We start from the raw sequence: 60948 nt of genomic DNA, 5'->3' as shown, positions 1-60948 counted from the left end.
CAGCTCTTGCATAGTTATATACAAATATAGTATAATAAAGATTCTCAAGAACACAGTGAACCATTTTTTCCTCAATAAAATTCAGAATTGTAATAATCCTTTCACAATTTTTTTAACAAGAAATGTGTATCCTATATGGAAGTGAGGTAGGTGCATTTTGACATGGGGCTTCACAAGGTCTTAGGAAGGTCCTGAGGTGGTGTGAGGAACCTGGAGAAGGACAAGGGACAAATACTTATGGCAGAGACCTCCTGTTCTCACCTTCTGGCTGCTCCGAGATTAAGACCACAACAGCCAAGGTCTGCAGCAGCCAGCCTCACCCACAGCAATGGGGCCTGTCTGGATTTCTATATCCCCAGTTTAAACAAAGGCCTGAGGGATGCCTGCCCAGCAGGCTGAGCCACCAAAGCTCTGGGGATCAGGAGGAACAAAGGCAGAGGGAAAGCAGAGTGCTGACAGGGCCAGAGGCCATCAGCTTCAGGACTATAAAGAGGGGGGCCGCAGAGCAAGTGGCACCAGATGGAGACCCAGACTGTGCAGCGGGAGCTGGGTGAGTAAGGCCCCAAGGGGACCCTGCCCTTCTCCTTCCCCTGCAGAGACATGCCCAGAAGAGAGCCCAGTTTTCCTGTCTAATGGCCAGAGCCTTCTAGGGTGGCTGGAGAGGAGCGGGGTACTCTGAGGAAGGCAACCTTCTCTTATCAACCCAAAAGGAGTCACTCATATGGCAACAACTGCTATTCTAGCAACCGTGGCTGGGGCCCCCAAGAAATGATCAAGATCCTGGGGCATAGGAAGAAGGTGTAGGGGGCAGGAGCTGGGAAATATTGCTTATTCAGAGGTTCAGAATGGAAAGACATATCACAGAGTTTACACACAGCGTTCCTGGGTGTGATCCCAGCCAGAGGGAGGGTCACAAATATTTGTGTTGAGTCAAACCTGATGTACACCTGCCTGTCTTCTTTCTTCCCTCCCATCCTCCCTCCCCTATCTTTTATCCCTCTCCCATCCTCCTATCCTTCCTACCTTTGCACATACTACCCTTTTTACTGTCTTCCTAACCTCTATTAGCCTTGGTATCCTCATCTGTAAAATGGGGATAATGATAGTACTTAGCTCACAGGCTTGCTGTAAAGATTAAATGGAAGGCATTTAGAAGAGGTACTGGCATAGAGAGAGCCACTGTTAAATATTATTATTACCTTCTTTTCATCTTCACCTTCCTTCAGCGAGTCTTTTTAGACACCCCCCCACTGCCACCTCCTGTCTCGACATGTGCCCAGCATGGTGCTACAGCAATCACCCAGGAGACTCAGGCCTTGCTATCAAGATGCTCTGCCAGTGCATATTCAATAGAACATATATCAGTACTGTGATGAGTTCTAGAAATCAAGTGAGACAGTAAATGGCTGCAGTAAGGTCAAGGCTGGGTAGGTCTTGGAGACAAAAAGCAGAAAGAGGATGGTAACCCGGTCATGCACTGCAGCCTGTCACTTTGGATGCTGTGAAGAGCCAGGTAAAATTGAGACTATGAAGGGTCAGAGCCCAGGTTGCCCTTGAATTCAGGTCAGTTAAAGGCTGGGATCCTGCACTGCTGGCTGTGTGGCCAATTACAGCAAGAGTGTGGACTACATGGCTGCCAAGTTTACATTCAGCTGTATAAAACCGAGGCAATGCTGTCACCTTGTCAATTATCAAGAGGTCATCATGCTTTTACAGCTCCTGTCCTCTAGGTTTCCTCAAGGTGACAGCATTGCCTCCGTTTCATACCCTCCAATGTAAACTTGGCAGCCATCCAGTCTTGATAATTGTAGTGTGTACGAAGCTTTACCAGTGGAAAACTGAGGCTCAGCTGGCAAGTGATAGAGCCAGGTCACTGTCTCATGGACAAGCAAAATCTGTCTTTTGGACTTCAAGCTTCCTTTACTTTTCCCTGTGCTCCTTCCCCCACAACCCCTTCCAGAGACCATGTCACTACTGTGTGTTCTGTCTTCCAGAAAGCCTTCCAACCACCAAGATGGCTCAGACCAACCCTATGCCGGGGTCCCTGGGGCCATGGAAGGTAAGCCCACCCCTTCACATGGAAAACAAAGGATCCAACAAGAGCAGGTGTGAGATGCTGCCACCGAGTAGGCCCCAGGGCTGTGCTTGTCCATGAGACAGTGACCAACCAGTGAAATACCAGTCTGTGCGGGAAGGGTCCACCCAAGGTCCAGATGCAGCTAAAGAAAGGATATCTTGGATGCCCCCTCTGAAAGCCAATAATTGGAGAGAAACTGGTAGTTTCCTAAGTCAACTACACTCCATGCTGCTAATATCATCTTAAATAGAGCAGCCCAGAGGGGATTGTGCCCATGGAGAAAATGAGAGCTCTTACATGAAGAGAGATTTGCCACCAGATCCCAAGTAAGTCCTAGGACCCAGGTCTCCTGACTCGCAGCCTGAGGTTGGTTTTAAACATTGGTTAAAGTGGCTGATCCTCAGGCTTTTCACTGTTCCTCATTGGGTCAACTCTAAGGCCAGTTTACAGCTTTAGGAATTGTCCTCTGGCCATGTCCAAGAGCCAAGTTTTAGTTCCAGGTATGAAAAGGGTTTAATCAACTCTCCCTTTATACTTTAGGTTTCTACAGAGAATATGACTGGACAACCTAAGGGAGTTCCCGGGACTCCCAGAATCCTAGCCTCTGGGCTATGCTTATGCAGGAAACATGGTGAAATTAGAGTCCACAAGTCCTTGACCTATCCATTGGCCAACCTATGGCCCCTGACAGACCATTCGTATCATAAACCAATCCCTCCTCACTTCAATCCTAGCTTGGGAATATGAACACCACCGACCAGTGATGTTAATTCAAACCCCTTCCTACCCTGCCTACACTGGAAGAGATCTCATCAGGCATCCTGGGATATAGCTGCTGATAGAAAACGCAGGATCAGATGCAAGTTAAGCTGTTGATCTGGGGCTCTGCTTCCTGACAGACCAAGTTCTAGCTCTCTTGCTCCATACAATTCCATTTCAGATAACCATCTATGACCAAGAGAACTTCCAGGGCAAGAGGATGGAGTTCACTAGCTCTTGTCCAAATGTCTCTGAGCGCAGTTTTGATAATGTCCGGTCCCTCAAGGTGGAAAGTGGCGCGTGAGTATGGACCTCAGTAGAACCAAAGGCCCTTTATTTCAGGTCCCTTTAGATATGGGACAATAATGGTAGGGATGGAGGAAGATAGATGTTCCCTTAGATGCTAATCATTTCTTGGAGAGAGATCTCCATACTGAAGTAAGCTGTAAAGAAATTACTGCATGCACAATTTAGTAATCCAAAGCTAGAAGGAAATGAGTTTTAGTGGTTGGCACTAGATTGGGGTGGGGGGATTAAAGAAAACTATACAACAGGGAGGACCAGTGCTTCTGGAGCCCACAGGCTATTATCTGGGATTCCCTCAGATCAGCCACAGGACACTGGAGTTTTTCTTGCCTATTTGGAAAAGAGGTAGAAAGGAAAACTGTCAAGCTTCAGCCTCTTTATGACTAACTTTCCTTCCACATGTCCCAGAGCAGACATTGTTAGCTAATTTCTCTATGGAAAAAGGAATTCAACCCCTGGACTCCAGAGACATATTCTTCCCTAGTTTTCCAGGTGTTTCTTGGGTTTTTGTTTTGTTTTTTTGAGATACAGTCTTATTCTGTTGCCCTGGGTAGAGTGCCGTGGTGTCATAGCTCACATAAACCTCAAACTCTGGGGCTCGAACAGTCCTCTTGCTATCAGCTCCCAGGATGTTAAACCTTTAGTCAGTTAAATTTCAATCCTCTTGCCTCAGCCTCCCACAACACCAGGCTAGTTTTTCTAGTAGAGAAGATGTCTCGCTCTTGCTCAGGGCGATCTTAAATTCCTGAGGTTAGGCTATGCACCTTGGCCTCCTTGAGTGGTAGGACTACAGGCATGAGACACCGTGCCTGGCCAGGTGTTTCAGGAGACCTTCTTGTTTTGTCTTCTGACTCTCGGCAGGGTAGTTGAGGCCTTTATCATCAGCCTGAAAATGCATAAGGAAAGGACTCTCCTTTGGCTTAGGCAGAACTGGCCTTGTATGTGGATAGGCTTCCACAAATTGCTTGCCATCAAAATTAATCTCTTAAGGCAGCACCCAGAACTCAGTGGGTAGGGTGCCAGCCACATACACCGATGCTGGCAGGTTCAAACCTGGCCCAGACCAGCTAAAACAACTGCAACAACAACAACAAAATAGCCGGGCATTGTGGCGAGCGCCTGTGGTCCCAGCTACTTGGGTGGCTGAGGTAAGAGAATCTCTTAAGCCCAAGAGTTTGAGGTTGCTGTGAGCTGTGCCGCCAGGGCACGCTACCCAGGGTGACAGCTTGAGACTGTCTCAAAAAAAGAAATTAGCTCTTTAGCCCTTTAAATGGATAACACTAAGATGTCATCAGTAACTAAAACACAACTGTGAAAAATTGAGCTGAGGTGTTTCAACAAACAATAGGTATGAGGCAGCAGGAAAAAGGACTCGCAGGATGACAAATAAAGAGACTAGTACTATCAGCTGCCTATTCATCCCTTTGCTTTCTTAGGAAGACACCAAGTCTGGCTAGAGCCAAAGCAAAAGTCAGTCACTAGATCCTGAACCTGAAGCTTCAGCCAGGTAGAGAATGGGTGACTTGGAGAGAAAAGAAATCTAACTTTAGATCGGCTTTGCTAATAGACATTTATTTGGGCCAATGAAATATAGACCCTTTCAGTGGATAATCCGAAACCAAATTATCACATTTACAAGCCTTCTTGGTGTAGCTGCCAGCTCATCCCCCATCTCTTGTGATAAATTTATTACTTTGTATGGCTTTACTGGGATTGGCTTGGTATTTTACCCACAACTAACTTAACTAAAACATAAGATGCCATCTCCTTGAGGCTATATAGGCTTTGAACACCATGAACAAACAGCCCTATGTGTCTTTGGCAGCTGGATTGGTTATGAGCATACCAGCTTCTGCGGCCAACAGTTTGTCCTGGAGAGAGGAGAATACCCTCGCTGGGATGCCTGGAGTGGGAGTAATGCCTACCACATTGAGCGTCTCATGTCCTTTCGCCCCATCTGTTCAGCTGTGAGTCTCTAAATAAAAATTCTACTTCTGTGCATGTAAGGTATGAGGCAAGAGGGTGCAGACAGATTGACATTTATTTCTCATCAATTGTACTGAATGTCAAAGACAGAAAAAAAAATAGTGCTTTCCCTTTCTCTGCCATTTAATTTTCCTCTACCAGGTGGTATTTTCCGTATTAAGCTAAAAGAAAGGGTCTTTTACAAGTGGCAAGAAGCAATACTCCGGAGCCCAATCAACTGGTCAAACACTAGTGAACCAGTGAAAGCAGTTACTCTGTAGTAAACCTTTGGCCAGTTAAATTTAAATCTGTGTGACATTTTACTGCAGAAGCAGGGAAATGCTGAAGTAACCCTTCAGTAAGTGGGGATGATAAGTAGTCCAGTCTTCCAATATCTACCTTTGATTCATTGTAACTTTGCAACACTGAACATTATTCAATAATGCATCAGACTGGGGCACTTCTAAAGTCTTTATAAGTTCAAGCAGAAGCAGATGACCTTCCGAGATGTTACAAATGACCCCTATATTGCAAGTAAGGCTAGGCTAGAACCTTTCCAAATATAGTCTATATATTCTCATGATTTTGACTAATGATTTCACCTTAGTTCAAAGTCTTACCAAAATTAAACTGGCAAAGTTAACCTAGTTCTAAACCTAAAAAATATTCCCCTATCTGCAAGTGATTTCATCTTTTTCTTCATTCTCCTCCACCAAAGGTGTAATAGACATACAGTAAAATAGACAAATCTTCAGTACACATGCTCTTGAGTTTTGAAAAACATATACACCCATGTAACCAACACTTCAGTCATATACTGTATAGAACAAGCCCTTCACCCCAGTTTCTGGTGTCCCTTTCCAGACACCAATTTGTTCCCCCAGCACTTTGCTATCACCAGGGTTAGTTTCGCCTGTTCTTGAACTTTATACAAGTTAGTATCTTCCCCCTTAAATGCTTGTGTAGTATCCATGTCCCCTACTGGACATACAAGTTATTTCATTCACACACACACAGAGACACAATTTGGGCTTTTTGTATTCATCTGTGAAATTCTTTTTTTTGTGGTTTTTGGCCAGGGCTGGGTTTGAACCCACCACCTCTGGCATATGGGACCGTGCCCTACTCCTTGAGCCACAGGCGCCACCCTTTTTCTTATTAGTGAATATTAACCCCTTGATTGTCTACATGTTGCAAATATTTTTTTTTCCACTGTCGCAGTATCTTCATTGGCCTTTCATTGTTGCAAATTATTATACTGGTTATTTGCACATTTCAAATATTAAGTATTTAACTTGGTTAAAGAAAATTTTGAACTTTTCTCTTGCCTCTTTTTACAACCAATGATCATGTATATCCTTTTGTAAACTAGAAAATGTTTCAACTTAGAAAAATATGGTTAGGATAGCCACAACAATAGTAATAGACGTTTTCAAACAACTTCTGGATTACAGAATCATAAGGAGTCTAAGATTACCATCTTTGAGAAAGAAAACTTTATTGGACGCCAGTGGGAGATCTCTGATGACTACCCCTCCTTGCAAGCCATGGGTTGGTTCAACAATGAAGTTGGCTCTATGAAGATACAAAGTGGAGCGTAAGTGCAAAAGTATACAGTTGTAGTTCATTACAAATTAATTGTAGATACAAGCCTTGAATACCGTCAATGGTTGTGTTTTATCAGATTTCATACACTGACATCACATTAGTATAAATGTCACATTCCAGTCACTAATACTTTTGAATCCCAAGTTCTTTGTACCAACTATCACTTAAGGGTGCAGATTTTTCTCCCCTTAGACATGCCGCTATGGAAGCATTTATGCAGACTACTCTTGTACCTTTTTCCATGATCAAGGTTTATCACCTAGTTGTAGTTATAGTCATATTATGCTTATAAACAGTGCCTGATACATTTAGGATGGTTATTGTTTTCTAAAGCTTAAAAGCATACTGTACCATTCTATTAAGAGCTCAGGTTTTGGAGTATTCACCAGTTTCCTAAATAGTTTTAATAATACAATGTGCTTTGGATTTCCTAGCTGGGTTTGCTACCAGTATCCTGGATATCGTGGGTATCAGTATATCTTGGAATGTGACCATCATGGAGGAGACTATAAACATTGGAGAGAGTGGGGTTCTCATGCCCAGACTTCCCAGATCCAATCGATTCGCCGAATCCAACAGTAGTGGATTAAAAGCTCCAAGTAAGAGAATTCCTAACGCATGAGACCCTTGCTAAGCACTATAGAATGAGTTTTATGTTCTGCTCACAGACACTGCTTTCAAATGTTAGCTGCTGAAATCCACAATAAATGTCATTTAAAAAAAAACAAAACTTTGTAGACTGAATTAACTACCATGCTTTACACTAATCACATTTACAAGGCTGAGAATATTTAAACATAACCTTCAAAAGAATCCCAAATTCCCGTTTGTGTCCTTGGAAGTCACTTACCCTGGGCCATGTTAATCTCTATCTTAAAAAACAATGAAGTATATAACCCAAACATTATCAGTCTCAACACTAAAGGATACACTTTTGGTAAATGTTTTTGTGTCCTTTCTCCCTATCCCCTACTCTAATAATGTTGAAGTTAATTAGCATTGATTTTTTTTCACCTGTGACCAATCAGTGCTAAAGAAACATAAAGAAGTTGGGTGTGGTGGCTCATGTCTAGCATTCTGGGAGGCCAAGGCCGGTGGATTGCCTTGAGCTCACAGGTTGGAGACCAGCTGGAGCAAGAGGGAGACCCCCATCTCTAAAAATAGCCAGGCACTGTGACGGGCACCTGTAGTCCCAGCTACTTGGGCGGCTGATGCAAAAGAATTGCTCAAGCTTAAGAGTTGGAGGTTGCTATAAGCTATGACGCCACGAAACTCTACCCAGGATGACAATGAGACTGTCTCAAACAAACAAAAAACCAAAACAAAACATGTGGTTTCTCCAGTGTGTATATTTCTACATAGTTATGAATAAATTGAGTCTTGGCAGCTCTACATTCTAGTTGCTTAATTGCTTAGCTCAGTTTTGGTTTCTTATTTCCGAAGACAGACTGGAAAAGCATTAAGGCTCAATGTTTTGCAAAAAAGCAGGATAGCTACTCTCATAGCTTATTTTTCAATAAACACACTAATTCTAAGCACTGTAACAAAAACAAACGAAACAGAAAAAGACGCAAGACTATAGTACATTTAAGACTTAAATTCTCTGCACACGTTACCCTTTGGAAAAAAATCATAAATTACCAATGTCACAATTTTAACTTAGCTTTTAGTAAAGACTTTTTAAAAAAATTAAAGCACACAAAAGACCTCAGAAACTTGAAAATTTTTTATTCAACAATGTACACTTATTTTGTCTCTTAATTTGATTCTACAAATGTCTCAAGTTTTTCTTCTGATAAAATAGGTAAATCTGGGTTGTAGAGTATTTGTAATTTTTATTTTTAAAACACTGAACATGAAGTAAGACATCAATAAAGGAAGTTCATTATGTAACTGACTTCCTCAGAATCCATGACATCAGAAACAGCTAAGCATTTAGCAAAAGGGTAAATTTTCTGGTCACTGTTCTCCTATCTAGAAAAGACCTATATCTTTTTGGGCAAAACAAGCATTCAAACTTTTTTGAGAGGGGAGAAGGGAAAATCCTCTAACATAACTGTACTACACTAGTTATTCTTTCCTTCAGATTAAGAGGTAACTCAACTCCTAAGTGCCTATGTACACAAGACACAGAAATTACTCCTCCAATATGCTCTAGGACTGAAGACCGCAAACTACTGACAGATGTGAGAGAGTAGCCAGTAGCCAAGATAATGCTTGCTACACTTGTACATGTCTGGGTTTTAAGGCCATGCATCATTATTGGCCACCTTTCCAGTGTCCACTAGACAACTTAGTTTTTAACAGCCACTATCAATTAAGGTACTGAAGGGTTTTGCTGTGTTTTCGAAATCAGTAACATACATCAAGACTACATTTGATGACAGAGGAGTAACCCTCTTCTATACATTGTAAAAGCTATAAAATTGAATTTTTTTACATCTAGGAGCATAGGGTAAACCATTAGTAATATATTCTACTTAAACTTATTAGCCTCTCCTAATAAGGTTTTAAAAAAATTAAAAAAAAAAAATCTTTTAAAAGATGATTTCACAAGACCTGGTCAGTACTCTACACAATCTTTTAAGTACACACATGTGTGAAGTAAAGCTAGTCAGTACAACAATGCAGACTGCAGTGACTGAGCCAATTTGTCCAATTTCTAAACTTGGGTCTAATCAGCTTGGGGCAAAACTTACATACAACCTGTGCTTTGATCTATCCACAACTGGGTGATTCTAATCTCAAACCAATCATTTCGTAAACCAAATTTACACTAAAGGGAAGGTAAAAAGGCTATCTACCTTTCTGCCAGATTTAAGACATAAAATTGTCACCGAGACCCATGTGACAAAGATCAGTTTGAATTACTTCCCATTTCTAGTTGCTGAATAACACAGTATTTCAATATTTCACTGAGAAGAGCACCCAGTGATTTGTAAAGCTGATAAAACTGCCCTGTTTCAAGGAAAGCCCTTTAATAGATATAAGCTCTAAAATAAACTGAACTTCATTAAAATAGATGACAGTTTTCCTCTCTTCTAGTTCCAATGATGAGCCAGTCTAGACTTACAACTTTAAGCTGTTTTCAAAGATGGTAAAGCAATGTAATAAGGACAGATAGGTCACTTTTGGTAATGACACACAGATTGAACTTTCAAAACATGTGCATAGCTTTATTCATCTACTTAGATCTAACCTTTTCATGGAGCTTCAGCAAAATTCGAGTGTGCAAAATGCATTTCTAAAACGTAATGCAAGCAAAGCTTTTCACATTTACACTGGCAGGAAATACAGAGAAACTAACAAGTCACATTAGGGAGAGTTCAGTTCTTTTTTTCTTTTAATGACAAGAATTGCACAGTTTATTATTTTGAGACAATTGTTGCAGACATAAATATTTAAAAATTTCTAAGCAAGGTGCTTTAACAATAAAAAATTTTTAAGTTGGAAAGAGCCAGTAACTTAGATCATAGCTCACACAGAATTTCAAATTAAAGTGGACTCCATTATCTCCCTAGGTTTTGCAAACAATGCTTTTTATAACACTTTTTAAAATAACACTAAAGGAGACAGCAAGCTGAAACTTTTTCAAAGCACACAGGAAATGGTGTCATCACATTACTTGAAGGTGCTGAGGGGGGAAGAAAAGGGAGTGAAGAATCCTTTTACTATTTCCCACTACTTAACAGCCACTAACAGACTAAGAACAATAACAACAACAACAAAAAAAAAGAGCAAATCACTTCCCAAGTTTATAAAATAGTTCCAGTTTGACAAGATCTGTAACTTTAAACAGAGCACCAATTGGGCGATAGAATGAGCATTTCATACTGCATAAAAATTAGTGAGGTGGTAAGAACCATCAACTATCTCAGGCATTACTACATGGCCTTTCCAATTTTTTTTAAAATATACATGCAAGGCACATTGATATAAAAATAGATCTCTGGCCAACAAATATATTAAATAAGCAAATTAAAATTTTGGCTTTGCAATATTGGCAACATCAAAATATAACCAGATAGCTTTGGACCGTACATCTTTCTCATATTCCTCCACCTCATTTGTTGTTTTATCCCCCATTATTTCGGGTTTAATCTCCTTCAAGTTTGGGTATGTGCTTGAAAATTGACTTTTCCTATTGTCAAGTAGCATTCCTACTATACTTAAAAGTTTACCTTTGCTAAGTAAAACCATACTACAGAAACAGAATAGTTGCAGTTTTGATTGATTTGATTGAGTTAAATCTGATTGGTTCAGGGCAGCATTATTTCTCCTCTGTATACAAACAAAAAAAAAAAGTCTCTGGGGGTCGCACCTGTGGCTCAACAGAGTAGGGCGCTGGCCCCATATGCCGGAGGTGGCGGGTTCAAACCCAGCCCCGGCCAAAAAAAAAAAAAGTCTCCAGCTTATATAAACAAATGTTTTCTTTCCAAAAGATCAGCAACAAACCAATGATATTACTTCCTTTAAACCATTCTTTCCGATTCCTCTTCTTGAGGCAGACAGAGGGAGTAATAGAAATAAAGCTAAGATTTAAAATATTTTCAGTAGTAGAAGACATTTTAAGGCCAAAAAGTGTATTAATAGAATTTTTATTTTCCTAAGTTATTGTCCTTCATAGGCCAATACCAACTATAGATGAGTTACTTGTACTGATTCCCTCCCAAAGAGAATTTTAAAATTCACTCACTTTTGTTAGTGGCTGTGCTACAGGAAAGGTATCAAAGCAACCTATGGTACATGTATGGTATATAGTAATGTAAAAAGTGCATTACATTCTTGATTTTCAGTTTCTCATAGCAGCAGCAGAATTAATCTAAGACAGGAAACAGTTGTATTTTCATTCTAAAATGCAATAATACCTAGCGAAATGTATTCAAGATCATGAAAGGATCCTCCCTTAAAAAGTACTAATAATAGACAAATGGGTAAACTAAAGGCATTCATTCATATTTACACATTAAAACCACTTTTGTTAACACGAAATCTTTACATCTAACAAAATTAAGCATTTTAAGAATAAAGCAGATGCTACTAAAACAGTATCCATTTTTGGAGCCTTTGATTAGCACCTGAGGGAGGGGGGGAAAGTATATGGATAGCTATATAATTTACCTCAAGTTGGTTTGTTGGTCTCCAGAGTACAACTCTGATACACAGTTTAAGTAAAACCGAACTGGAAAATAAATGTTTGTAGTTATTTTAATAAGGCTGTAGAAAAGGGATACTGCAGTTATCATAAAATGGCTTAGAACTCTAGACGTAACGAAATTTTATAGATGAACAAGGTAGTTGGAATTAGCAATCCTAACACATATGAAGATGGTTGTTCGGTAGTTTGTAGCCTCTAACTGCTATTTGACATTCCCACTGAAACAATATACCATTTATGCTTCATTGGGTGTTTTTATTACAGACAACTTAAAACTGTCTTCTTAGTATTGCTGGTATCCTTTACTTTCTTGAACAGCAAAACATTGGGAAATTTAATTTAAAACCCAGTGAAACACAGTGCTTTTGGAAGGAGTGAGCTATTTATCATTTTTTAAATCAACCAAGGGTGGGCTTGGTTCTTACGTATCTGAACAGAATCAAAGCAGAAGCCCATCTTTTTACCATAAAAGAATCTGTTGATTAATTACATTAACAAAAAATGGCATCAATATTAAGAACTAATGCTAACCTATGTGCCTTGGGCAAACCTGAAGTAGCTGTTTATGCTTCTAGTCTTGTCCTCTGCCCCTCCCCTTTAAACACATATCAATACTTTGGGGGAGGGCATTTGAGCGGCAGATACTACCTTTCCTTTAAAATCCAACAGTTAAATCATGGGTAGGACTATTAAAGACACTATCAGAAACTACCTTGACTGGTACAGCATCAACAAACCTGAACATAAGAACTATCGTCTATTCTTTGTGTCTCACTATAGCATACCTGTACTGCAGTTAGCATAAATATGTAAGAAGGATGTGTTATTGGAGTACCTGGCCCAGTGGCATAACTATACACATAATCCTTACAGAGCCTTGCCAGAATGACTCACTCCTTATTTAGTGGAATTTAAAGTTGAACAAAGTCCTCTTTCAATTTCCTTGCTAGTGACTGTTTGGGAGATGACATACAATTTCACACTAAATGGCTTTTCTGTGTTTAAAAAGTTTATAGGAATTACAAATGATAAACCATTAGATGCCTCTGATGTGGATAAGCAACTAGTCTAACAACCAAGTATGAAACTACTGCTGCTATGTATGCTTTGTTAAGAAACATATCATACCGTACAACTCCCACAGTTGAGGTTTGTCATATTTTCCCTAAAAACTGTCCTAATGCAGCACTTTTCCTTTATAAAGATTTTGCAGACTGAGTGATGACTAGATACGCAGATGTTAAGGAAGACAGCAAAATTCTAAAATGGAGAGAAACTCTCTGGCTATTTCAGGGGAAAAAAAAAACTGTCATTAATAAATTCCTAATTATTGGCTATCACCATCTAGAAAGCAGAGGAAGAAAGGCTACTATAGATGCTGTAAATATACTTTATGTGAAGGTTCCTCACTAAGAGGTTAAAGGACTGGCTAGGCAATTAAATTCAGTTTAGCAAAGTGGAAGCAAATAAAGATAAACACACCCTGTCTTTTGTGGGAATGGGGGATTATTCAAGACATCTACAGGAGTGGTATGTGACACAGAAGCCTACAACAATCAGGACAGATTTAAAAAGAAATTTTCACCCATAATTAGTATCTTCATAGCTATTAAAAAAATAGGTCATGATTTCATTCTTAGTGCCATTTTTCAAATACTACCCTTTTAAGGATTTAAACCACCTGACTTTATTCTGTGTAATGAAAACAAATGGCACAAAATAAATACAAGTTCATTCTCTGAATACTAATGTATTACACACATTCATTTACTAACTTTTAATACCTGCATCTTTTGCTCACACACAAGCACTCAACATACATACATATGTACACACATACCCCTTTTTCAGTCTTACAATGGAGGGACGGTAAAAATCCCCTCTAGACTGTATTTGGTTTATGCTACAGTACTAATACTCCGAGTTGAAGGAAAAGTCTTGATACCAAACAGTAACACATCAATGTTATATAAATGTGCTAAATTAATCACAGCTGAAGTTTGTTTAGAAGCTTACACAAAAATAATCAGAAAACAGATCAACTCTTAAAGTTTTTTTTTTTTTTTAATAAGTGCTCTGTAAGGAATTGTGTGAGGACCTAAGGAGAAAAAGACTGCAACAAGTAGAGAGTTAAGTGTTACCAAACAGCACAAAGGAAAGTGTCCCAAAGTCCTGCTTGTGACTAGGCAATTAAGTCCATTAAACCCAATGCCCCCAAAATACTGACAGTTAATATAACAGGGGACTAAGGTTCCCGGAAAGTTAAGTGACATTCCTAACTATATACCTCTAACCATATAATCAAGGAAATTTCAGTGAAGAAATCAAAGTGAAATGTTACATTGTTTTATTTAGAAGTGAGACTCTCAAAAACCTTTGGACAAACAGAGAAGGGATACATTCTCTTTTTGGCTTCTCTGAACGTGGAGGCCTGAGGGATATGGAAGGAAATTAAGATAGCGGTAACTTTCTAAGATATTTATTTAAGTGTTGCTTCTAAGTTAAAAAGCCCAATTCAGATGGGGGCTTTTTTTTTTTCTTTTAAAATATATATGCATTCAACCTCTGTATGTCACAAACCCAGAAAGTTTCTTGTGAGTTGTGAGACAGAAGAAAATTCCAGGCAAGCACAATGGACATTAAAAAAAAAAGGAGGGGGAGAGGATATGGCCCTAAGGTGACAAGTGGTTACACAAGGCAATTGAACACACAGCAGAACTTTAAAACCTGTAAAACAAACTGGAGTCTTTTTTTTCCCTTTAATCAACCTTGTATCTTTTTTTAAAACTTTTTGAAAATTTTTATTTAAAAAACACAAAAACACAGACTTTTTTTTCATTTCAGTATGTGGTATGTTATATTTTCCAGTTTGTTCAATGCTTTAAAGCTCAAGGATGCCTCTCCTTTCAATTGTACACGGGCCTGAAGCATCCTAGCTTTTGGCAAGCAGGCAGGAGACTCAACAAAAATCAAAATAGGAACAAGGCAGACTAAATGCAGGGCACATCTGTAAACATATTATACATTTGAAAATTACAATATCAGTAAAAGTGATACAGTTTACAGGTGAAATGAAACTATCTGGAACTGGCCTACCACAAGTTTCTGAACCTGGACTGATAACAATAAGTTATTTATATATATATATATTATGTATAAAAAAGTTTTGTTTACATCAAGTGGAATTGGCAATCCATGCTTATACTTTTAAAATCTAAGCAGGGCAGAAATCCAGACTAAAAGATATTTTCTCTACTCTATGTTGAGTCCAACAGCTTCGTTCATAAACTACTTGTTAAAAGTATCAAATAATCAACAAAACAAGAAAACCCATCCATACTACCAGTCGCTCAAAACTGGACATTTCTTAAGCAAAGGGGTAGAGCAAAAGTAGTTACTTTCTCCCCACATACCCCAGGGGATTCAGTCTACTTTTATTAGAAGACTACAACTCTTTATATAAATGCCCTGCTATTTTAACCTGTATTTGACATACATGGATATACTAATTTCTCTGTGTGTGTATGTATGTATGTGTGTAATGTGATGCTATGTCAGGCCAGACAACTTGTTATTATGCCACTAACATACCAATCTTAATTGGACCCTTAATTTCTGCACACACACAAATAAATTTATTTTAGCATGCTATACACAAGCTGCAGTGCAACAGGGATGGTAATGTGATGATGAGACAGGGCTAATGTTCTTCTCTACCCAAAAGAAAATTTCCAGAATTTCACATTATTTTCCTTAAAAACCCATTTTGCTCTAGTACTAAAATATATTTATTAAGATATAACTAGAAGCTAATAAGCTCAGAAGTATAGGTTGCATGAAAACACACCTTCTACAGGCAGGGTTTATTACCTCCTCACTGGCTAAAAACATGACGTTTTAGTTTTAATGAATATTTTTCTTCCCCTCTTAGATTTTGCTGAGAAATTAAAAGAGAGAATTTACAGAAAAGTACAGAAATTTCTCCTAGATGTCTGATGAAAAACAAGGGAAACAGCACATTTAGTGTTAGTGACAGAGAGCAAGTCCGGAGCACCTACAGTTGGAAAGTAGATTATATTTTTTGCTCCCAGTTATACAATTACATTAAAATATGGGCACAGGAAAATTGTACTATATTGAATATCCAAGCCAATTGCTTGTTCTGCAACTTTTTAAAAATGACACTCATGGATTCTTCAGTTGTTAAAAGTCCAATAGGTAACCGAAGCCAAGTTTAACTATGTACCACCAACTATTCCAGAATTATAACTTCAAGGCCCTCCCATATCCCCACCCCACAAAAAATAAAAGGAAAGAAAATATTCCCCTAACAACCCACGGAGGCTGCTTAACTCCTGGCGAGACATGCAAATCATATTCGCTAAAAAAATACACCCCTGCAAACTTCAAGGCATTTATCCAACATTCTCGCAGGGCCTAAAGTAAAACCAAAAGATCAGAGGAGGAGTGGGGGGAAAATGTTGAATCATTCTGGGTTCCCCGTGATTAGTGTATCACTTTAGTCACAGAACAAAATACAGAGATCTTTTACGTGGATTTGCCTTTCCAGTGGGTCATTTGTTGCCCAAGTTGATGACAGCAGGAACTTTAGAACCACACTTGTAAGTCTGTATTCATTAATCACTTGCATTCACACTTAAAAACAAAAAAAGAAGAAAAAAAAAACTATTCGGTACCGGAGATTAAATAACCATGTGTAGTCTCTTGAAATAAATTTGATTCCTTAAGAAGTCTAATTACTTTCAGTTGCCTTTTTTTTAAATAACTATATATATATACGTATATATATATATTTGTATATATTATCCTGTGATTCTACTTATGGTTCCTCTGCTGCGTTGAAGATCTAAGAGCATAAAAGCCTGTGTCCCCCATGAACGGTGGCTCTAATGCTGCAGAAAGGTTGCAAATAGGCAGTCTGGTCCTTCATTGATCTGGACTATCCATGGCTTCATTGTAAGTGATTATCCTTTTGGGATCTGCAAAGGTTAAAAAAAAGTAAGTAAAAATAAAGTCTGGAATCTCAAACCCCAAATAACCACCATTTAAATCGTCCCCCTTTTTATGAAAACACAACTTAAAGGCCATTTCTCTCAACCCAAATGTAGCAGTTTTGATCTCTCAACCCAAAATGTAGCAGTTTTGCATTCCAATAAATTCCTAGTTATAGGGCCTTCAAAAGCCAATGAGAACCCTCAAGTTCTAAGATCAGAGAAGATTGAGTTTAGTTACTAAGTTTTTGTGTTTCCTCCTGATTACAAAAGCAGAATATTTGAAAAAAAGCAGGCAATGAAAAAAGCTTAAGTCACCAATGATCCAAAAAGCAACAAACACTTGGATTTATTTTCTTTTGCTGGTCTTAGCGAATGAAGTCAAAATTCATTTATTTACTTACTTTTTTTTTGAGACAGAATCTCAAGCTGTCACCCTCAGGTAGAGTGCCATGGTGTCAAAGCTCACAGCAACCTCCAACTCTTTCGGGCTCAAGTGTTTCTTCCTAAGGTTTTTTTTTTTTTTTTGTTTTGTTTGTTTGTTTGTTTTTTTGAGACAGAGTCTTACCATGTCTTCCTTGGTAGAGTGCTGTAGCTTCACAGCTCACAGCAACCTCAGACTCTTTGGCTTAAGTGATTCTCTTGCCTCAGCCTCCCAAGTAGCTGGGACTAAAGGCAACTACCCCAGTGCCAGCTATTTTTTTGTTGCAGTTTTTACTGTTGTTTAGCAGTCCTGGGCCAGGCTCAAACCCGCCAGCCTCACTGCATGTGGCTAGCACTGTAACCACTGTGCTATGGGTGCCGAGCCTGGTCTTGAACTTTTGAGCTCAAGCAATCCATCCAGCAGTCTCCCAGAGTGCTAGGATTACAGGCATGAGCCTGTGAGCCACTGCACCCGGCCATCGAAATTTATTTTAACCAGTGTGGACTGTCTAGTAAGAAACTGTTCAAAACTCAGCAACAAAAACTGTAGTAGTTTGGCAGAACTTCCAATTCAGTCCTAATCATGATTTCTTTCTTCTTCCTAATTTCTCATAGTACCACTCTCAACAACAGCAAATACCCAGGGATCACCCATGTTCAAGACATAAAACTGTCAGAATGTGTCTGGACAAAGACTCCAAGGTTATTTTGAAGTACTATCTGAAATTCCTATTCATAGGCCCCTCTTCCTTGGCAGGGCTTTAATTTTATACTATTTCTACCCAACACAGAAAGTTCTGAAAGTACAGATGCTTAAAAAAATAGGCAAACCAATAAAACCTGTCACCTAATAGAAAAAAAAATTTTTTTGAAACAAAGGGTTGCCAAGCCTAGAGTGCAATGGCATCAGCCTAGCTCACAGCAACCTCAAGCTCCTGGGCTCAAGTGATCCCCCCGTCTCAACCTCCTGAGTAGCTGAGACTACAGACATCTCCTCTAGAGCTCAGCCTATTTTTTCCTATTTTTAGTAGAGGCTGGAGTCTGGCTCTTGCTTAGGCTAATCTAGAGGATCCTTTCACATTGGCTTCCTAGAGGGCTAGGATCACAGGCATGAGCCATTGCACCCGATCCCCAATGGAAAAATTTTAAAAGCCTGAACATATTGGAAGAACTCAAGCTCACCTCCACCCATGAATCAATCTAGTTTGTCTAGAGATAATATCCTTTCTGGGACTCCAAAGGCCACCCACTGACAACCTGCCATGAATATAATAATGCTCACTCCTAATACTTAATAGCTATTTCACAATAAAAATAGGTAGTTCTACTTTTTGAGAGTGTATTTTCTAGTCTAGCTTCTTTCATTTGTGTTTGATTAGGAAGGTTAGAAAGAAAGCAACTCAGAATATTTAAAGCTTGAATAGCTGCCATTACAAAAAACCCTGACCTATAACAACGGGGAGGGCAAAAGAGCATGTTGGGAAATCAGGGGAACCTACATTGTAACCTTAGTCTCACCACTTTCTAGCTTATATAATTACTTCTCTCTGGGCCTCAGTTTCATAATAGATAAGATAGAAGAGCATTTCGAATGTCCTTCAAGACCTGAAAGCCTAGGAATTTCACAAACATTAACTAGCATAGTAAAATAAGGAGTAGGATACAATTGAGGTAAATGCTCTGAAAATCCAAATCTATTAGTCAGTGACTGGTTCTCCAATCAAAACTCACTTTATTTCATATATTCCACAATGAAAATATTTTAATATATTTGGTAAGAAGGCATACAATTAATATAACCAATTCATTTCTAATTATTTTTTTAGAGAAAATATACAGCCCAGATAAGGTTTCTATAACAGCCAATATTTTTCTAAACTAAGAAAAATATTAGTTATCCCTTGCCTACCACAAATATAAAGACTGACTAAAAGTGGAAACAATCGTTTTGGTTTCCTAGATTAAAAACATAAAACTTATGATGGCTGGGTGTGGTGGCTCACACTTGTAATCTTAGCACTCTGGGAGGTCAAGGCAGGTAGACTGACCTGAGACCAGCTCTGAGCTCTTTAGTGAGACTCGTCTCTACTAAAAATAGAAAAACCAAGGCAAGAGGATTGCTTGAGCCAAAGAGTTAGAGGGTGCTGTGAGCTTTGATGACGAACTCTACCAAGGGTGATAGCCTGTGACTCTGTCTCCAACAACAACAACAAAACACCCAAAAACCAATTTACTGTTTTATCTTACTTTCATAGTCAGGCAAGGAAAAACCATACAAACTCTTCATCCAGCAGAAGAGGACTTTCATATATTCTTTTCACTTAACACTGTCATCCCCCTCCTCAACAGTCCTAATATGGTAGCTAGTGACTTTTGACTACAATTATTGAATAATTCAAAATATAAAGTCTAACCATTTGATAGGTCACTAATCTATTACTCTCACCCAAAAATAACATACAGCGATTACTGACTACTATTAACATTTCAAATAACTTAACCATTCTTACCTTGCTTCTGCAAATTCCAAACAGATTCCATTTCTGCAAAGGAAAAAACAAAAAAAGAATTATTTTATACACAAAGTTTTGGTGAGCTTGAAGCTGTTTTTTGTTTTAAATCTTAAAAACCTAGACTGATTACTGCTGGGCTGGAGAAAGAATTAAAAAAACAGCACAGTTCTATGAAGCTCTGACAAAGCATTCAATGTTTTCCTGTAAATCTTAAACATCACCTAGGCTGCCCAGAAGTGTTGATTACAAAAACTCAATTATCTGAAATCAAACTACCAGAATAATTTTGTCTTTACAAGTAGAAAACACATGCTATGCAAGCATACCACACTACACAGATAAAATGACATGTCTCATTACAGCTCATGGTAATTAAAAAAGCACCAAGTACTTCTTGGCAACCACTAACCCTCAATGAAGTGCCCAACTCTTTTGGATGAAGCATTCATCAAATCTGATCAATTAAATTTGATGCTTAAATAGTTTAACTACCCAGGCAAATGGTTCTGACCTCTAAGTCACATCTATTCTCAGTTCAAATCTATAAGGTCAAAATGTCAATCCATACCCATTTATTTGCTCCAACTTTAGTAAGGGAAATACGTGCACAAACTACAGTGACACACAGAGAGAAGGCAGTAAGTAAGGACTCTCAACTGGCATACAAGAAAACTTCAGAGGGTATCCTGAAGTCTTAAAAAAGACAGCCCTTATACTACCAGAACCAAAGAAGTAGCTCTTGAAAGGAAATAACTTACTATGAGATTATTGAGTAATGGGAATGAAATACATGAGAATAAGTATTTTTTCTGTAGTTATACAACTATCATTTTAAAAAGATAAAAATTTTTATCCCATATAACTACACTCTGTTTATCAGATAGCAATCATAATTAAAGAAAACTAAAACTAGAGCTTGTTAAGATGGCATATATCTAGACATGAGTTATAGTTAAGGTTGTCCCTCCCCTCGAGTAAAATAAGTATACAGATCTAAAATTATGACTTTCTTGATTTATATGTGTGGATGGGCAAGTGATCAGTAGAATCACACTTCCATACCTATCGCAAAAATCAAAACCATGTCTTAAAGCTAAGGAGACTTTTTATTGAGACAGTCTCAAGCTGTCGCCCTGGGTAGAGTGCTGTGACATCACAGCTCACAGCAACCTCCAACTCCTGGGCTTAAGTGATTCTCTTGCCTCAGCCTCCCAAGTAGCTGGGACTATAGGCGCCCGCCACAATGTCTGGCTATTTTTTGTTTATAGTTGTCATTGTTGTTTGGCAGGCCCCAGCTGGATTTGAACCCACCAGCTCTGGTGTATGTGGCTGGTGTCCTACCCACTTGAGCTACGGGCGCCGAGCCTGAGAAGACATTTTGAAAATTTGTCACGGGATTTTTGGATCAGTAGGTCTATTAGCAAAATTAGCAAATTATCCAGATAAAATCCCAATCTATGGGCTCAGCACCTGTAGCTCAGCAGCTAGGGCGCTGGCCACATACACCAGGGTTAGCAGGTTCGAACCCAACCTGGGTCTGCCAAACGACAACTACAAGAAAAAACTAGCCAGGCGTTGTGGTGGGCACCTATAGTCCCAGCTACTTGGGAGGCTGAGGCAAGAGAATTGCTTAAGCCTAAGAGTTTGAAGTTGCTGTGAGCTGTGATGCTACAGCACTCTACCAAGGGTGAAATAGGGAGACGCTGTCTCAAAGAAAAAAAAATTCCCAATCTACATATCATAGCAATTTCCTGATCCCCACATTAAACCAAATCTGATGGCTCAGTGCCTGTAGCTCAGCAGCGAGGGCGCCAGTCATACACCAGAGCTGGCAGGTTTGAACCCAGCGCAGGCCTGCCAAATGACGACAACTACAACCAAAAAATAGCTGGGTGTTTTGGTGGGCACCTATAGTCCTAGCTACTTGGAAGGCTGAGGCAAGAGAATTGCTTAAGCCTAAGAGTTTGAGGTTGCTGTGAGTTGTGACACCACAGCACTCTACCAAGGGTACCAAGTGCGACATAGTGAGACGCTGTCTCAAAAAAATAAAAATAAAAAATAAACCAAATCTGGGAACAATGGATTGAATAATTGCTACCACTTGTCCAGATATGTAATACAGCCCTCAAATCTCTAGGCAGAAGCCTATCCAAAGACAGGCAGGAAAATTTTTTTCTCCTGGGAGGTGAAAGAAGGGAAGAGAACTATAATCAATCTAATCTGCAGAAAAAATACATGTATGACATAGCAGAAAGGAAATTTTAACATGGGGCACATACCTATTGCTCCAACACAATTTCTTTTTTTTTTTTTTTTTTTTTAATTTGGCTGGGGCTGGGTTTGAACCCGCCACCTCCGGCATATGGGACCGGCACCCTACCCGCTGAGCCACAGGCGCCGCCCTCCAACACAATTTCTATCAATAATTCCTTTAGTGAAGCTAGGCGCAGTGGTGCATGCCTATCATCCCAGCACTCTGGGGGGCTGAGGTGGATAGATTGCTTGAACGCACTAGTTGGAGACCAGCTTGAGCAAGAGCAAGACCCTCATCTCTAAAAACGCTGGGCATTGCGGCATGCACCGGCAAGAGAATCAATCACTTGATCCCCAGGAGTTTGAGGTTGCTGTGAGATTAAGAATCCGTGGTACTCAATTGGGGGCAAGAAAGTGAGACTCTGTCTCCAAATAAATAAATAAACATATAAACAAATATTTTAAAAATTCCTTTAGTTTCAAACAAATAGCTGGAAACGGTTTATTATTAAAGCTCTTATTCTACAAATTTCTGGATCTGAGTGGCCTATTTTAATAAGTCCAACGATAATCAACTTATCTTGGTCGATCTAACTGCAAAAAAATCCAACAAAAATCAATATTTTAACTTTTAGTGAAAACGCAGAAATTCCACATTTTGCAGCAGATAAATTCCTAAAGAGTCTTGTATCCAATGTTTGATAAATAGATGAATGAATTTAAACCTATTAAAGGGGAACAGGGAACCAAACATTTTTAGATTAAAAAAAAAAAAAAGTCTTGTATCCAACCTATTATATGATACTCATATTTTAGGTTTGTTTACTGCAAAGCAAAGATAAACCTATATTTAGTTGTATGTTAGCCTGCCTATGCTATATAACATTTTCTTTTTCCCACTGCAAACCTTAACCTGTCCCTGCACAACCCCACTCATTGAGGTAGAATACACTCAAAAGTCATAATAACCACAATACTTTAGAAACAAAAAAACTTATTTTAGAATAAAGACAAAAACTATCTGCACACCTATACCCAATTCCTTTAATAGACTGAAAGCATATTTTCTTTCCTTAGCTTTAAGTTTTACTCAAATACTGCATATTTTTAAATGATTTCGGGTAAGCAAATTTTATTTCCCTCAAATGTGACTCTGGAATAATGAATTATTATTATTTTTTTTAAGGCAAGCATGGAATAAAATTTACTGAGGGAGATAGGTGGCTCCTGTGGCTCAGTGGGTAGGGCATCAGCCCCATGTGAGGGTGGTGGGTTCAAACCCAGCCCTAGCCAAACTGCAACAAAAAAATAGCCAGGCATTGTGGCAGGTGCCTGTAGTTCCAGTTACTCGGGAGGCTGAGTCAAGAGAATCTCCTAGGCCCAGGAGTTGGGAGGTTGCTGTGAGCTGGTTGACGCCACTGCACTCTACCAAGGGCAATAAAGTGGGACTGTCTCCACCAAAAAAAAAAAAATTTACTGAGGAAGAGAAAGGTAGTAAAGGTGTAAAAGCAAGATACAGGATCATAGAGCAAGATTATGTCCATCATACACAGTAAATGGGACTGGACTCCCAGGGCCTGAAATAGTGAATTTGATCACAACTTCTGAGGGGAAAAAGGGATGTATGATATAGCTAAAAACTTAGTGACAGACTAGTCCAGCTTCTAGCCAAGAAACAAATCAGCAGTATTTAGTGCTGATGCAATAAATGTAACTTTGCTTCCTGTTATTTAATAGTATTAATTACTTCATTGTCAAAATATAAAAGTTCTGCGAAACTCAACCAAGATCCAAAGGAAACAAATCAAAAATGTCTGCATGTTGACATGGCATGATTAAATAACCTACTAAGATCAGAGAAAAGCGACATCTATGATAGAATACACAGAAAAGGATATTACATTTTCCCCTCTTCTGGGTTACCAAAGTCTCAGCTCAGATTTTGAATAGGAAATGTTATCTTGTATAACTTAATGTTTTAACTAGCTAAAGAAAAGCTAAACAACTGAATAGAAGGCACCTTTATACAAAATCATAACGTAAAAGTTAAGTATTCTCTATATGAAACAATTAGGACCAGAAGTGTTTCAAATTTCAGGGTTTTTTGAGAATATTTTGCATTATATACTTATTATTGGAAATGAGCATCATTTTATCGCAAAGTTTCAGGTTTGAAGCACTTCTGACTTGGAATACGCAACCGGCAATTTATCTGTTAACTTTTAATACCATATACTGCCGTTTTCACACACACATACAATTCTTTAACTTAGTTCTGAAAAGGATTACAGCATTTAACCATGCAGTTACAGAGAAATGCCAAAAGGACCACACCTGATTACATTAAAAATTGTTTGAAGATGTACTACAGTAGGCAATTTTGCTAAAATCCTACAAATTCAGACTACCGTGATCCAATTTGAAATTTTACTTTATCAAAACTTGCAAGCCAGGTATGGTGGTTCGCCCCTATAATCCAAGCACTTTGAGAGGTCAAGACAGGAGGATCACTTGTGCCCAGGAGTTCAAGACAAAGTTGGACAACACAGCAAGACTCTGCCTATAGATACATACATAAATTTTGCAAATATTTAATGTTCATTTTCTAGAGCATACTACTTTCTATATAACTCCCCATCACAATGCTTCCTATAGCAAAATGTCCAGTAACTTGCAAGTTAATTCCAAGGAGATGAAAAAGTACTATTTACAAAACTATGTTTTTTTACAGAAGTAAAAACAAACAGTCTGCCTCTGTGAACTTAGTCTAGCAGGCAACTTGGTTGGGAGAGTGAGTTCCAGGCAGAAGCATTAGCACAACAAAGGGCAATAGTATTAAAGAACAAAGTGGGGGTAGGGAGGTGTCTGTGGCTCAGTGAGTAGGGCGTCGGCCTCATATACTGCAGGTGGTGGGTTTGAACCCCAGCTCAGGCCAAACTGCAACAAAAAAAAAAACAAACAAACAAAAGAAAGAACAAAGTGGGCACTAGATCAAACTGAGTTTCTGTCTACCACCTGCTTTTACAAATAAAGTTTTGTTTTCTTTTTGAGACAAGAGTCTCACTATATGGCACCTCAGTAGAACTGCCATGGTGTCACAGCTCACAGCAACCTGAAACTCTTGGTTTTAAGTGAATCTCTTGCCTTAACCTCCCAAGTAGCTAGGAGGTGGGGTGCCCGCCATAAAGCCTGGCTATTTTTTGGTTGCCATTAGTTGTCGTTTTAGCAGGACCAGTCCAGGTTTGAACCCGCCCAGCCCCAGTGTTTATGTGGCCAGTTCCCTAACCACTGAACTACGGGCGCCGAAAAAGTTTTATTGAACACAACTACACCAACTGTTTACATATCTTTTATGACTGCCTTTGAGCTACAACGCAAAACCAAGTTTGAGTAGTTGTAACTATGGTTCACAAAGTCCAAAATATTTACTATCTTGCTCTTTATACCATTAAGACACATGCTTTAGCAGTCACAAGTCATTGAGTACAGGCTGAAAGTCACTAAGTAAAAGTAGAGAACACCACTATTCAGGGGATAAAGAAAAAAGTACATACGAAGATTATTATTTAATCAAATAGGGGAAAAGAACCCCACTGGAGAAATCTGAGGTTTTTGCACTAAATACAATTAATAGTGATAGGCGTTGCCCATAGTTCAGTCATGAAGGGTGCCAGCCACATACACCTAGGGTGGAGGGTTTGAACCCAGTCCAGGTCTGCTGAGCAACAATGACAATTGCAACCAAAAAATAGCTGGGCCTTGTGGCGGGCACCTGTAGTCCCAGCTACTTGGGAGGCAGAGGCAGAATCACTTGAGCCCAGGAGTTGGGGTTGGGGTTGCTGTGAGCTATGATGCCAAAGCACTCTACCCAGTGTGACAGCTTAAGGCTGTCTCAAAAATACATACAGAGTGATAATTCCCCAAGGTGACTGAAGAGAATGGATGAAGTGACAAGAGGAAGAGAGCCCAATGTTACTAAAAAAGTTAAGAAATTAGGACAGTTTTATCAGAAAAGAAAAAATGCAGACTTTAGAGATAGAATCCATATAACCTAATGACAAGCTGGGTTAATGCTAATTAAGAAGGAAAGCAGGAAAGAACAGATTTTGGAATAGAATGCATTTGATTTTATATACATAGAATTGAAGCAGTGCTGTTGTATATATATAATCTGAACTCAGAAGAGTAATCAACAGCAGCTGAAGCAGCTTAACAGTGATAGAAAAGAAATTCCAGTGATGTTTGTATAACATGAAAAGGGAACTTAAAACATCACCTGAGAAACAGAATAATATCTGGAGAGGTATACTAATGATACAGCCTTGCAGGAGAGTTGATAGACTCAAAGGTAATTAATTCAAAGTAAAGAATTTAGTAGGCTGGGCGAGGTGGCTCATACTCCAGGAAGTGGGTGAATTGCCTGGGCTCACAGGTTTGAGACCAGCCTAAGCAAGAGCACGACCCTGTCTCTAAAAATAGCTGGGCATTAGGGTTGGTGCCTGTAGTCCCAGCTACTGGGGAGGCTGAGACAAGAGAATCGTTTGGGCCCAAGAGTCTGAGGTTACTGTAAGCTATGATGAAACAGCGCTCTACCAAGGGCAACAAAGTGAGACTGTCTCTAAAAAAAAAAAAAAATAGAAGAAAAACTGAGGCAAGAGGATCCCTTGATCTGGAATTGGAGGTTGCTGTGAGCTATGACACACAGCACTCTAACCAGGGTGACAGCTTGAGACTCAAGGAAAAAAAAATTAACTGGGTGTGGTGGTACCTGCCTATAGGTCCAAGCTACACTTCAGAGGATGAGGTAAGACAACTCCTTCTGCCCAGGAGTTCAAGGCTATAGTGAGAAATCATCAGGCCATTGCACTCCAGCCTAAGTGAGAGGGAAACCCTGCCTATTAAAAACAAATTATTTATAAATGGAACAATACTACTCTTATCAGTAAAAATCAACATCCCCAAGAAGACCTCAGTATATAATGGATAACTCAAAGACATAAACTGAAGGAAATATAAAGCCAAACCAGCTGACCCCCACAAGTGAGAACCCTCAAATCAATTTACCACCAATCATGCCATTCAATCTCTTATTAAACCACTTTATATCAAATTCTGTAAAACTTGACAAGTGTGGTAACAGGGTAAATTTAAATTTTACCCCCCCCTCCATTGATACAACTTTTGATTACAGGCTATCTCAACACCATGTTTTACTTTTTAGCTGGTCTGGGCTGGATTCGAACATGTCAGCCTTGGTGTATGTGGCTGACACTGTAACCACTGTGCTACAGGCACCAAGCCCATGTTTTATTTTGATTATATATTTTTTTTTATTTCATATTTTATTTTATATTTATTTTTATTTCCTTTTTCTCAGTCTACTGCGCCCGTTTATTCTTTTACAAAGAAGCCTGTCAGGAATTTCTCCTACCCTTTACTTTTTCTTTACCTAGAGAAAAATATAGCATTTTCCCAAGTAATTTTGACTTAATGTATTTAGAAGTTACCACCTGGGGCGGCACCTGTGGCTCAAGGAGTAGGGCGCCAGTCCCATATGCCGGAGGTGGCGGGTTCAAACCCAGCCCCGGCCAAAAACCACACAAAAAAATAAATAAATAAATAAATAAGAAGTCACCACCTTTTCAGTAGATACTAATGAACTCTTCTGCCATGAAGATGTAGCCAGTATATACATTTGTGAACACCTCTAAATACACAAAATAGAAACTTGAAACTCTTTTTTTTTGGATAGTCTCACTATGTCGCCCTCAGTAGAGTGCTGTGGTATCACAGCTCATGGCAACCTCAAACTTTTAGCCTTAAGTGATTCTCTTGCCTCAGTCTGCCAAGTAACTGGGCCTACAGGCACCTGCCACAATGCCCAGCTATTTTTTTGTTGTAGTTGTCTTTGTTGTTTAGCAGGCCCAGGTCCGGTTTAAACCTGCCAGCCTCAGTATATGTGGTCAGTGCCCAAACCACAGACCTACAGGTGTTGAGCCTCAAGTTCTTTTTGTTATTTTTCTCTTTTCTACTGTTGTATTTATTCAAATGACTTCATAAAGGTAAAATATCAAGTTCAAGTTGCTTGAAATGAAACTGGTACTTCATTAAAAACTGTAATAGCTTTTATAGCATGCGTAGTTAATTTCCCTCTGACTTAAGCTAGAGAAATCTGGGAGTTAAATTTCAGCTCCTGGGCCAGGCAAGGTGGCTCACACCTGTAATCCTAGCAAATCTGGGAGGATGAAGATTGCTTGAGCTCAGGAGGTTGAAGTTAACTGTGAGCGTGATACCACAGCACTCTACTGAGGATGACAAAGTGAGACTGTCTCAAAAACAAAAAATTTTCAGCTTCCATAAATTCTTTATACTTCCAGACTAATACCAAAGTGAATCATCATTATATTTACAAAGCAGATATAATGAAAAATCAGGCAGCCAGTGTAGATGCTAAACTGGCAAGTCATTGCAGGAAAAAGGACCTTATGCCACATTAGGAATTACTATTATATCCTTTTCTAAAAGTCCCTTACTTTAGAGAAAAACAAGGACCCTTCCTAAATCTAGAAAATTCAACCAGGGCTAATACCAAAGTGACTTTTTCTTAATTAAAACTGTCAAATTGGTTTGGCGCCATAGCACAGTGGTTACGGTGCCAGCCACATGTATCAAGGCTGGTGGGTTCAAATCCAACCAGGGCCCACTAAGTAACAAGGGCAACAACAACAAATATAGCCAGGCGTTGTGGCAGGTGCCTATAGTCCCAGCTATTTGGGAGGCTGAGGCAAGAGAATCGCTTAAACTCAGGGAGTTTCAGGTTGCTGTGAACTTTGACACAATAGTACTCTACAGAGGGCAACATAGTGAGACTGTCTCAAAAACAAAGACAAAAAAAAAAAAAAACTATCAAAATTTGGGCCAGATGTGGTAGCTCATACCTATATTACACCTAGCACTCTGGAAGGCTAAGATGGGAGGATCTCTTGAGGTCAGGAGATTTAGACCAGCCTGAGCAAAATAAAATCCAGTCTCTATTAAACAGAAAAATTAGCTGGGCAAGGTAGGACAGGCCAGTAGTCCCAGCTACTCATGAGGCGGACATAGGAAGATTGCTTGAGACCAAGAGTTTGAGGTTCTCTGGGCAAGAGTAGGAAGACTGTCTCCAAAAAAAAAAAAAGTCAAATGTGCAAACACATTTTTTTTTTTTTGGTGAGACAGAGTCTCACTTTGTTGTAGAGGGCCCTTGGTAGACAGCTCATAGCAACCTCAAACTCTTGGGCTCAAGTGATTCTCTTGCCTCAGCCTCCTGAGTAGCTGGGACTATAGGTGCCCGCCACAATTTCTGGCTAGTTTTAGAGATAGGGTCTTGCTCAGGTTGGTCTTGAACTCTTGAGCTCAGGCAATCTACCTGCCTTGGCCTCCCAGAGTGCTAGGATTATAGGTGTGGGCCACTGCGCCCGGCCTAGCAAGCACATTGTTAATAAGATTAAGACAGCTGTGATGCCAAGAGGCAATCATGGAACGACCGCAATAAAATGCTATGAAAGTAAAAATATTAAACATTGTGTCAAGAGAAAATTTAATATCCAGATCCTTCTGTGAACAAATGTTCAAGATAGTCCTTATTTATTTTTTGAGAGACAGAGTCTGATTTTGTCACCCTCGGTAGAGTGCTGTAGCGTCATAGCTCACAGCAACCTCTAACTCTTGGGCTCAAGTGATTCTCTTGCCTCAGCCTCCCGAGTAGCTGGAATAATAGGAACCTGCCACAACACCTGGCTAGTTTTAGAGATGGGGTCTGAAACTTGAGCTCAAACAATCCACCTGCCTCAGCCTCCCAGAGGGCTAGAATTACAGGAGTGAGCCAGAGCCCAGCCTATAAGATAGTCCTTGTCAGTTTTAGGGCTCAATTACCTATAACTTGTTTCCTCATACCCTATGTTCTAAATCCTACACATGTAGAAATAAACCATCAGCTCCCTTGTGTTCTTTTCTAATCTAAAAACTTTTACTATTCCAAGAATGTAACTGATCTACTTCTAGTCATCAGAACACTGGCTTCTAATTTGCCCTACAAATCGATGCCACATTAATCTACCTGAGCATAGATCTGCAAAACAACTCCTTAAAACCAATTCAGCTTCTAAAGCATGAGTACAACCTAATTAAGCCAAAACAAAGGCTGTTATCTTTATTTTATAAAATTTAGAAACCCAGGCTTATGGTTTAGTGCTAGGTCACCAGCCACATGTACTGGAGCTGGCGGGTCCGAACCCAGCCTGGGTCTGTTGAGCAACAACAACTGCAACCAAAACATGGCCAGATGTTGTGATGGGAGCCTGCAGTCCCAGCTACTTGGGAGGCTGAGGCAAGAGAATGGCTTAAAAGTTCAAGAGTTAGAGGTTGCTGTGAAATGTGATGCAACAGCATTCTACAGAGAGCAACACAGTAAGATTCAGTCTCAAAAAAAAAAAGAAAAAAAAAAAAAGAAACCCAGGCTTAAAAATGATAAATGATTTGCCCAACTACAAAGTAACTAGGAATGGAAGCATTAAAATTTATGTCTTCTGACAGTTTAGTTACTTCTACTCCACCAACCTATCTCTCCTTAATGTTCAGTGATACCCCTGCCTCCAGACTGAAATTAAAAACTTTCCTAATTCTGGGTGAAGTGGCTAATGCTTGTAATCCTAGCACTCTGGGAGGCTAAGGCAGGTCACCTGAGCTCGTAAGTGTGAGACCAGCCTGAGCAAGTGTGCTACCCCTTCTCTACTAAAAATAGAAAAACCTAGCCAGGCACCTGTAGTCCCAGCCACCGGGAAGGACAATGCAAGATTTCTTGAGACCATGAGTTTGAGGTTACTATGAGCTCAGGAGTTTGAAATTACACTGCACTCCAGCCTGGGCAACAGAGTGAGACCCTATCTCTTAAAAAAATTTATAATAAAAACAGACATTTAAAAAATATATATATTTTTAAATGCATGCTAAATAAGTAAATTTCACGGAACAGCCTAGAGCTGCGTAAGAGGTATGTTATACTAGTAGCTTTACCATCCACAAAAAAAGGCACCCTAATAATTAAAGAAAAAGTACACCAAAATTTAAAGGACTTATCTACCATTCCTCTAAAATACTCAACTTAGGGGTTTTACACTCTATTTGTACCATTATCACCTTACATTTGTATAGTATTTTAAAACCTATTACAATTTTTACATCTGAGTCCTCAACTCATTTTACAGACCTAAGGTTAGCTTTCATCTTGACCCACTTAAATCAAAGATAAATTTTAGTACTAGGTCAAATTTAACACATCTATTTCTTAATGAATATTCCAAAATCATCACCATTTCGAATGCCTGGTACTCTTCAGTACAATATTAGCCAGGCAAGATACATCAATCCAGTTTAAATTAGGACTTTGACTAAATACACAACTTACATCCATCTGTCTTCTTTCAACAGACCTGGCTTCAAATGACTGTAGACCAGTGGTTCTCAACCTTCCTAATGCCGTGACCCTTTAATATAAGTTCCTCATGTTGTGGTGACCCCCAACCATAAAATTACTTTTATTGCTACTTCATAACCGTAATTTTGCTACTGTTATGAATCGTAATGTAAATATGCAGGATGTATTTTCATTGTTACAAAGGGGTCACGACCCACGGGTTGAGAACCGCTGCTTTAGACCATTAAATACACCTCAAAAATTAGGATCTATGGGCTTGGCGCCTGTGCCTCAAGCAGCTAAGGCACCAGCCACATACACCTGAGCTGGCGGGTTCAAATCCAGCCTGGGTCCACCAAACAATGACGGCTGCAACCGAAAAATAGCCGGGTGTTGTGGTGGTCGCCTGTAGTCCCAGCTACTTGGGAGGTTGAGGCAAGAGAATCACTTGAGCCCAGGAGCTGGAGGTTTGCTGTGAGCTGTGATGCCACAGCACTTTACCCAGGGTGACAGCTTGAGGCTCTGTCTCAAAAAAGTTGGGATCTATGGCTTGGCACCTGTAGCTCAGTGGTCAGGTGCCGGCCACATACAACACCAGGGCTGGTGGGTTGGAAGTCGGCCTGAGCCTACTGAAAAATGACAATTGCAACGAAAAAGAAAAATAGCTGGGAGTTGTGGCGGGTGCCTATAGTCCCAGCTACTTGGGAGGATGAGGCAAGAGAATCGCTTAAGCCCAAGAGTTGGAGGTTGCTATGAGTTGTGACGCCATAGCACTCTACCCAGGGTGACATTCTGAGACTCTGTCCCCGCGTCCCCCCCCCCCCCAAAAAAAAGCTAGAAGAAAAATCCCAAGAACTACAATTTCACAGACCCATCCCTTTCTTATACTTAATCTTCATTACATATACTCAACTATAACGAACATTCAGATTTTTTTCTTCTTTTGAGACAGTCTTGCTTTGTTCCTGGGACATGAGGGCAATGGCTTGATCATAGCTCAATACAACCTCAAACTCCTAGGCTCAAGCAACCCTCCTGCCTCAGCCTCCTGAGTAGCTGGGACTATAAGTGCCTGCTACCACAGCCAGCTAATTTTTCTATTTTTTGCAGCGACGGAGTCTATGTTATACAGGATAGTCTTAAACTCCTGGACTCAAGCGATCCTCCTGCCTCAGTCTCCCAAAGTGCGGGGATTACATGTGTTGAGCTATGATGCCCGGTATAACATTCAAATTTTTAAAAATCTGCAATACTGGCTCGGTGCCCGTAGCACAGTGGTTATAGCGTCAGCCACATACACCAAGGCTGGTGGATTCAAATCTGGCTTGGGCTAGCTAAATGACAACTGCAATAAAAAATAGCCGGGGCATGGCTCAGGGCCAACAGCTCAAGTGACTAAGGAGCCAGCCACATACACCAGAGCTAGAAGGTTCGAATCCGCCAAGGAGTTGGAGGTTGCTGTGAGCTGTGATGCCACTGCACTGTACCCAGGGCAACAGCATGAGGCTCTGTCTCAAAAAAAAAAAAAAACAACATATAGCTAGCTGGGTGTGGGTGGCACCTGTGGCTCAGTGAGTAGGACCCAGCCCTAGCCAAACAGCAACAAAAAAAATAGCCCGGCACTGCAGCAGGCGCCTGTAGTCCCAGCTACTCGGGAAGCTAAAGCAAGAGAATCGCCTAAGTCCAAGAGCTGGAGGTTGCTGTGAGCTGTGACGCCACAGCACCCTACCTGGGGCGACAAAAGGAGAATCTGTTTCTTAAAAAAAAAAAAATAGCTGGGCGTTGTGGTGGGCACCTGTAGTCCCAGCGACTTGGCGAGGCTGAGGCAAGAGAACAGCTTAAGCCCAGGAGTTGGAGATTGCTGTGAACTGTGATGCCACAGCACTCTACCCAGGGCGACAGCTTGAGGCTCTGTCTCAAAAAAAAAAAAAAAAAATCTGCAATACTGGCTCAGTTCCCCTAGCACAGTGGTTATGATGCCAGCCACATATATCAAGGATGGTAGGTTCGAATCTGGTCTGAGCCAACTAAACAGTGACAACCACAATAAAAAATAGCCAGGCACTGTGGTGGGCACCTGTAGTTCCAGCTACTTGGGAGGCTGAGGCAAGAGGACTGCTTACGCCCAAGTTTAAGGTTGCTATAAGCTATGACACCACAGCACTCTACTGAGTGGGCCACACAGTGAGACTCTTGACAAAAAAAAAAAAAAAAATACTTCTAAGGCTGTAATTATTTAATCTAAAAACTATGAATACAAAAGCTTTTGCCAGAAGATGCTGGCAGGCCCTTGATCTTTCCAGCCTTAAAAACCATGAGCCTGGGGCAGTGTCTGTGGCTCTAAGGGGTAGGGGGCCAGCACCGGCCAAACACAAAACAAAAACAAAAAAACCCATGAGCCATTTGGGAGGCCAAGGTGGATGGACTGCCTGAGCTCCAGAGTTCCAAATCAGCCTGGGCAAGAGTGAACCCCCCTCTCCCCTCTCTCTACTAAAAAGAGAAAAACTAGCAGGGCATTGTGGCAGATGCCTGTAGTTTCAGCTACTTGGAAGGCTGCAGCAAGGGGCTACACCTGAGCCCAGGAGTTTGAGGTTGCTGTGAGCTGTGACGCCACAGCATTCTACCAAGGGTGACATAGGGAGACTGTCCCCTCCAAAAAAAAAAAAAAAAAAAAAACCCAAAACAAACAAAAACAACTGGAGGTGCCTGTGGCTCAAAGGAGTAGGGCTCTGGCCCCATATGCCAGAGTTGGTGGATTCAAACCCAGCCCTGGCCAAAAACTGCAAAAAAAAAAAAAAAAAAAAAAAAAAAAAGACTGCACTACTAAAGGACTAAGAAAATACAGGTGCTCTTAAAGCACAATTGATTATTTCCTCATGTAGAGTTTGGCCTGGCACAGTGGCTCAAGCCTATAATCCTAGCACTCTGGGATGCCAAGGCAGGAGGACTGCTTGAGGTCAAGAGTTCAAGAACAGCCTGAACAAAGTAAAACCTTATCTAGAAAAATTAGGCTTGGCATCTGTAAGTACAGTTATTAAGGTGCCAGACCCACACCAAGGTTGAACTTAGCTCGGGCCAGCTAAACAATGATAACTGCAATAAAAAATAGCCAGGCATTGCAGGGAGCACCTGTAGTCCCAGCTACTTGAGAGGCTGAGGCAAGAGAATCACTTAAGCCCAAGGGTTTGAGGTTGCTGTGAGCTGTGATGCCACAGCACTCTACTGAGGGCGACATAGACTCTGTCTCAAAAAAAAAAAAAAAAAAAAGACAAAAGAAAATTATCGGGGCGGTGCCTGTGGCTCAGTCGGTGGGGCGCCAGCCCCATGTACCGAGGGTGGCGGGTTCAAGCCCAGCCCCGGCCAAACTGCAACCAAAAAATGGCGGGGCGTTGTGGCGGGCGCCTGTGGTCCCAGCTGCTCGGGAGGCTGAGGCAAGAGAATCTCTTAAGCCCAGGAGTTGGCGGTTGCTGTGAGCTGTGTGAGGCCACGGCACTCTACAGAGAGGACCATAAAGTGAGACTCTGTCTCTACAAAAAAAAAAAGAAGAAAAAGAAAATTATCGAGGTGTAGTGATGTGCACCTGCAGCCCCAGCTACTCCGGAGGCTGAAGCAGGAGGACTGCTTGAGCCCAGGAGTTTGATGTTGCTATGAGTTAGGCTGAGGCCATGGCATTCTAGCCTGGAGGACTGAGCAAGACTTCAGAATATAAATACAACTGATTTCTTAGTTAGCCCATCTATAAGGTAAATGTAAGCTGACAAGAAAACAAAATAAATAAGCTATCCTCTTAGTCTCATAGACAAGATACTTTAGTAAACATATTCCAACAGTAGCCTCTAGAGGGCAGACAGCACATAAAATGACATGAAATCTGGGTGTTTGGCAGAAAGTTAAAAAAAAAAAAAAGATTCCTATTTCTTAAAACTTTTATAACTACTTACTCCTAATTTTCAAAGGAAAGAAAATGATGTAAAAAGGACATCTGTTTATTGTATTAAAATGTCTTCCAGTTTGCAGATAAGGGGAGGTATGTAGACTAGGAAAAGTCACATAAACAGCTTTTGTTACCTATCCCAAAAGCAGTAATTTCTACCAGGAGGAATATGGTAATTACTCCATTCCTACAATCCCTATTGCTGCAAGTCACTGCCCAAATGAGCCACACTAAAAATGGGAATGTAGGGCGGTACCTGTGGCTCAAGGAGTAGGACGCTGGCCCCATATACCGGAGGTGGTGGGTTCAAACCCAGCCCTGGCCAAAAACTGGAAAAAAAAAAAAAAAAAAAAAAAAGGGGAATGTACAGTATGTATAAGGTGTGTTTATGCATGGAGTATGGATCTGTCAGGGAAGGAGGGGAGAGATGAAGGTGGAAAGGACTGAAAACCACTTCTAAAAAGCAAAAGGTTGTAACACCATTCTTTAAACTTCATTATTTCTGCTAAGGATTTAAATTATAATTATGCCATACAGCAAGTTTTTTTTTTTTCTTTTTGAGACCGTGTCTCACTTTGTTGCCCCCCTGGTAGAGTAGTCTGGTGTCATAGCTCACAGCAACATGAGACTCTTGGGCTCATGCCATTCTCTTGCCTTAGCCTCCCAAGTAGCTAGGACTAGAGGCACCTGCCACAGTGCTCCGCTGTTTATTTATTTATTTATTTATTGAGACAGAGTCTCATTTCATCACCCTCGGGAGAGTGCAATGGCATCATACCTCACAGCAACCTCCAACTCCTGGGCTAGGGGATTCTCTTGCCTCAGCCTCCCAAGTAGCTGGGACTACAAGTGCCCATCACAATGCCTGGCTTTTTTGGTTGTTGTTGCAATTTGGCCGAGGCTGGGTTTGAACCTGCCACCCTCGGTATATGGGGCCGGCGCCCTACCCACTGAGCCACAGGCGCCACCCAAATCCGCTGTTTTTTAAAGACAGGGTCTTGCTTCTTGTTCTAGCTCAGGCTGGTCTTGAACTCAGTGAGCTCAGGCCATCTGCCCACCTTGGCGTCCCTGAGTGCTAGGATTACAGGTGTGAGACACCACGCCCGGCCCAAGTTTTTCTTGATCAACTACATTCTAAGAAGTTATTCACATGGAACTTATGGAAGATAACTGGTTTTCTTTAAACATGGGCTTTGAGGCTATGAAAAGTACAAACTCTCAAGAGCCTGGCCTCTACTATGCTAATATGCTTGCCCTGTAATTTGTCTAAATTACTTTAAAAGTCTGACACTCCATCTTTCTCAGATGACTCCTTAAAAACACTGTTCTTGGCTGTGCCTGTAGCTCAGTGAGTAGGGCGTGGGCCACGTACACGGAGGATGGTGGGTTCGAGCCCAGCCCGGGCCTGCTAAACAATTACAACAACAATAATAGCCGGGCATTGTGTGGGCGCCTGTAGTCCCAGCTACTCCGGAAGCTGAGGCAAAAGAATTGCTTAAGCCCAAGAGTTTGAGGTTGCTGTGAGCTGTGACACCACAGCATTCTACCAAGGGCGACATGAGACTCTGTCTCAAAACAAAGAAGGGGGAAAAAAAAAAAAAAAACTCTGAAGGGTGTTCAAGAGACAATATAACATCACATCTTTGGTCACATTCCCCCCACCTCTCTTTATTCTATGAACCAGGTAGGTCAATTTTATTTGTCTATATTAAAAAAAGCTTTTAAATTGGATAGGTGACTTTTCCTTCTAAACTTTCATTGCACTAAAGTAGAACCTCCAAACTGAACATCTCCCTACATTGATCACCTCAAGTTGACCTTTCATAGACATGCACTGTATGTATCTACCAGTACAGTAGGCCTAATTTCTTATGTTACCACTTTCATGTTAACTAGTTATAGTCCCTTGAGTCGTCAACTTAGAGGTTCCACTGCAATTCTGAAGGCCTTAAATCAGTTTGATGGCAGCTGCTTACCCACATTGTCATTCTCCAGCAAGCATTGACAAACAATAAACATATTAAATTGGCCAATTAAAATCATTGTATAGGAAACAAATGAGTTACCTTTAGTGTGATATACAATAGCAGCCCTCAGGTCAAAAGAACCCCAGCTATCATTTCTTTCTAGGCCTCTCTGGTATCTCTGTTCTTTGGAGGAGCCTAACAAAGTGTTCGTAGGAGAGGCCACAGGATTTTGATTTTCTATCTCGTAGTCCTTTGAGAGAAACACTAAAGCACCTTGACTACTGGTGTCTGCCTTTTGCAGGTCACCTATATGACTGGGTTCCAAAGGTAAGGCTCCACTCTCACTAGTAGTCCCAGATTTCAGAATGCTACCCAGAACTTGAGGACTAGTCCGTTTCTCCAGCTCATAAGCCTTGGGAAACACAGGATGCTCAGTTCCTGAGGGGATTATTTCAGCACCCTGTGAAACCAAAGCGGCAGGATATTCTCCTTGAAATGTCACCTCCATCACTTTATGATCTGATGACTTCCCAGTAACAGTCTCAGGGCCAGCACTGGGCTCATTTATAAATGATAAACCCCACTGATTCTGGAAGATATCCCCCAGGTTTTGCTGATCTGTCTGAGAGGGCAGATCCACTTGTGCTGTGCTCAATAGCACAGTTTGCATATTTGAAGGGTAGATAAAAAGGCTAGACTTAATTTGTTCAACAGCTGCTGAAGTTAGACTCATGTCCTGGAGAACTGAATCAGTCCCAGAAGAAATGGATGTTAGAGTATTAACAGCAGTAGTTAGCAGTGGCTGGCCCCCTGAAGGATATACACTTGCATCAGTCCCTGCTAAAACAGGCCCATTAGAAAAGCTGGCAGAAGTAACAGATTTCAGCGCTGACATAGGAACCTGGGATAACCGACTTGAAGATTGGGTCTGAGTTTCCCCAGTAGATGACGAAGAGGATGAAGATAAAGATGGTGACACAGAAGAGTTCTGTATGGTTTTGTTGAGGTTTTCCTTAACTTTGCTTGCATAACTTATTTTAGGAACTATTTTAGCACTGCTATTGTCCACTGGAAAAACTGGGGGAGGTTTAAATAGTGTCCATGAGTCCTCTTTGGAGGCAACAGCTGAAGCATGCTTTCCTTTGGATCGATCATCAAACTTTTTGCTGCTCGCACCAGGTTTAACATCTGAGCTTTTCCGAAGCACATCACCCACACCAGGTTTTCCACGACTTGCGCCTCCAGGCCCAGTTTCATACTTCCAAATGGGCTTTGAACCATCTACTCGATTTCCCTTTTGTTCACTATAGTCAGGCTTGAAATTTTCAAGTCCTTGTTTTAAGGTTGGGATACTGGACTCTTGTTGCATTATTTTGTCCTGCACTAAATTAAGGTTTTCACAACCCTTGGCACTATTGCGCCTAGCTTTTCTTTTTTTAGGAGTGGTATATCCGCTTTCAGATCCACTACCATCATTATCTGCTCCTTTACCCATATAACCATTAGTAATATAGCCAGAATTATTCGTTACAACACCATTTGGAATTGCTATAGTATCGGTCTTATCTATGGACTGGTTCTCTCCAGATTTATTTTCATAAGACTTCCCATTCTTTTTGTCCATACTGTTTTTCTGAATGAAATTCTTGGTTTTAATTCCTGCTTTCCCAAAGGTGCTGGCCTTTACAGTCTGTTTCAGGCTAGTATCTACAACTTGCTGGTTGCCATTGAGGACCCTGGAAATAGGGCTGTTAGCTTCATCAGAACCCAGATTCTTTAAAGATATTTCTCTTTCTCCAGCATTACCATTTAGTTCACCATAGCCTAGGGGAGGAAAGAAAACAGATTTTTAAAAATCACAACATGTAAATTACAGTAAGTAGTGCCTAACATTTAAGGACTGTTTATATACTGCATGCTAGACACTATCCTATGAGCTATAACTTTTATGTACTATTTCACATCTCTTGTCAGCTCGATTTTATAGATTAGGAAATGGAATCTACACTAACCAAATCTTCAGAACCATGATTCAAATCAAAGTCTGAAGTCAGACAGAACATGATTTCTTTCTTAAGCAGTATGCTTCTCATCTAACATACCCATCAATCTCACAAAACTGTCCTAAAATTTTCTTCAGAACTTACCCTTTGGGCAAAAACCAAGTTTTACTGATGTATTACAAGGAAATTTAAGACTGCATTCATTCCATGAAACCAAAAATGGCCGGTGGTAACCCTAAGCAGTTTCCAGTACCTTTATTAGACTGGAAAAGAAAGAAAGAAAAGAAGTGTAAAGGTATGTGCCTGTACCTCAGCTAGTCAGGAGACTGAGGCAGGAAGGAACCACTTGAGCCCAGGAGTTTGAGGTTATAGTATGCTATGATCATGCCTATGAACAGCCATTGCACTCTAGCCTGGGCAACATAGTAAGATCCTGCTCCTTAAAAGAAAATGACACTTGTGCACTTTTCACTTTGACGACTGCCCAAACATTAGATTGTACTATTAATACGTGAAAACCAAAATACCTATGAATCAATGTTTTTATCCCTTATAAAAAATATTTTCTTCGGCTCAGTGCCTGTAGCACGGTGGTTAAGGCGCCAGCCACATACATCAAGGCTGGGGGATTTGAAACAGGCCCAGGCCTGCTAAACTACGACAACTGCAACAAGAAAATAGCCGGGCGTTTTGGTGGGCACCTGTAGTCCCAGCTACTTAGGAGGCTGAGGCAAAAGATTCGTTTAAGCCCAAGAGTTTGAGGTTGCTGTGAGCTATGACGCCATAGCACTCTACAGAGGGTGACATAGGGAGTGAGACTGTTCCACCCCCGCCCCAATTTTTTTTTCTTCATTTGACATTTTGATCAACAGACCTTCAGGAAATGAAGTCAAAATGAAGTGACTTGCCCAAATCACAAAGTAGCAAAATTCCTACCACTAAGCAATAGTGCCTACTCAGAAGATGCAGTTATACCTTAAAATTAAAAACATTAGGGTATCCAAATTTACTTAAAGACCTATAACCAACAATAACAATTAATTCTAATATAGCTCAGTGCCTGTAGCACAGTGGTTACGGTGCCAGCCACAAACACCCAGATTGGTGGGTTCGAACCTGGCCTGGGCCTGCTAGACAACAACAACAACTGCAACCAAAAAATAAGCAGGTGTTGTGGCAGGCACCTGTAGTCCCAGCTACTCAGGACGCTGAGGCAAGAGAATGGCTTAAGCCCAACAGTTTGAAAGTTGCTGTGAGCTGTGACACCACAGCACTCTACCAAGGGTGATATAGTAAGACTGTCTCCAACCAAACAACAACAAAAAAGGCTTGGCACCTGTAGCTCAGTGGCTAGGGCACCAGCCACACACAACGGAACAGGTGGGTTTGAATCTAGCCCAGGCCTGCCAAACAACGACAACTACAACCAAAAAATAGGTGGGCGATGTGGCAGGTGCCTGTAGTCCCAGGTACTTGGGAGGCTTGAGGCAAGAGAATCGCTTAAGCCCAAGAGTTGGAGGTTGCTATGAGCTGTGACATGATGGTACTCTACCCAGGTGACAGCTTGAGACTGTGTCTCCAAAAAACAAACAAAAAAAACGCTTGATACTATAGGTGACTCAACTGTATCATTAACTTTTCCCACTGCCGGGTGGTGCCTGTGGCTCAAGGAGTAGGGTGCCGGTCCCATATGCTGGAGGTGGCGGGTTCGAACCCAGCCCCAGCCAAAAAAACCACACACAAAAAAAACTTTTCCCACTGCCTTACAAAAGTGGTATTAGTGGGCTGGGAAGGGTATCTCATGTCTGTGATCCACCCACTCTGTGGGTGGTGGGGCAAAGTGGGGGGAGGAGACCATCCTGAGCAAAAGTTGAGGCCTGCAACTCTACTAAAAGTAGGAAAATTGCTGGATATTTGGCAGGCACCTGTAATCCCAGCTACTTGGGAGGCTGAAGGAGGATTACTTGAACCCAGGACTTTGAAGTTGCTGTGAACTAAGCTGAGGTCATGGCACTCCAGCTCAGGTGAACAAAAAAAAAAAAAAAAAAAAAAAAAAAAAGAGAGAGAGAGCCAAGCATGGTGGCTCACACCTGTAATCCCAGCACTCTGGGAGGCCAACGCGGGTGGATTGCCTGAGCAAGACCAAGATCTCGTCTCTAAAAATAGCGGAGTGTTGTAGTGGGGACCTGTAGTCCCAGCTACTTGGCAGGCTGAGGCAAGAGGATCACTTAAGCCCAAGAGTTTAAGGTTGCTGTGAGCTATGATGCCATAGCACTCTATAGAGGGTGACAAAGTGAAACTCGTCTCAAAATAAAAAACAAAGAAAAAGAAAAATGACTGTGAGGAAAGGGCCAAGGAAGGGTAAGGTAGGGTAATGGGTGGGGCCACACCTACTGTGCATCTTAGAATGGGTACAGGCGAAACTTGCTAAAGGCAGAATACAAATGTCTACATACAATAACTAAGAAAATGCCATGAAGGCTACGTTGAACAGTTTGATGAGAATATTTCAGATTGTATATGAAACCAGCACACTGTACCCCTTGATTGCACTAATGTACACAGCTATGATTTAACAATAAAGAAAAATGATATTAGTTGTCTACCTTTCTGTGAAATGTTTACAAGAGCAAATTGAAGTTCTTAGAAATAGAGAACAGAAAGATTATACATATTCATTTAAGCTAGTTGGGAGGTAGAAATGGGGGTCCAACAGAAACACTAAGTTATGTGCTTATATCCTTTCATTCATTGTTTTAGGTCGCGGCCTGTGAATTATAAAAGAAAGTTGAGTTTGAATACTTTCTTGAAAATTTTCTCAGTTCTAATTTCCTACATGGTAAATATCAACAGATATAATTTTACATCAAAAACCTTTTTGGGCTTGGCACCTGTGGCTCAAGCGGCTAAGGCGCCAGCAACATACACCTGAGCTGGTGGGTTCAAATCCACCTGAGCCCACCAAACAATAATGACGGCTGCAACCAAAAAAACAGTCAGGTGTTGTGGTGGGTGCCTGTAGTCCCAGCTACTTGGGAGGCGGGGGCAGGAGAATCGCTTGAGCCCAGGAGTTTGAGGTTGTTGTGAGCTGTGATGCCACCATACTCTACCCATGGCGATATTAAAAAAAAAAAAAAAAAAAAAAAAACCTTTTTGGAGATCCTCAATTTTAAGAATGTAAAAGTTACTGAATTGGGTTTTTTTTTTAAGTTGGAGAAAACCATTGTTCCAAAATAACTTGATGTAGAATCAAACAGACTAGGAAGATTTATAGACTGCTATAATTTCAAGTCACTCATGCTACCCAGAGAAAAAAAGGTAGAAACACTAAAAATAAGCAAAGGCACTTTCTTCTGCTGAACTTACAGGAAATAACTCAAAAAAATACCCAAGGTATACATATAATCATTCCTAAAATAGAGTGGCACAAAACATGTACTACATGAGAATAAATTTTAAAAATTTCCTCTACAGGATTTCCATTTTCTGTCTGCTGGAAAAGCTATGATAGTCAATGAAATCAAATTTTTGGTAGATAAATTCTAGCTATCAAACAGGAAGGAAGAGATCACCATTTTAGATGTTTCTAAAAGTTGTTCTTTAGAAAAGCAGAAAGTTCCTAAACAGAAGCTCTTGACTTTTTTTTTTGAGACAAAGTCTATGCTGCTCAGGCTGGTCTTGAACTTCTGTGCTCGAATGATTCTCCCACCTCACCCTGCAGAGTAGCTGGAACTACAAGTACACCCAGCTAATGCTTTTGTAACAGATGTACCTTTACCCTTTTGTAACTCTGGACCAAAGACAAGAACCACCCATACCATCTAACATGCTAACAGGTTAAACTAAAGTTTGTACCCTTGTGCCAATTAGTCATGACTTTTCAGATCTCAAATAAAGGTAAATAAATAATCTTAAACAGAAAAAAAAATTCCAAGGTCTAAACCAGGTGTCCTCAAACTTTTTAAACAGGGGGCCAATTCACTGTCCCTCAGACAGTTGGAGGGCCGGATTATAGTTTAAAAAAAAAAAAAAAAAACTATGAACAAATTCCTATGCATACTGCACATATCTTATTTTGAAGTAAAAAACAAAATGGGAACAAATACAATTCACACTGCTTCATGTGGCCCGTGGGCTGCAGTTTGAGGACCCCTGGACTAAACCTAAGTTGAACCAAAACTAAAACTTTTTTTTTTTTTTTTGTAGAGACAGAGTTTCACTCTATGGCCCTAGGTAGAGTGCCATGGCATCACATAGCTCACAGCAACCTCTAACTCCTGGGCTTAAGCGATTCTCTTGCCTCAGCCTCCCAAATAGCTGGGACTACAGGCACCTGCCACAACACCCAGCTATTTTTTTTGTTGTTGTTGCAGTTCGGCTGGGGCTGGGTTTCAACCTGCCACCCTCGGTATATGGGGCCGGCACCTTACCGACTGAGCCACAGGTGCCGCCCCAAATTAAAACTTTTTCAGTATGGCTGAGAGCCTATAGCTTCAAGCGGCTAGGGTGCCAGCCATATACGCCAGAGCCGGTGGGTACCAATCCAGCCTGGACCTACAAAACAACAATAACATTTACAACCAAAAAATAGCCAGACATTGTAGCAGGCGCCTGTAGTCTCCAGCCACTTGAGAGGCTGAGATAAGAGAATCTCTTAAGGCACAGAGTTTGAGGTTGCTGTGAGCTGTGACACCACTGCAGTCTACCCAGGGTGACAGCTTGAGACTCTTGTCTCAAATAAATAAAGACCTTTTTAAGTAGACTAGAACTTTTTGTAAAATTACTAATAAATATTTAGTGATTCAGCTATCAGAAATCACCTAACAATGAAAAACAGTTCATGGCTTTGTGCCTGTAGCTCAAGTGGCTAGGGCGCTAGCCCCATACACTGGAGCTGGCAGGTTCAAGTCCAGCCCAGGCCCAAACAACAATGACAACTACAATCAAAAATAGCCAGCATTGTGGCAGGCGCCTGTGGTCCCAGCTACTTTGGACACTGAGGCAAGAGGATCGCTTAAGCCCAGGAGTTTGAGGTTGCTGTGAGCTGTGATGTCACAGCACTCTACCCAGAGTAACAGCTTGAGACTCTGTCTCAAAAAAAAAAAAAAAAAAGAAAAACAGTTCAGAAGCCACGATACCTCCCACCCCCCCCAAGGTGTAACAAAAAAATATTTCTCATTTAACCACATAAAAATTTCCCCATAATAACTTTGTTGGTATGTAAAAGTATGCCAGAGACATTTTCTTTTTAAGACAGAGTCTCACTATATCACACTTGGTAAGAGTGCCATGGCGTGACATTTTCTTTTTAAAGTATTTAAGAATGTAAACATTATAGAATTAATTAAAGAAATTAAAGGACTCTTAGTGCTTTTATTGTTTAGTGCATGTTATCCCTCCTTCAACAGACTCAGCAAAAAAAACTTGAGTCCTGATAAATCTAGCTTTTGGATTAGAAATTGAAATTACTCAACATTTGGCCTTCTCTTGCGCCCTCTTCTGGTTAAAAAAAACTGTTCCTCCTTATACACAGGTTTGTGGGCAATGGGTCATATAAACCCACCTCAAGTTATGACTACATTTCAAAAATAGTCTTAAGTTTTCCCAGTTATTAGCATTTCCTATGTGGAAGCAACAGTATGGTGACCAGGCTACACATGAACAGTTGTTCACCCCAAATTGTTTACACTCTGTCACAATTACAGGGTCCTGTTCCCTGCCCCCCCAATTCCTTTCCAGTATAAGACCTATTTTGAGGAATGCCACCTTGAATGGAATGGTTCAGGAGCTGCTTCTATGTAAAGGAGTCTTGCAGGAGCATATTAACCTTACCCATAAAATATAATTTTTCATCTGTACAGTAATATTGCCTTATATTATACGCAATCATGATACTTTCTCATCTTTAAAAGAAGATCCCGTGTTAAAAGATTTAGTTATATAGCTCCTAACAGTTTTTAAACTGCTCCAAACCCTTAAAGGCTTAATGCACGTTGTATGTTCCCTTCTGTTGCATACTACGGCCCCCATCCGTCCCCCAAATGGAAAATCTGACACTCCAATTTCAGTCTTCAGTTACATTAAGTCTGCAATAGAAAAGCAGTTAAGTTTCTAACTTGTAATAACTGCTTGTATCAAATTTGATAATACTTAGTTTAGCATTTTCTTACCACGCTCTTCATATCTGATTTATAAGAACCCTTCCTTTTTTGGAATCTGCTTAGTTACCAACTTTTAAGCTCATTTCTTCTCAAATATTTTCTAATATGACTTTCACCCCCAAATTCACATTTGTTAAAACCGATAGGTTTTAAAATGTGAAAAACACCTTTCCCTTCAACATGGAAAATAGCCTCATCAGAGGCAAGATGGTAGTGATCTAACCTCATGGATGAACCACTTCGGTTCACCCTTAAGGACAAGAAAGGGGGGTCAAAAAACTCGCCCTTCTCCCACCCAAACATTATTTTTTTCTAATCGCTCCCCTCAAAGACGTTACCCAAGCTCAGAAGGTAAGTGTTGGGTGGGGAGGAGGATAAGTTTCATTTCTTTCTTTCTGTCTTTTTGGGTACAAAAAGAGCCGCTAGAAGGGAAAGGGCCCAAGTGAAAGGCTCAGAGGCGGAGTCGTGAGCGAACCTGGCAGAAGACGAGGTTCCTGTGGCAGAGAAACTCGTGACCGGGGAGCCTGGTTCCCGCTGGGTACCCCACCCGGCCTCAGGCACCGCCTCTACCAAAATGAATCCCCCCGAACCCCCCCAGCCCTCCTGCCCGGAGCAGTGCCGCGGCCGCCGCCCGCGGCCTCCTTCCCCTCAGCTGGGCGTCGAGGCCGGCTGCCCGCCCCGACCGCCCGCGCCTCCCGCCGCACCCGGGAGCGGGAAACGCGGCCGCCGGCGCGCGGGGCCCAGCGCAGGCCGCTCCCCTCGTGGCGGCTTCCCTCCCCCACCCCAACCGCCCCCGCCCCTCACCCCAGGGACCCGCCCGGGGCCGCGCGGCCGCCACCGGGTTACACAACCCCGGCCGGCGACGGGGGAGGGGCGGCCCGAGGCGGGGGGCGGCGGCTCCCCCTCAGTGCGGGGGGCGAGGCGGCGACCGGTGGGGACCCCGGGTCACCCGGCTCGACTGCGCCTTGTGCCCCTCGACACCCTTCTCCCTCCGCTCCTCAGTGGGCCGGAGTCGGTGACAGGAATCGGCTTCCAACATGGCGGACAGGAAGCGGCCCCGCGAGGAGGAGAGAACATTCCAGCCGCGCCGGCTCTGGGGGGAGCGGGCCCGGGGCTCCGGCCTCGGGAGGAGCCACGGGGAGGGACCGAGGGACCTGGAGTCCAAAAAAAGGCCTTTAGGGGGTGAAAACGACCCGGGACATGAGGGGTCCCGACAGCCCCCCCAAAACGGGGAACCCCAAGGCCACAGGTGGGCTCGGGGTGGCGGGTGAAGGACACTTCCTCAACTCAGCCCACCTACTCACTCCGGGCCGCCCGCGAAGGGGTCTCGCGGCACCACCCCCGGCGGGATTCGCTAGGCCTTTCTGAGGTACACCTCGAGGGATTTTTGCTTGGGGGGGTAGGCTGGCCCCATATCGGGCCCTGTAACTCAGAGCCGCAGTTGGGTGAACCGGAGAAGAATAAGGTTGGGACCCCCCAAGGCCGACCCTGCGGGTCTCCCTCAGCCGGGGCGGGGGCCGAGATAAGGCCGGCCTGGTTGGGCCTCTCCCATGCTGAAGGGAAGAGAGGGCCCTGCAAACCGCACTGCTCCAGCTTCGGGGAAACGAAAACGGACATTCCCAGATCCAGAGGACACGCGAATGCACCCCGAGCCGGTCCGCGCTTTCCCGAACCAGCCCCACCCCCATCTCCCCGGTCCCCCACCTCCCATCCCCTTCCCCCACCCGTCCTCCCTCCCAGACCTGTTTTCTTCTTCGGCGTTTCCTGGTGCTGCTGGAGGGTGTGTTTCTGCTCATGTTTCAGCGGCTTTGGCTGGGCCTTGGGGCTGCCCTCGGCTCCATGCTGCAGGTATTGGTGAGGCTGCTGGTGATGATGGTGGTGGTGATGGTTGTGGTTATGGTTGTAGAAATAATAATGGTGGTGGTGGTGCGGCTGCTGCTGCTGCTGCTGCTGCTGGGGGTGATGGTGCGGATGGTGGTGGCTGTGATGGTGCTGAGGCTGTGGTTGGCCGGGCTTCTCCTCCATTGAAAGCGGCTGGGACTCCCTGGCTGAGGCTGCGGGTTGCTGCACCGTCAGGATCTGAGGCTGCTTCCCAGGGCTCGCTCAGTATATCTGAGCGCGTCTCGCCAGCGCACTGGTTAACAGAGCGATTCTGCGAGATTGGCAGCCGCACTCCAGCAATCAGAAGCCACGCTGTGCCGCAAGCCCCGCCCCCAGCCCAAATCCTCTTTCCTTCCTCTTCGCCCCTGCCTCCAGGCCAACGCCACTTACCCTGTGGAACCTCACAGGGCCGGGCCTTCAACGTCAGCACTATGGCTCTCTCTTCTGTCGCTTTCTCTCCTTTACCACGCAGTCTGCGAACAGCACTTTCTACACTCCTCGCCGGCAAGCAAGCTCGTGTCGAGTGTAGCAGATTCCACTGGCGATTCCACTGGCGCTGGGACCATCTGTTGGTTTTGCATCTCCTAGAATCTGGTGGCTTTTTTTTTTTTTTTTTAAATCCTTTTCCGGGTAACCAGAGGTGAAGCTCAGTTCCCTTAACCCTGAGAACACTAAAGGGACAATACCAAAAGAGGAAATAAATACATTTTTAAGAATACAGGAGCTTCACAATCCAGTAGATCATTTTGTATTCTGGATTCATTTTGCTTTGTATTCATATGCTAATCTCTTCCTTTCCACGAAGGGATTATAAGATTCCACAATGGGGTATCTGTGTAATTTTCTAAAAGGGCACAAAGGGTTTAAATCATTGTTTCTTTGTAGTTGGAAGCGAGACAGGGCGGGAGGAATGAAAATCTATCCTGAAATTTTTTTTTTTAAATTAAACTCTGCAGGTGAGGTCAACTGTGGAACCAAAATAGGTTTTAGATTTAGAATGTGAAGAGTTTCAAGAGCAAAGGAAGAGGGGAAAGAGCACTTTAAAAGTTATTAGGGTTTTTTTTTTTTTTTGCATCTATGGAAAATGTTGGAATTTAAGAAATAATCTGTTGTGTTTTGTAGTGTTGATATAACTTATTCTGCATTGTCACCTCACAGTCTTGATTTTCAAAACCAAATGTTTGAGCAATGACAGTGATTACTCAGGAAGGAAGAAGGTTGTGAGGGGAGGGACACAGGGGTACCTTCTGATAGTATTTTATTTCTTTGGCTATCTCAGTAATTATTTGTTAAACTGAATATACTGGGTCGGGTGTGGTGGCTCACGCCTGTAACCCTAGCACTCTGGGAAGCCAAACGCGGGTGGATAGCTTGAGTTCACCAGTTCGAGACCAGCCTGAGCCAGAGCGAGACCTTGTCTCTTAAAAAAAAAAAAAAAATAGCCAGGCAGAGCGCATGGCTCATACTTGTAATCCCAGCACTTGGGAGGCTGAGGCAGGTGAACTGTCTGAGCTCATGAATTCGAGACCAGCCTGAGCAAGAGTGAGACCCAGTCTCTAAAAAATAGAGGGACGTTTTGGTGGCCACCTGTAGTTCCAGCTATTTGGGAGACTGAGGCAAGAGGATCACTTGAGCCCAAGAGTTGGAGGTTGCTGTGAGCTGTGACGCCAGGGGATTCTACTGAGTGCGACAAAGTGAAACTCTGTCTCAAAAAAAAAAAAAAAAGAAAAGAATTGAATATACTGGTCTAATACACTTTTCTCAACATAAATTACATTTTTAAAATTGTGATAAAATATAATTTTTTTTTTTTTGAGACAGAGTGTCACTTTTGTTGCCCTCAGTAGAGTGCTAAGGCTCATAGCTCACAGCAACCTCAAACTCCTGGGCTCAAGCGATTCTCTTGCCTCAGCCTCCTGAGTAGTACCTGGCACTACAGGCCCTGCCACAACACCTGGCTATTTTTACAGACAGTGGTCTCACTCTTACTTAGGCTGGTCTGGAACCTGTAAGCTCAGGCAATCCACCTGTCTTGGCCTCCCAGAGTGTTAGGATTACAGGTGTGAGCCACGTGGCCTGGCCTTTGTGATAAAATACAGTTTACCATTTTAACCATGTTTAAGTGTACAGCTCAAGGACATTAAGTACATTCACATTGTTGTGCAAACATCACCATCCTCCATCTCCAGAACTTTTTCATCTTCCCAAACTGAAACTTCTTACCTAACGTACAATAATTCCCCTTTCCTTCCTCCTTCCATCCCCTGATAGAATAGAATAGACTATTCTATTTTCTGTCTCTGTGAACTTGACAATTTTAGGTACCTAATACTACCTATAAGTGGAATCGTACAGTATTTGTCTTTGTGTGACAAGCTTTTTTCATTTGGCATAATTTCTTCAAGGTAGCATGTGTCAGAATTTCCTTCTTTTTTAATGATATTCCATTGTTTGTACATACTACATTTTAACTCACTAGGCAATGAACATATGGATTATTTCCTCAATGTATATTTTACAATTTCTTAAATGTGACTTGAAGTCTAACAGCAGTACAACATTAAAGGAACAAAGAAACTTAAAAGCAAAAGTCAATGCAAAACCGTAATTAAAACATAAAAGCCTGGCGGTGCTTGTAACTCAGTAGGTAGGGCACTAGCCACATACACCCTGGCTGGTGGGTTTGAATCTGGCCTGGGCCAGCTAAAACAATGATAACTGCAATAAAAAAAATAGCTGGGCATTGTGGCAGGCACCTGTAGTTCCAGCTACTTGGGAGACTGAGACAAGAGAATCTCTTAAGCCCAAGAGTTTGAGGTTGCTGTGAGCCGTGACGCCACTCTACTGAGGGTGACATAGTGAGACTCCGTCTCAAAAAAACAAAAACATAAAAGCCTGTTTCCCACAGTAAATGTCACAGATTCCAGAAAACCATGACCAGATCTTGACCTGTCCTATACAGTGAGAATTTGCTTTACTTTATTAAATGTTCAAGAAAGACCCCTTTGGGTCTCAACTTTGAAAAAGGACATAATTTTTTTTTTAAAGACCCCTTTTGGGAGTTCCTTTGCCCAATTTTGAGAGCTAAAACCCTAATAATAATATATCAGCCTAAGCAAAAGCCAGACCCCATCTCTACAAAAAAAAAAAAAAAAAATAGAGAAAATTAGCCAGGCTTAGTGGCATGCACCTATAGCTCCACCTACTCTGGAGGTTGAGGCAGAAGGATCGCTTGAGCCCAGGACTTTGAAGTTGCAGTGAGCTGGGCGATGACACTGCACCCTCTAGCCTGAGTGACAGAGCAAGACTCTGTGTCCAAAGGAAAAAAAAAAAATGCCTAGAGAGGTGGCTCACACGTATAATCCTAGCACTCTGGGATGCTGAAGCCGGTGGATTGCTTGAGCTCAGGAGTCGAGATCAGCCTGAGCAATAGCAAGACCCCATCTCTACTAAAAATAGAAAAACTGAGGTAGGAGGATCACCTGAGCCCAAGAGCTTGAGGTTGCTGTAAGCTATGATGCCATGGCACTCTACTCAGGGCACCAGAGTGAGACTGTCTCAAAAAAAAAAGGAACATAACATAACAATAAATAAGTTTGCCATTGAATAATACTCTACCACTTCTCTCTCCCTTTCTCTCTCTCTCTGACAAAGTTTCACTCTGTTGCCTAGGCTAGAGTGCTCTAGCATCAGCCTAACTCACAGCAACTTCAAATTTCTGGGATCAAATTATCCTCCTGCCTTATCCTCCGGAATAGCTGGGACTGTGGGCAGCAGCCACAATACCCAGCTAATTGTAGTAGAGATGGGGTCTTACTATTGCTCAGTCTGGTCTGGAACTCCTGAACTCAACCAATCCTCCTGCTCTTGGCCTCTCAGAATGCTAGGATTACAGGCGTGAGCCACCTCTCCTGCCTTTTCCCATCTGTTATGAAAGATGAAATAAAAACACATGTAGAATTTAGAATTATGCTATTTAAAAAAAAAAGAATTATGCTATTTTTTGAGACAGAGTCTCACTCAGTCACGCTGGGGTTGAGTGCTATGGCATCATAGCGCACAGCAACCTCAAACTTTTGGGCTCAAGCAATTAATTCTCTTGCCTCAGCCTCCTGAGTAGCTGGGACTACAGGCACCGCAACAAGAACCGACTGTTTTTTTTAGAGATAGGGTCTCTCTCTTGCTAGGGCTAATCTCCAACTCCTGAGCTCAGGCAATCCACCTGGGTAGGCCTCCCAGAATGCTAGGATTACAGGTGTGAGCCACTCGCCCACCGATAATACTTTTTTTTTTGGCTGACTCAGACATTTGGTCAGAAGGCTAGAATTTTTGAATTCTGACTTTTCTGTTTTCTTTTCTTTTCTTTCTTTCTTTTTTTTTTTTTTTTTTTGAGACAATCTCACTATGTCACCTTTGGTAAAGTGCTATAGCGTCATAGCTCACAGCTGCAAACTCCTGGGCTTAAGCGATTCTCTTGCCTCAGCCTCCCAAGTAGCTGTGACTAAAGGCACCCGCCACAATGCCCTGCTATTTTTTATTGCAGTTGTCATTGTTGTTTTTACCTGGCTGAGGCCGGGTTTGAACCCACAGCCTGGATGTATGTGGCTGGCGCCCTACTCACTGAGCTACGGGCACCGAGCCAACTTCTCTGTTTTCTATGTTATAGTTGCAGACACATCAAAAGCACTCTTGACTTTCTGATTAATCACATCTACCCTTCTTCATGGACAGTCAAATGTACTGAATTTAGAAAACCAAATCTTTTCATTTCTATTTATTTCAGTTTATTTATTTTAATTATTATTATTATTTTTTTGCAGTTTTTGGCTGGGGCTGGGTTTGAACCTGCCACCTCTGGTATGTGGGGCTGGCACTACTCCTTTGAGCCGCAGGTGCCGCCCAATTTATGTTTGTTTGTTTATTTATTTATTTATTTATTTTTAGAGACAGAGTCTCACTTTGTTGCCCTCAGTATTGTGCCTTGTCACAGCTCACAGCAACCTCCAGCTCTTGGGCTTAAGGCGATTCTCTTGCCTCACCCTCCCAAGTAGCTGGGACTACAGGCACCCACCAAAACACGCAGCTATTTTTTTTTTTTTTTTTTGCAGCTGTAATTGTTTAGCTGGCCTGGCCTGGGTGTACGTGGTTGGCGCCCTACCCACTGAGCTATGGGCACCACTCATTTTTATTTATTTTTTTGAGACAGAGTCTCATTCTGTCACCCTGGGTAGAGAGCCCTGGCACCATGGCTCTCAGCAACCTCAGACTCTTGGGCTTGAGCAATCTTCTTGCCTCAGCCTCCCAAGTAACTTGGACTACAGGTACCTGCCACAATGACCAACTAATTTTTCTGTTTTTAGTAGAGATGGGGTCTTGCTCTTGCTGAAGCTAGTCTCGTACTCCTGAGCTCAAGCAATCTACCTACCTTGGCCTCCCAGAGGACTAGGATTACAGGCATGTTGAGCCAATGTGCCCAGCCCAGAAAACTAAACCTTGATTTCACATGCTGTAGTTACAATGATTGTTGCCTTAGTAGTAGATAATAGTATGGAGAAAAGCTTGTGATTATAATAGTAGGAGAAAGTGAAAAATATTAAATTCTATGTACATAACCTTGAAAAACATAAAGTTTTGGGCAGTGCTTGTGGCTCAGTGAGCAGGGCGCCGGCCCCTTATACTGATGGTGGTGGGTTCAAACCCAGCCCCGGCCAAAGCTGCAACAAAAAAAATAGCCCAGCGTTGTGGCAGGCGCCTGTAGTCCCAGCTACTGGGGAGGCTGAAGCAAGAGAATCGCCTAAACCCAGGAGTTGGAGGTTGCTCTGAGCTGTGATGTCATAGCACTCTACCAAGGGTAATAAAGTGAGACCCTGTCTCTCAAAAAATAAATAAATAAATAATAAAGTTTTAAAATAAAGGAAACACAACAGTAAAAAATGTACCTTTTTCCTCTACTTGATTTTTCCAAAGTAGTTTTATGTAAAACATACTTGAGATTTGCATGCACATGAAATATTCTAGTATAATAAGGCCATGATACCAAACTTCTGTGAAAAGAAAATAATTGGTCTATTTATTTCAAGCATAAATAAGTAGAATCTGCATTATGAAAAAAAAAAAAACACAAGGGCGGTGCCTGTGGCTCGGTCGGTAGGGCGCTGGCCCCATATACTGAGGGTGGCGAGTTCAAATCCGGCCCCGGCCAAACTGCAACCAAAAAATAGCCGGGCATTGTGGGGGGCGCCTATAGTCCCAGCTACTCAGGAGGCTGAGGCAAGAGAATCACTTAAGCCTAGGAGTTGGAGGTTGCTGTGAGCTGTGTGATGCCATGGCACTCTACCGAGGGCCATAAAGTGAGACTCTGTCGCTACAAAAAAAAAAGAAAGAAAAGAAAAAAAAAAAAGAGGGTGGCGTCTGTGGCTCAGTGGGTAGGGTGCCGGCCCCATATACTGAGGGTGGCAGGTTCAAACCCGGCCCTGGCCAAACTGCAACAAAAAAATAGCCGGGCTTTGTGGCAGGTGCCTGTAGTCCCAGCTACTTAGGAGGCTGAGGCAAGAGAATCACCTAAGCCCAAGACCTGGAGGTTGCTGTGAGCTGTGACGCCAGAGCACTCTATCAAGGGCGATAAAGTGAGACTGTCTCTACAAAAAAAAGAAAGAAAAGAGAAGAAAAAAAACACAGGAGACTCGGCACCTGTAGCACAGTGGTTACAGCGCTAGTCACATACACCAAGGCTGGTGGGTTCGAGCCCCACCTGAGCCATCTAAACAACAAATGGCAGGTGGAATAAAAAATAGCTGGGCATTGTGGCAGGGGCCTTTAGTCCCAGCTACTTTGGAGGCCGAGGCAGGAGAATTGCTTGAGCCCAGGAGTTGGAGGTTGCTCTGAGCTGTGATGCCACAGTACTCTACACAGGATGACAGCTTGAGCTCTGTCTCAAAAAAAAAAAATACAGAATAATTCTGATGAATTACTTCTATAATGAAATTATAGATGCTTTTTTCTTTTCTCTATTTTCTAAATGTTCTGTAATATAGTTCCTCTTTTTCTTTTTTTTTTGAGACAGAGTCTCACTATGTCGACCTCAGTGGAGTGCCGTTGCATCACAGCTCATAGCAACCTCAAACTCTTGGGTTTAAGTGATTCTCTTGCCTCAGCCTCCCAAGTAGCTGGGACTACAGGCGCCTACCACAAAGCCCAACTATTTTTTTGGTTGTAGTTGTCGTTGTTTAGCAGGCCACAGCTGGATTCGAACGCCAGCTCTGGTGCATGTGGCTGGCGTCCAAGCCGCTGAGCTACAGACGCCAAGCCTAGTTACTTTTTATAATAAAAATGTTTTTTTTGTGTGTGTGTGTGTGGGCAGCGCCTGTGGCTCAAAGGAGTAAGGCGCTGGCCCCATATACCAGAGGTGGTGGGTTCAAACCTGGCCACAGCCAAAAACTGCGAAGAAAAAAAAAAAAAGATTTTTTGTTTGTTTGTTGTTTGTTTTTGAGACAGAGCCTCAAGCTGTCACCCTGGGTAGAGGCCGTGGCATCACAGCTCATAGCAACCTCCAACTCCTGGGCTCAAGTGACTCTCCTGCCTCCACCTCCCAAGTAGCTGGGACTATAAGCGCCTGCCACAATTCCCAGCTATTTTTTTTTTGTAGAGACAGAGTCTCACTTTATGGCCCTTGGTAGAGTGCCATGGCATCACACAGCTCACAGCAACCTCCAAGTCCTGGGCTTAAGTGATTCTCTTGCCTCAGCCTCCCGAGTAGCTGGGACTACAGGCGCCCGCCACAACGCCCAGCTATTTTTTTTGGTTGCAGTTCAGCCGGGGCCGGGTTTGAACCCGCCACCCTCAGTATATGGGGCTGGCGCCTTACCGATTGAGCCACAGGTGCCGCCCAATGCCCAGCTATTTTTTTTTTTTTTGGTTGCAGCCATCATTGTTGTTTGGCATCCTGGGCTGGATTCAAACCCACCAGCTCAGGTGTATGTGGCTAGTGCCTTAGCTGCTTGAGCCGCAGGCGCCAAGCCAATGTTTTTGTTTTTTTTCTTCTTAAATCTTGTGAATTCAGCAAAACAATTTCTATAAAACAAAACAGCAAATTTTTTTTTTTTTTTTGAGACAGAGCCTCAAGCTGTCACCCTGGGTAGAGTGCTGTGGCATCACAGCTCACAGCAACCTCCAACTCCTGGGCTCAAGCTATTCTCCTGCCTCCGCCTCCCAAGTACCTGGGACTACAGGTGCCTGCCACAATGCCCAGCTATTTTTTGGTTGCAGCCATCGTTGTTTGGCGGGCCACAGATGGATTCCAACACGCCAGCTCAGGTGTATGTGGCTAGTTCCTTAGCCACTTGAGCCACAGGTGCCAAGCCTCAAAAAAAAAATTTTTTTTTGAGACAGTCTTACTTTGTCATCCGTGGCAGACTGCCGTGGTATCATAGTTCACAGCAACCTCAAACTCTTGGGCTCAAGTGATTCTCTTGCCTCAACCTCCCAAGTAGCTAGAGATGGAGTCTCTTGGCTGGGCGCCTGTAGCTCAGTGGCTAGGGCGCCAGCCACATACACCAGAGCTGGCGAGTTCAAATCCAGCCCGGGCCTGCCAAACAACAATGACAACTACAACCAAAAAAAAAAAAAAATAGCTGGACGTTATGACAGGTGCCTGTAGTCTCAGTTACTTGGGAGGCTAAGGCAAGAGAATGGCTTAAGCCCAAGATTTTGAGGTTACTGTGAGCTGTGACGCCACAGTACTTTACCCAGGGTCACAGCTTGAGAGTCTGTCTAAAAAAAAATAAATAAGAGACGGGGTCTCGATCTGGCTCAGGCTGGTCTCAATAGCAACCTCAAACTCTTGGGTTTAAGTGACTCTCTTGCCCAGAGGCAATCTACCCACTTCGGCCTCCCAGAGTACGGGATTATAGACATGAGCCACCACAGTTGGCCCTGATATTTGGTTTTCAAACAGGTACCTAAATATTACACACATTCAAAAGTTGACAATGCTTTTTTTTTTTTGAGACAGAGTCTCAAACCATTGCCCTGGGTAGAGTGTGTGGCCTCACAGCTCATAGCAACCTCAAACTCTTGGGCTTAAGAAGCTATTCTCTTGCCTCAGCCTCTCAAGTAGCTGAAACTACAGGCACTGGCCACAACACCCTGGCTATTAAGTTGTCATTGTTGTTTAGCTGGCCGGGGCCAGGCTCAACCCGCCAGCCTGGGTGTATGTGGCCAGTGCCCTACCCACTGAGCTATGGGTGCCGCCAAGACAATGCTCTTTTAAATATAGCATTAATAGCTGGGAGAGGTGGTTGACACCTGTAATCCCAGCACTCTGGGAGGCCGAGTGCCTCCCAGGTGGATTGCCTGAGCTCACAGGTACGAGATCAACCGTAGCCAGAGCAAGACCCTGCTTCTAAAAATAGCTGGGCATTGTGTCAGGCGTTTGTAGTCCCAGCTACTCGGGAGGTTGAGGCAAGAGAATCGCTTGAGCCCAAAAGTTTGAGGTTGCTGTGAGGTATGACACCACGGCACTCTACTAGGGGTGACAAAGTGAGACTCTGTCTCAAAAAAAGAAAAATTTAAAAAATGAATAAATATAGCATTAACTCATGAGTATCTTGGGATTTTTAAACAAATGTTTATTTTAAAATGGTACCTTAGGGGCTCGGTTCCTGTGGCTCAAGCAGCTAAGGTGCCAGCCACATACACCTGAGCTGGCAGGTTTGAATCCAATCCGGGCCTGCCAAACAACAATGATGGCAGCAACCAAAAAATAGCTGGGTGTTGCTGCGGGCGCCTGTAGTCCCAGCTACTTGGGAGGCGGAGGCAAGAGAATCGCTTGAGCCCAGGAGTTTGAGGTTGCTGTAAGCTGAGATGCCACTGCACTCTACCCAGGGTAACAGCTTGAGGCTCTGTCTCCAAAAAGAAAATGGTATGTTAGGGCCAGGTGGAGTGGCTCACGTCTGTCATCCCAGCACTTCAGAGGCCGAGGCAGGTGGATTGCCTGAGGTCACAGGTTTGAGACCAGCCTAAGCCAGAGCAACACCGCGTCTCTAAAAACACAGCCAGGCGTGGCAGGCAGCTGTAGTCCCAGCTACCTGGGAGGCTGAGGCAAGAGAATTGCTTAAGCCCAAGAGTTTGAGAGTCTGTGAGCCGTGACATCATGGCACTGTACTGAAGGCAAAATAATAAGACTCTGTCTTAAAATAAATAACTAACTAAATGAATAAATAAAATAGTACCGAGTGGCACCCATAGCTCAGTGGGTAGGGTGCCGGCCACGTATACCCAGGCTGGAGGGTTTGAACCCAGCCTGGACCAGCTAAACAACAACCAAAAAATAGCCGGGCATTGTGACGGGTGCCTGTAGTCCCAGCTACTTGGGAGGCTAAGGCAAGAGAATTGCTTAAGCCCAAGAGTTTGAGGGTGCTGTGAGCTGTGACACCACAGTACTTTACCGAGGGCTATACAGTGAGACTCTGTCTCAAAATAAATAAATAAATGAAATGGTACCCTAGAATTATAAACTAAGTAGAAGCTTATGTTTTAATTGTACCCCATATCTAACAATAAGAGTTTGAGAATAATGGAGAAAGAACTAGAACGATTCTTTCTTTCTTTCTATGTTTTTTGAGACAGAGTCTCACTATGTCACCCTTGATAGAGTGCCATGGCATCACAGCTCACAGCAACCTCAAACTCTTAAGCAATTCTCTTGCCCCAGACTCCCAAGCAGCTGGTAATACAGGCACCCACCACAACGCTAGCTGTATTTCTGTTGTTGTTGCAGTTGTTATTGTTGTTTAGCAGGCCCTGGGTGGGTTTGAAACTGCCTGCCTCGGTGTATGTGGCCAGGGCCCTAACCACTGAGTTACAGGCTCGGAGCCAATATTTATTTATTTTTAAAAATTATTTATTTATTTATTTGACACAGAGTCTCACTCTGCCACCCTTGGTAAAGTGCCATGGCATCATAACTGACAACTCTTGCATTCAAGTGATCCTCTTGCCTCAGCTTCCCAAGCAGTTGGGAATACAGCCACCCGCCACAATGTCTATCTCCTCTTTTTTATTTTTAGAGACAGTAGGGGTCGGGGGGGTCTCGTTCTTCCTTAGGCTGTTCTTGAACTCCTGAGCTTAAGCAGTTCACCTACCTTGACCTCCCAGGGTGCTAGGGAGTACAGGCATGAGCTACCTCGCCTGGCCTAATTTTTGCTTCAAATTGTTGTGGATTTTGATGATGTCCATTTCAGTGGGATCCAGCAGAAGCAAAGTTTTAGAAGCTTCACTCACTGCATCCTACCAAACTAAATAAGCACACCAAGTACAATGTTCTATTATGCTCCACACATTCTGACACAACAAAACTTTGCATATTTGTTTCAGTATTTTAAAATTCCTATTATGGGGCGGCGCCTGTGGCTCAAGGAGTAGGGCGCCGGTCCCATATGCCGGAGGTGATGGGTTCAAACCCAGCCATGGCCAAAAAAAAAAAAAAAAACACACACACACACACAAAAAAAATTCCTATTATGGGTGGTACCTGTGGCTCAGTGGGTAGGGCGTGGGCCCCATATACCGAGGGTGGTGGGTTCAAACCCAACCCTGGCCAGCTAAAACAGCAGTGACAACTGCAACCAAAAAATAGCTGGGTGTTGTGGAATGCACCTGTAGTCCCAGCTACGACAAGAGAATCACTTGAGCTCTAGAGTTTGAGTTTGCTGTGAACTATGATGCCATAGCACTCTACTCAGGGTGACAGCTTGAGACTCTGTCTCAAAAAAAAAAAAAAAGAACAGAAAAGAAATATATATATGTATATATGTGTATATATATATATATATATATATAATAAAATAAAAATACTAGGCTTGGCGCCTGTGGCTCAAGCGGCTAAGGCACCAGCCACATACACCTTAGCTGGCGGGTTCGAATCCAGCCCGGGCCCGCCAAACAACAATGACAACTACAACCAAAAACTAGCCAGGTGTTGTGGCAGGTGCCTGTAGTTCCAGCTACTTGGGAGGCAGAGGCAAGAGAATCGCTTGAGCTCAGGAATTTGAGGTTGCTGTGAGCTGTGATGCCATGGCACTCTACCCAGGGTGACAGCTTGAGGCTCTGTCTCCAAAAAAAAAATTAAAAATAAATAAATAAAAATAAAAATACTACAAAAAATAGCCAGGCATCGTGGTGGGTGCCTATTGTCCCAGCTATTCAGGAAACAGAGGCAAGAGGACTACTCAACTAAATAAGACTCTGTCTCAAATTAAAAAATAAGTGTAAAGAATATTGATGCAAAAATATTCAACAAGATCCTAACAAACAGAATCCAGCAACACATCAAACAAATTATACACCATGACCAAGTGGGTTTTATCCCAGGGTCTCAAGGCTGGTTCAATATACGTAAATCTATAAATATGATTCAGCACATAAACAAATTAAAAAACAAAGAGCATATGATTCTCTCAATTGATGCAGAAAAAGCTTCTGATAATATCCAGTATCGCTTCATGATCAGAACACTTAAGAAAATTGGTATAGAAGGAACATTTCCTAAACTGATAGAGACCATCTACAGCAAACCCACAGCCAGTATCATACTGAATGGAGTTAAATTGAAATCATTTCCACTCAGATCTGGAACCAGGCAAGGTTGCCCATTGTCTCCACTGCTCTTTAACATTGTAATGGAAGTCTTAGCCATCACATTTAGGGAAGAAAAGGCGATCAAGGGTATCCATATAGGGTCAGAAGAGATCAAACTTACACTCTTCACAGATGATATGATTGTATATCTGGAAAACACCAGGGATTCTACTACAAAACTCTTAGAAGTGATCAAGGAATACATCTGTGTCTCAGGTTACAAAATCAACACTCATAAATCTGTAGTCTTTATATATAACAACAATAGTCAAGCTGAAAAAACAGTCAAGTTCTCTCTCTCTCTGTCTCTCCTCTTTCTCTCCTCTTCTCCCTCCCACTCTTTCTTTCCCCTCTCTCCCTTTTCTCCCCCCTCTCTCTCTTCTTTTCTTTCCTCCTTGGTGCTGCTCTGCAGCATCCCTCCCTTGCCAATAAAAACCTTTTGTACAAGAAAAAATAAAAAAGAAAGAAAGAAAAAAACAGTCAAGGACTCTATTCTGTTCACAGTAGTGCCAAAGAAGATGAAATATTTGGGAGTTTACCTAACAAAGGACGTGAAAGATCTCTATAAAGAGAACTATGAAACTCTAAGCTGAAGATGTTAACAAATGGAAAAACATACCAGGCTCATGGCTGGGAAGAATCAACATTGTTAAAATGTCCATACTCCCCAAAGCAATATACAATTTTAATGCAATCCCTATTAAAGCTCCACTGTCATACTTCAAAGATCTTGAAAAAATAATACTTCGTTTTATATGGAATCAGAAAAAAACTCAAATAGGGAGGCACTTGTGGCTCAAAGGAGTAGAGTGCCAGCCACATATACTGGAGGTGGCGG

The 60948-nt window shown here is 42.1% G+C and overlaps 2 protein-coding genes across 2 annotated transcripts; one reads left to right on the top strand and one right to left on the bottom strand.

Moving 5' to 3' along the window:
* The first annotated feature begins 519 nt into the window (after window positions 1-519).
* On the top strand, window positions 520-10428 carry CRYBA1 (crystallin beta A1). Its single transcript, XM_053570741.1, has 6 exons — window positions 520-550; window positions 1995-2059; window positions 3018-3136; window positions 4968-5109; window positions 6562-6704; window positions 7150-10428. Exons 1-6 carry the CDS (start codon window positions 520-522, stop codon window positions 7295-7297), a joined length of 648 nt encoding a protein of 215 aa, XP_053426716.1. The 3' UTR covers window positions 7298-10428.
* A 4230-nt stretch (window positions 10429-14658) lies between these two features.
* On the bottom strand, window positions 14659-47984 carry NUFIP2 (nuclear FMR1 interacting protein 2). Its single transcript, XM_053568211.1, has 4 exons — window positions 47336-47984; window positions 37529-39253; window positions 19819-19851; window positions 14659-16873 (listed from the first exon to the last, which is right to left on the bottom strand). The coding sequence occupies exons 1-4, from the start codon at window positions 47616-47618 to the stop codon at window positions 16821-16823; spliced, it is 2094 nt and encodes a 697-aa protein (XP_053424186.1). The 5' UTR covers window positions 47619-47984; the 3' UTR covers window positions 14659-16820.
* Window positions 47985-60948: the final 12964 nt, after the last annotated feature.

The sequence above is a fragment of the Nycticebus coucang genome, chromosome 18 (assembly GCF_027406575.1).
Source record: "Nycticebus coucang isolate mNycCou1 chromosome 18, mNycCou1.pri, whole genome shotgun sequence".
Taxonomy (NCBI): domain Eukaryota; kingdom Metazoa; phylum Chordata; class Mammalia; order Primates; family Lorisidae; genus Nycticebus; species Nycticebus coucang.
This window is presented reverse-complemented; position numbering and strand designations above follow the sequence as displayed.

Excerpts from the sequence above, each read along its gene's own strand:
- CRYBA1 (XM_053570741.1), top strand. The coding sequence starts at position 520 with ATGGAGACCCAGACTGTGCAGCGGGAGCTGG. Across the intron at positions 551-1,994 it reads GACTGTGCAGCGGGAGCTGG|AAAGCCTTCCAACCACCAAG; the intron begins GTGAGTAAGGCC and ends TCTGTCTTCCAG. Across the intron at positions 3,137-4,967 it reads CTCAAGGTGGAAAGTGGCGC|CTGGATTGGTTATGAGCATA; the intron begins GTGAGTATGGAC and ends TGTCTTTGGCAG.
- NUFIP2 (XM_053568211.1), bottom strand. The coding sequence starts at position 47,618 with ATGGAGGAGAAGCCCGGCCAACCACAGCCTCAGCACCATCACAGCCAC. Across the intron at positions 39,254-47,335 it reads AACGCCGAAGAAGAAAACAG|GCTATGGTGAACTAAATGGT; the intron begins GTCTGGGAGGGA and ends TTCCTCCCCTAG. Across the intron at positions 19,852-37,528 it reads TATTGTATATCACACTAAAG|AAATGGAATCTGTTTGGAAT; the intron begins GTAACTCATTTG and ends TTTCCTTTGCAG.